The following is a 72,089-nucleotide window of genomic DNA, read 5'->3' on the forward strand; positions in this document are numbered from 1 at the left end:
CCAATGATCAACATTCCTCACCGGAAGCCCCGTCTTCCACATTTAATAAACCCAAGGCACGGATTCTAGCACAGGAACTCCCCATCTATGCATATTCTAGCATCTGGTCCTGAGAAAAAGGCAGTTTACTTTGGGAACGTTATTTTTCCAAAAATAAAAGTAGTGTCCCTTAGCTTCAAGAGGATAACTTATTGCACCCCTTGACAACATTCCGCTGAAAAGGCAGCTAAAGTTAAATATGTAACTTTCATACATTAACAAGTGCAATACACCAAATGAAAGATAAACTTATTGTTAATCTACTCATCATGTCCGATTTCAAAAAGGCTTTGCAGGGAAAGCACAACATATGATTATGTTAGGTCAGAGCCAAATCACAAAAACACACTCAGTCATTTTTTCAAGAAAAATCAGAAATATAGATCAAATGAATCACTAACCTTTGATGATCTTCATCAGATGACACTCATAGGACATCATGTTACACAATATGTTTCGTTTGATAAAGTGCATATTTAAATCCAAAAATCTCAGTTTACATTGGCGCGTTACGTTCAGTGTTTTGCTTCCAAAACATCCAGTGATTTTGCAGAGAGCCACAAACATTGATAAAAGATACAACTGTTTTTCACAGAATTAAATATATACTTCTCCTTAATGCAACAACTGTGTCAGATTTAAAAAAAAACATGTAAAATTCTGAGTACAGCGCTCAGACAACAAAACAAGCCAAACAGATATCCGCCATGTTGGAGTCAACAGAAGTCGGAAATCACATTATAAATATTCACTTACCTTTGATGATCTTCATCAGAACGCACTCCCAGGAATCCCAGTTCCACAATAAATGTTTGATTTGTTCGATAAAGTTCATCTTTATGTCCAAATACATCCTTGTTGTTAGCGTGTTCAGCCCAGTAATCCAAATTCATGACACACAAGCAGACGAAAAGTCAAAAGGTTCCGTTACAGTCCGTAGAAACATGTCAAAGGAAGTATAGAATCAATCTTTAGCATGTTTTTATCATAAATCTGCAATAATGTTCCAACCAGAGAATTCCTTTGTCTTCAGAAATGCAATGGAACTCAAGCTTTCTCTCACGTGAACACGTGTCATTGAGTTCATGGCACTCTGCCAGACCACTGACTCATTCAGCCCTCATTCCCCCCTCCTTCACAGTAGAAGCCTGAAACAAGGTTCTAAAGACTGTTGACATCTAGTGGAAGCATTAGGAAGTGCAATTTGACCCCATAGACACTGTGTTTTCGATAGGCCAAGAGTTGAAAGAGTTGAAAACTACAAACCTGAGATTTTCCACTTCCTGGTTGGATTTTTCTCAGATTTTCGCCTGGCATATAAGTTCTGTTATACTCACAGACATCATTCAACCAGTTTTAGAAACGTCAGAGTGTTTTCTATCCAAATATACTAATACTATGCATATTTTAGCAACTGGGACTGAGTAGCGTGCAGTTTACTCTGGACAAACGTGAAAATGCTGCCCCCTATCCGAGACGGTCGCGGCAACATTATGTTCAAATACAGTAAAAAAATAAGTCACAAACAGCGCCGATAAATGAAAAAAAAATTGGTTGGGAGCATGTAAAACGTCTGCCTTCTGCTCCGGCGCCATCTTACTTAAAACCTGTTGAGGATATGGCAGACTTATGCCCCCTTTGGAGGAATTGGGTACCCCTAGTAAACTGAATTTTTTTTTTTTTTTTAATTCCTAATATATGCATATAATAATAATTATTGGATAGAAAACACTCTAAAGCTTCTAAAACCGTTGGAATTATGTCTGTAAGTATAGCAGAACTCACAGGGCAGGCATTCTTCCAAACTAGTTTTGTGGTCATGAAAGTTGGAGCAACTTTGACGTCATCGCCCCCACCCTTCCCAACCACTTATGGATCTGGGGACACTTTCTATCTCTTCCACTAGATGTCCTCATTCTGTAGAGCGTTTAATAGTTCAAATTGCGCGAGAATTGGCCCTATGGGAGTGATTTGAGTAAGTGCCGCGAGAAAAAACCTGTGCGTTAGGGCGGGAATTGGTCACAGCCATTCCTTTGTTCCAGTACTCAGAAAAAGGACCAGACGATGGCCGGTTGAATTGAAATTTGTTTTGTGTGTTAAAAACATCATAAAGCTTGCTTCTGCACTTAGTTTGACCTGTTTAGTCGACATATATATTATGTAATTTTGAAGTTTTGATGCGCAACTTTTCCGGACCAGAGGACATTTTGGGTGCATTTCAGCTGATGTTATTAGCAGTAGCTAATACAAAGACGCAAGACTTGAAACCAAACGATGTATTGGGTAAGTATGAAGCCTTCCAGAACATTCTGAACGAAGACCATCGAAGGTAAGGGAATATTTATGCTGAAATCTGTGTTTCTGTTGACTCCAACATTACGGAGAACTGTAGCTTGTATCTGTTCCTCTAGAGGAACTCCTGGCTTAACAAACACGAACACATCTCTCTATTATGTGTGGTAATACTTGCGAACACATTTACACATTTAAAATCACTTGGAACTGATTCCTGGTGTTTTTAGTCTTTTTGATGGAATTATATTTTTTTGTAAAGTGTTATTTTCTATAATTTTGATACAATCAAAATGTGTGTGTGTATTTTGATACAATCAAAATGTGTGTGTGTATTTTGATACAATCAAAATTATACAAAATAAAAGACTAAAAACACCAGGAATCAGTTCCAAAACATAATTCCATCAAGAAAACTTACATCTCCTCAGTTTCAATCTATATCTCATACATGTATCTATCTGCCCATCGTTCATGTCTATCTAACATCTCTGCTGTCCATCGGTCAATTCTAACTCTATAACAACTCTATCCATCATTCAATTCTAGCTATTTAACATCTCTGTCCATCATTCAATTCTAACTCCATCATTCAGAGATAGTGTCTACTGTATGTATCGTCCATCTGAGTGGGATTTTCCCTGCTTCTCATCTGGTCTGTCAGCAGTATTGATGAACGAGAGAGATGCTAGACTCTACCGATCGATCACAGAAAACATCAATATGAAACACATCTCAGCCTAATGCCAGGGAGGAGTTGCTAAGCCTTCGAAGTGTGTGTGTGTTTGTGTGTGTGTGTGTGTTTGTTTGTGTGTGTGTGTGTGTGTGTATTTGTGTGACCATGTGTGTGTGTGTGTGTATTTGTGTGACCATGTGTAACGTGTTTGTTTGTGTGTGTGTGTGTGTGTGTGTGTGTGTGTGTGTGTGACTGTGTGACTGTGTGTGTGTGTGCGTGTGTATATTTGTGTCACTGTGTGTGTGTGTATTTGTGTGACCATGTGTAATGTGTGTGTGTGTGTTTTTAGACACTATATAAAAAAAACTGAAATTTCATATTTACATAACTTTTCAGATCATTTACTTTGTTGAAGCACCTTTTGGCAGTGATTACAGCCTCGTGTCTTCTTGGGTATGACACTACAAGCTTGGCACACCTGTATTTGAGGAGTTTTTCAGATTCTTCTCTGCAGATCCTCTCAAGCTCTGTCAGGTTGGATGGGGAGCGTCGCTGCACAGCTATTTTCTGGTCTCCCCAGAGATGTTAGATCGGGCTCTTAGTGGTTCCAAGAACACTCAGAGACTAGTCCCGAAGCCTGTGTTGTCTTGGCTGTGTGCTTAGGGTCGTTGTCCTGTTGGAAGATGAACCTCAGCGATCACTGCCTCATTGCCTGCATCCGCTATGGGACTGCGGATAAACGACCACCCCTCATCACTGTCAAACGCTCCCTAAAGCACTTCTGCGAGCAGGCCTTTCTAATCGACCTGACCCAGCTATCCTGGAAGGATATTGACCTCATCCCGTCAGTCGAATATGCCTGGTTGATTTTAAAATTACATTTCCTCACCATCTTAAATAAGCATGCCCCTTTCAAAAAATGAAGAACTAAGAACAGATATAGCCCTTGGTTCACTCCAGATCTGACTGCCCTCGACCTGCACAAAAACATCCTGTAGCACACTGCACCATCATCGAAATGCAACTTTTCAGGCAAGTCAGGAACCAATACATACAGTCAGTCAGAAAAGCAAAGGCTAGCTTTTTCAAACAGAAATTTGCATCCTATAGCTCTAACTCCAGAAAGTTTTGGGACACTGTAAAGTCCATGTAGAACAAGAGCATCTCCTCCCAGCTGCCCACTGCACTGAGGCTAGGTAAAACGGTCACCACTGATAAATCCACAATAATCGAGAATTTCAATAAGCGTTTCTCTAAGGCTGGCCATGCTTTCCTCCTGGCTACCCCATCGCTGGCAAACAGCTCTGCACCCCCCGCAACTTCTTGCCTAAGTCTCCCCAGCTTCTCCGTCACCCAAATCCAGATAGCAGATATTCTGAAAGAGCTGTAAAACCTGGACCTGTACAAATCAGCTGGGCTAGACAATCTGGACAATCTCTTTCTAAAATTGTCCGCTGCCATTGTTGCAACCCCTATTACAAGTGTGTTCAACCTCTCTTTCGTATCGTCCGAGATCCCTAAAGATTGGAAAGCTGCCGCGGTCATCCCCCTCTTCAAAGGGGGTGACACTCTAGACCAAAACTATTATAGACCTATATCCATCCTGCCCTGCCTTTCAAAAGTCTTCAAAAGCCAAGTTAATAAATATATCACCGACCATTTAGAATCCCACCGAACCTTCTCCACTGTGCAATCCGGTTTCCGAGCTGGTCACGGGTGCACCTCAGCCACGCTCAAGGTACTAATTGGTATCATAACCGCCATCGATAAAAGACAGTACTGTGCAGCCGTCTTCATCGGCCTGGCCAAGGCTTTCAACTCTGTCAATCATCTTATTCTCATCGGCAGACTCAACAGCCTTGGTTCTCAAATGACTGCCTCGCCTGGTTCATCAAATACTTCTCAGACAGAGTTCAGTGTGTCAAATCGGAGGGCCTGTTGTCCGCACCTCTGGCAGTCTCTATGGGGTTACCACAGGATTCAATTCTCGGGCCAACTATTTTCTCTGTATATATCAACGATGTCGCTCTTGCTGCGGGTGATTCCCTGAGCCACCTCTACACAGACGACAACATTCTGTATACATCTGGCCCTTCCTTGGACACTGTGTTAACTAACCTCCAAACGAGCTTCAATGCCATACAACACTCCTTCCGTGGCCTCTAACTGCTCTTAAATGCTAGTAAAACCAAATGCATGCTTTTCAACCATTCGCTGCATACACCTGCCCGCCCGACTAGCATCACTACTCTGGACGGTTCAAACTTTGAATATTTGGACAACTACAAATACCTAGGTGTCTGGCTAGACTGTACACGCTCCTTCCAGACTCTTATTAAACATCTCCAATCAAAAATAAAATCTAGAATCGGCTTCCTATTTCGCAACAAAGCCTCCTTCACTCACGGCGCCAAACATACCCTTGTAAAACTGACTATCCTACCGATAGTCCTCGACTTCGGCGATATCATTTACAAAGTAGCTTCCAACACTACTCAGCAAACTGGATGCAGTCTATCACAGTGCCATCCGTTTTGTCACCAAAGCCCCTTATACCACCCACCACTGCGACTTGTATGCTCTAGTCGGCTGGCCCTCGCTACATATTCATCGTCAGACCCACTGGCTCCAGGTCATCTATAAGTCTATGCTAGGTAAAACTCCGCATTATCTCAGCTCACTGGTCACGATAACAACACCCACCCATAGCACGCGCTCCAGCAGGTATATCTTACTGGTCATCCCAAAAGTAGATAGATAGATCTGTAGGATTACTATAGATTTGTAGGATTACTGTGGATCTGTAAGATTACTATTACATGGCGATGTGTACGCACATATACATCAAGCTGCCTCCCGCTTTCCCAGACAAGGTTTACTTTATATTATCAACGACATGGACATACTGTAGTGTAACATAACGACCCTAAAAAACCACTCACATGATTTTTACTGGGTTATTTCACCCCATCTATCGATCGAAACATTGCATGATGTCGTTTAGGTTATTGTCATTGAGAACTCTTCAGTCTTCCACCTCAGTCTTGTCTGATTGAATCTCTAATGTGAATCTTTAAGGACAACCCTTGCCTCAGAGCAAAGCCACCCGAAAGCAGTTTTAGGGGTTAAGTGCCCATGCTAAATGGCACACCGGCAGTAGATAGCACCAGAAAAACATCAGACTCTATCAGTCCTTGAACCTGCAACCCTTTCGTTACTTGCCCTCTTCTCTAGCCTCCAGGTTGCACCACCTACCTGATTCGCCACACGGCTCTGAAAATTCATACTTTACATGCACACTTTTACACATACAGCAGCCTGGCTTCTACATAACATCTGATTTTGCCTGCTACATAAGTTCTGTTATACTCACAGACATGATTCAAACTGTTTTAGAAACTTCAGAGTGTGTTCTATCCAAATCTACTAATAATATGCATATCTTATATTCTTGGCACGGGTCGCAGGAAGTTGAAATTGGTCACGCTATTCATCCAAAAGTGAAAATGCTGCCCCTTATACCTTAAGAAGTTAATGGGTCACACTGTCTTAATGGGTAATACTCTCTTAATGGCTTACTCTGTCTTAATGGGTCACGCTGTCTTGATGGGTAATACTGTCTTAATGGGTAATGTTGTCTTAATGGGTAATGTTGTCTTAATGGGTAATGTTGTCTTGATGGGTAATACTGCCTTGATGGGTAATACTGTCTTAATGGTGACACTGTCTTAATTGGTAATACTGTCTTAATGGCTAACGCTGTCTTAAGGGTAACGCTGTCTTAATGGGTAATACTGTCAGCATTACGCATCCAGACAGCATTACCCATTAAGACAGCTTTACAGTAGGGCTCTGACCAGGGTCAGTAGAACTCTGACCAGGGTCCGTAGTTCTCTGAACAGGGTCAGTAGAACTCTGACCAGGGTCCGTAGTGCTCTGACCAGGGTCTGTAGAGCTCTGACCAGGGTCCGTAGTGCTCTGACCAGGGTCAGTAGAACTCTGACCAGGGTCCGTAGTGCTCTGACCAGGGTCTGTAGAGCTCTGACCAGGGTCCGTAGTGCTCTGACCAGGGTCAGTAGAACTCTGACCAGGGTCCGTAGTTCTCTGACCAGGGTCCGTAGTGCTCTGAACAAGGTCTGGAGAGCTCTGACCAGGGTCGGTAGTGCTCGGACCAGGGTCGGTAGTGCTCGGACCAGGGTCCGTAGTGCTCGGACCAGGGTCCGTAGTGCACTATGTAGAGAATCGGGTGCCATTTTGGATGTATACAACGTGTATAACTCCTCCAGCTATGGGGATGTCTGTCTACTGAGGAACAAGTGAACATAAAACAAGAAAACATCTGAATATACTGTGTAGTGCCGGGGCAAAACCAAAATGTGCACCCCTGGGGTCACGAGGACTGAGTTTGTGAAACGCTGAAATGGACTCACCAGGTGAATCCAGGTGAAAGCTATTGATCCCTTATTGACGTCACTTGTTAATTAAATCCACTTCAATCAGTGTAGATGAAGGGGAGGAGACAGCTCAGAGAAGGAGGGGAGGAGTCAGGTTAAAGATGAAGGGGAGGAGACAGCTCAGAGAAGGAGGGGAGGAGTCAGGTTAAAGATGAAGGGGAGGAGACAGCTCAGAGAAGGATTTTTTAGCCTTGAGACAATTGAGACATGGTTTGTGTATGTGTACCATTCAGAGGGTGAACGGGCAAGACAAAATGTTTACTGTAAGTGCCATTGGACAGAGTATGGTAACAGGTGCCAGGCGCACCGGTTTGTGTCAAGAACTGCAATGATGCTGTTTTTTTCATGCTCCACAGTTTCCCATGTCTATCAGTGGATGCTGCTGAGGAGAGGACGACTCATAATAACGTCTGGAAACCGAGCTAACTGAACGACATATTAGTTACCATTCCACTAATTCCACTCCAACCATTACCACGAGCCCATCCTCCCCAATTAAGGTTCCACCAACCTCCTGTGATGTGTACCAATAATGGTCCACCACCCAAAGGACATCCAGCCAACTGGACACAAACGTGGGAAGCATTGGACTCAACATGGGCCAGCATTCTGTGGAACGCTTCCGACACCTTATAGAGTCCATCCCCCGACTAATTGAGGCTGTTCTGAGGGCTAAATGGGGTTCAACTCAATATTAGGAAGGTGTTCCTAATGGTTTTTTTCGCTCAGCATATATGCAGCTTTAGCTAGTTAAATATAAATCAGAGAGGGCTCTAACGTCATTAGCTAGTTGAATTTTATTTATTTTACCTTTATTTAACCAGGCAAGTCAGTTAAGAACAAATTCTTATTTTCAATGACGGCCTAGGAACAGTGGGTTAACTGCCTGTTCAGGGGCAGAACGACAGATTTGTACCTTGTCAGCTCAGGGGTTTGTACTTGCAACCTTCCGGTTACTAGTCCAACGCTCTAACCACTAGGCTACCCTATGAATCAGAGAGGGCTCTAACGTCATTAGCTGGTTGAATATGAATCAGAGAGGGCTCTAACGTCATTTGCTAGTTGAAAATGAATCAGAGAGGGCTCTAACATCTTTAGCTAGTTGAATATGAATTAGAGCGTTGGTATAAAACACACACACAGTACACACACACAAAGTACACAGTGCTATACGGAGGCCTACAATATACCATATTGTTGTTGTGAATGAATAAATCAAGAGATATAGCAGGCCTCTGTATAACAGGCCTCCATATAGCAGGCCTCCGTGTAGCATACCGCTGTATAGTAGGCCTCTGTATAGCAGGCCTCCATAATATCAGGCCTCCGTGTAGCATAACGCTGTATAGCAGGCCTCCATATAGCAGGCCTCGGTATAGCAGGCCTCCATATAACAGGCCTCTGTGTAGCATACCGCTGTATAGCAGGCCTCCGTATAGCAGGCCTCCATAATATCAGGCCTCCGTGTAGCATAACGCTGTATAGCAGGCCTCCATATAGCAGGCCTCTGTATAGCAGGCCTCCATAATATCAGGCCTCCGTGTAGCATACCGCTGTATAGCAGGCCTCCGTATAGCAGGCACACACATGCTAGTCAATAGCGTGTGTCATTTATGATCTGTGTTTACTAGCTGAGCTGGAGCCCTCATGAAGCACACACGTAATGTGTGTACCAGCAGGCCCTGAACCTGATCACAATACAGGAAGCATCCACGTAATGTATGTACCAGCAGGTCCTGAACCTGTTCACAATACAGAAAAAAATCAACAATTGTGTAATTACAGATCTAGTTTCCTGTCTTTTTTCTGAGGACAGAATGTTTATCCAAGATCTGACACAAGCTCGATATTTATTTATTTTTTTTGGAGGGGGGGGGGGGGGGGGGGGGGATTTCTATGGAATTTAATTCATGCAAGACTGTCTTCTCAGAAATCCCAAAATATTTTTTTGTGGAACAGAGCCTTATGGTAGACATTTGGGTGAATGCCTTTCAATACTGTAAAATATACCCGAAAAAAGTTTATCAACAGGGGTTTCTTCATTGATGTTGCCACATTCTCTCCGCATTAGTGGAGAGAGGTTCAGACACTCCACAGCAGACACGAGCATTAGTGTTTAATCTCCCATTCACATTAATAATATTGTATGAATGTCTCATTTTATGAAGTTCAGTAATAACCCACAGAGCTACGCATACTGCCTCTAACTATAGACTGGTCCCAAATGACAGCCTATACTCTATGTAGACCACTACTTTGACTAGGGTTCTCTCTGTCTCTCTGTCTGTCTCTGTCTCTCTGTCTGTCTCTGTCTCTCTCTGTCTCTCTGTCTGTCTCTGTCTCTCTCTCTCTCTCTCTCTCTCTCTCTCTCTCTCTCTCTCATTTAATACCTAGTTTTCTACAGAAATAGGTGGAAACAATAACAAAGATGTCTTTAGAAAAAAGAGCACACTACAAAACGGCCAGTTCATTCAAAAAATGTGGAATAACTAATGCTACTATATTAAATTGAATCCATTTATACTTAAGCTGTTGTTATATAAAAAAATGAATAATAATAATAATATTGCAAGAAAAGAAAATGTGATCGACATGTTTCGGATGTACAGTTGATGGAAAGTACATTTTGAAAAGAAAAGCTAATTTCATGTGACATTTGCTAAAGGGAAAAGGCCATGAATGACGCGGCATTTTAACTCCAACGAAATGCCATCTGCATGGAACACTTATCGACGGCTGTTTAAACAGCAGTGTATACAAATTATCTCAGACTCACTTTCCATTGACAGGCTGATCAATGGAGATATTTTCCATGACAAAGATGCTGGATGAATCTCTAAAGACTTTCTCTCGATATATTGTGTCCTCTCCCTAGTGGCACAGCGGTTTAAGCTACTACAGTCCCTGACTTGAATCCAGTCTGCATCCCATAGGGGCGGCGCAAAATTGGCCCGGCGTCGTCCAGGTTTTGTTCGGTGTAGGCCGTCATTGTAAATAAGAATTAGTTCTTAACTGACTTGCCTAGTTAAATACATTTTACATTTAAATCAAATAAAAAAAGAAGTCTCCTTATATATCAGAGGGAAGCGAGTGGATTCTCTCTTCCAGCGATACCATCGCTGCCCTTCCTAGGAAGTTATGATGTGAGGACTCTAGGAAAATAGTTTTTAGAATCACCTGTTGCTGTCTTTGTTCTTGTTTCCCCCAGTAGCTAATTAACAGATTACAGACGTCAATAGACACACGGCTTTACTGTCTAGCACAGTCAGGGGCAGACAGGCGAGGCCCAAAACAGAATTGTATTTTGTTTTGTTATCTAAAACAACACGCAATTAACTTCCCCCTTCCCTTCTTCGCTGGAGGAAAATGATTTATCCTTTCCAAATTAAATAGAGAGAGAGAGAGAGAGAGAGAGAGAGAGAGAGAGAGAGAGAGAGAGAGATAGAGAGACAGAGAGACAGAGAGAGAGACAGAGAGAGACAGAGAGAGAGAGAGAGAGAGAGAGAGAGAGAGAGGAGGCCAACCAGCAAAGAACAAACACCATTGTAAATACAACCCATATTTATGTTCATTGTACTTTAACTCTTTGTACATAATAAGATATTTGAAGTGTCTTTATTCTTTTGGAACTTTTGTGAGTGTAATGTTTACTGTAAAAAAAGGTATTGTTTATTTAACTTTTGTTTATTATCTATTTCACTTGCTTTGGCAATGTTAACATATGTTTTCCATGCCAATAAAGCCCTTAAAATGAAAATTAATTGAGCGAGAGAGAGAGAGAGAGAGAGAGAGAGAGAGAGAGAGAGAGAGAGAGAGAGAAACAAATGCTGCTGATTAGAGGCAGTAAAAATAGGGAGGTGCTGGGTGTGTCTGTCTAACGCTCAAAGTGACTTAATTAAATGAGGCCAATGTTCACATGTTTAAACACAACCATGATTGTACTGATGATGACTAGGACTAGTGGAGGGGGTTACTGAACGGGGTTACTGAATGGGGTTTCTGAATGGGGGTTATTGAAGGGGGTTACTAAATGGGGGTTACTGAAGAGTGTTACTGAAGGGTGTTACTGAAGGGTGTTACTGAATGGGGGTTACTGAAGAGTGTTACTGAAGGGTGTTACTGAAGGGTGTTACTGAAGGTTGTTACTGAATGGGGGTTACTGAAGAGTGTTACTGAATGGGGGTTACTGAAGAGTGTTACTGAAGGGTGTTACTGAAGGGTGTTACTGAAGGGTGTTACTGAAGGGGGTTACCGAAGGGGGTTATTGAAGGGGGTTACTGAATGGGGGTTACTGAAGAGTGTTACTGAAGGGTGTTACTGAAGGGTGTTACTGAATGGGGGTTACTGAAGAGTGTTACTGAAGGGTGTTACTGAAGGGTGTTACTGAAGGGTGTTACTGAAGGGGGTTACCGAAGGGGGTTACCGTAGGGGGTTACTGAAGGGGGTTACTGAAGGGTGTTACTGAAGGGTGTTACTGAAGGGGGTTACTGAATGGGGGTTACTGAAGAGTGTTACTGAAGGGTGTTACTGAAGGGTGTTACTGAAGGGTGTTACTGAAGGGGGTTACCGAAGGGGGTTACCGTAGGGGGTTCTTGAAGGGGGTTACTGAAGGGGGTTACTGAAGGGTGTTACTGAAGGGTGTTACTGAAGGGGGTTACTGAATGGGGGTTACTGAATGGGGATTACTGAAGGGGGTTACTGAAAGGTGTTACTGAAGGGTGTTACTGAAGGGGGTTACTGAATGGGGGTTACTGAAGGGGGTTAAATGATAGGTTAGATGATGATTATGATGACTACATGATAACTGATGGTTAGAGTAATGCATGCACTCACACTCACACACACAAACACACAGTCACACACACACACAAACACAACCACACAGTCACACACACACACACACACACACAAACACAACCACACAGTCACACACACACACACACACACACACACAACACACACACACACACACACACACACACACACAGTCACACACACACAGTCACACACACACACACACAAACACAACCACACAGTCACACACACACACACACACACACACAGTCACACACACACACACACACACACAAACACAACCACACAGTCACACAGACACACACACAGTCACACACACAGTCACACACACACAAACACAACCACACAGTCACACACACACACACACACAGTCACACACACAGTCACACACACAGTCACACAGTCACACAGTCACACACACAAACACAACCACACAGTCACACACACACACACACAGTCATACACACACACAAACACAACCACACAGTCACACACACACACACACAGTCATACACACACACAAACACAACCACACAGTCACACAGACACACACACAGTCACACACACACACAGTCACACACACACACACACACACAAACACAACCACACAGTCAGACACACACACACACACACACACAGTCGCACACACACACACACAGTCACACACACACAGTCACACACACACACACAGTCACACACACACACACACACAGTCACACACACACACAAACACAACCACACAGTCACACACACAGTCACACACACACACACACACACACACACACACACACACACAGTCACACACACACACACACACACACACACACACACACACACACACACACACACACAGAGAAACACACACAAACACAACCACACAGTCACACACACAAACACAAGCACACAGTCACACAGTCACACACACACACACACACACACACACACACACACACACACACACACACACACACACACACACAGAAACACACATAAACACAACCACACAGTCACACACACAAACACAACCACACAGTCACACACACAGAGAAACACACACAAACAGTCTTACTGTCACACGTCAACGTAATAACTGTGATAGGCCGTTTCTTTCCTACATATTTTCACCCATCAGACTCTCAAATGTTATCTTGTCTTTACTAATATGTCAAATTGCTTTAGATTACGAGCGCTCCATAATCAAATGTTAAAATGATGTCATCCGTATGCAGTTGAACAGCGAAAGGAGGCCACGTGCTTTCCCTGATTTCCCACTGTTTTTTTCATTGATGTCTCGTAGGCTACTTGGGTTTTATAGCAGAGCATGTCCTTAATATGACCAGCTGAGAAATAAATATAACAACTCTTATATCACTTATACCAATCATCCACTGTTTAGAGGAGCACGCTCTCTCGCTCTCTCGTTGTGGGACAGGTGATATTCCCGCCCCAAACTCAGTATGCCATAGGGCTCTCCAAACCCTGTTCCTGTTCCTGCTTCCTGTTCCTGTTCCTGCTTCATTTAAGAAAACCAAGTTAAGTTTGTTCGGGGAAACATAGATAGTGACATGTTTTCTCAAATTAAACATATTTCACTAAACTGTCGACAGCCGCTCTGCACGTTGCATAAATAAATACAGGAGAGGAGAGAGGAGATGGAAAAAGCTTGGTGGTGAGAGATTCTGTATAGCTAAATGTAATGCAATTAATTATGGAAATATAATTCGCTATAATTGTAGGCTATCTGTAATCCTCCCCGGCACAATCAATGAACACACAGCATGGCCTAAGGCTATACATACTCTCCCAGACTCATTAATCGAAAGTTTGCAGTGTACATATTAATACAATCCACACTCATAGGTGATTCCAAGAATTGGTTAAAATTTGGAGTTTTGGCTAGACCGATTATGTACCAAAGACATCTTAAATCAGTTTTGTTTGATGATTTGAATGAATTTTTTTAATTGATTTTGGGCTTGGGCTCAAACGCCTAAATGTAGGTATAAACTCTAATATTCATATTTGTGTTTTGAATGAATCATCACCTTACATAACATTACAAACATAATGTTAACTTTCCCTGCTATGTGGATGACACAAAGCTGTGCATTTCAATGAAACATGGTGAAGCCCCAGAATTGCCCTCGCTAGAAGCATGTGTTTCAGACATAAGGAAGTGGATGGCTGCAAACGTTCTACTTTTAAACTCGGACAAAACAGAGATACTTGTTCTAGGTCCCAAGAAACAAAGAGATCTTCTGTTGAATCTGACAATTAATCTTGATGGTTGTACAGTCGTCTCAAATAAAACTGTGAAGGACCTCGGCGTTACTCTGGACCCTGATCTCTCTTTTGAAGAACATATCAAGACCATTTCAAGGACAGCTTTTTTTCCATCTACGTAACATTGCAAAAATCAGAAACTTTCTGTCCAAAAATTATGCAGAAAAATTAATCCATGCTTTTGTCACTTCTAGGTTAGACTACTGCAATGCTCTACTTTCCGGCTACCCGGATAAAGCACTAAATAAACTTCAGTTAGTGCTAAATATGGCTGCTAGAATCCTGACTAGAACCAAAAAATTTGATCATATTACTCCAGTGCTAGCCTCCCTACACTGGCTTCCTGTTAAGGCAAGGGCTGATTTCAAGGTTTTACTGCTAACCTACAAAGCATTACATGGGCTTTCTCCTACCTATCTCTCTGATTTGGTCCTGCCGTACATACCTACACATACGCTACGGTCACAAGACGCAGGCCTCCGAATTGTCCCTAGAATTTCTAAGCAAACAGCTGGAGGTAGGGCTTTCTCCTATAGAGCTCAATTTTTATGGAACGGTCTGCCTACCCATGTCAGAGACGCAAACTCGGTCTCAACCTTTAAGTCTTTACTGAAGACTCATCTCTTCAAAGGGTCAAATAATTGAGTGTAGTCTGGCCCAGGAGTGCTGAAGGTGAACGGAAAGGCTCTGGAGCAACGAACCGCCCTTGCTGTCTCTGCCTGGCCGGTTCCCCTCTTTACACTTGGATTCTCTGCCTCTAACCCTATTACAGGGGCTGAGTCACTGTGCGTCACCTGAGTGGGTTGAGTCACTGATGGGGTCATCCTGTCTGGGTTGGCGCCCCCCCCCCCCCCCCCTTGGGTTGTGCCGTGGCGGAGATCTTTGTGGGCTATACTCAGCCTTGTCTCAGGATGGTAAGTTGGTGGTTGAAGATATCCCTCTAGTGGTGTGGGGGCTGTGCTTTGGCAAAGTGGGTGGGGTTATATCCTTCCTGCTCAGCCTCCAGTATTTATGCTGCAGTAGTTTATGTTTCGGGGGGCTAGGGTCAGTTTGTTATATCTGGAGTGCTTCTCCAGTCTTATTCGGTGTCCTGTGTGAATGTAAGTGTGCTCTCTCTAATTCTCTCTTTCTTCCTCTCCTGGAGGACCTGAGCCCTAGGACCATGCCTCAGGACTACCTGACATTATGACTCCGTGCTGTCCCCAGTCCACCTGGCCGTGCTGCTGCTCCAGTTTCAACTGTTCTGCCTTATTATTATTGGACCATGCTGGTCATTTATGAACATTTGAACATCTTGGCCATGTTCTGTTATAATCTCCACCTGGCACAGCCAGAAGAGGACTGGCCACCCCACATAGCCTGGTTCCTCTCTAGGTTTCTTCCTAGGTTCTGGCCTTTCTAGGGAGTTTTTCCTAGCCACCGTGCTTCTACACCTGCATTGCTTGCTGTTTGGGGGTTTTAGGCTGGGTTTCTGTACAGCACTTTGAGATATCAGCTGATGTATGAAGGGCTATATAAATAAATTTGATTTGATCTGTGCCTGTAAACACTTTGAGGCCAGGTGCTGGTGAGACGGAGGAGCTGAAGAGACAGAAATGCAGGTAATAAAAGAGTTCAAGTTTAAGCCGGGTAACATTTTAGTGAACTGACTAACTTTTGGTATTTGGAAGAAGGTATAAATACATTTGATTTGATGTGATTTATGAAGCTCCATCCATTTCGTTGTGTTTGGCTTTGAAACGACATCCACAAATACCTTGTTTTACACTCAGTTTCAACCTGAACTTCTGATCATCACGGCGAGGTGAGTATTATTAAAAGCATGGTACTATTTTCATGATAAGTGTTTGACATAGATAGAACCCTGAGGACCTAGGACCTGATGTCAGGGACAGTAGAGACCTGAGTACCAGGCCATTAGGACCTGATGGAGGGACAATAGAGCTCTGAGTACCAGGCCATTAGGACCTGATGTCAGGGACAGTAGAGACCTGAGTACCAGGCCATTAGGACCTGATGTCAGGGACAGTAGAGACCTGAGTGCCAGGCCATTAGGACCTGATGGAGGGACAATAGAGCTCTGAGTACCAGGCCATAGGGCCCTATGGAGGGACAATAGAGCCCTGAGTACCAGACCATTAGGACCTGATGTCAAGGACAGTAGAGACCTGAGTACCAGGCCATTAGGACCTGATGGAGGGACATAAGAACCCTGAGTACCAAGCCATTAGAACCTGATGTCAGGGACAGTAGAGACCTGAGTACCAGACCATTAGGAACTGATGGAGGGACAATAGAGTCCTGAGTACTAGGCCATTAGGACCTGATGGAGGGACAATAGAGCAGTGAGCACCAGGCCAGTTAGATCTGATACCACCTCTGTCTGTAACAGGGGATCAGATAGATCTGATACCAACTCTGTCTGTAACAGGGGAACAGATAGATCTGATACCACCTCTGTCTGTAACAGGGGAACAGGTAGATCTGATACCACCTCTGTCTATAACAGGGGAACAGGTAGATCTGATACCACCTCTGTCCGTAACAGGGGAACAGGTAGATCTGATACCACCTCTGTCTGTAACAGGGGAACAGGTAGATCTGATACCACCTCTGTCTGTAACAGGGGAACAGATAGATCTGATACCACCTCTGTCTGTAACAGTGATTACATGTGATCTTCATCCAGTTGATTTAGATTTAGCCACAAGATAACCTGTCTCTAGAAAACATGTTATTTTATGGAGTCCAATAAAACCATTGATCTTCAAATGGTATGTTTTTGTCTGTCTCCTGCATTGTTTTCACGTACATGTAGATACACACACACACACACACACACACACACACACACACACACACACAGACACAGACACACACACACACACACACACACACACACACACACACACACACACACACACACACACACACACACACACACACACACACACACACACACACACACACACACACACACACAAACCACTAACCTTTAGAATGGGTATGTATATCTGCATTAAGATTTTATCCTTTCATATTCTGCCCCTCTAGGCAAAGTCTTGTATTTGACCCTGCATCAGGAGAGCATGTGAGACATGGCAGCCAACATCAGAGAAGACATCTGTCTCGTAATGTCTCATGAATTTATGTTTTCCAGTAATCATAGGGTCAATTTGCAGTCTGCGTGTCTCAGTGTGGGGAAACATCCATTCTGCTTCTCTCTATAGTACATTCTGTTGTCTCCAGTCGCCTGGGTTCATATATGTTAACTACAGATGGCCTTTCTAAGAGACACTGCATGGTGCACTCAAAGCACCGCAGAGAGAGAGAGAGAGAGAGAGAGAGAGAATGTCAGTAGTCGGCAGTAGGTTCTCCAAGCTCTAAGACTTAGAGAGAGAGAGAGAGAGATAATGAATGTCAGTAGTCGGCAGTAGGTTCTCCAAGCTCTAAGACTTAGAGAGAGAGAGAGAGATAATGAATGTCAGTAGTCGGCAGTAGGTTCTCCAAGCTATAAGACTTAGAGAGATAATGGATGTCAGTAGTCGGCAGTAGGTTCTCCAAGCTCTAAGACTTAGAGAGAGAGATAGTGAATGTCAGTAGTCGGCAGTAGGTTCTCCAAGCTCTAAGACTTAGAGAGAGAGAGAGATAATGAATGTCAGTAGTCGGCAGTAGGTTCTCCAAGCTCTAAGACTTAGAGAGAGAGAGAGAGATAGTGAATGTCAGTAGTCGGCAGTAGGTTCTCCAAGCTCTGAGACTCCTTTGGTACCAGAGCTGACAGGCAGGGCATAAAGAACAGAGCTGCTGCTGTCTCCAGGAGGCAGGACAGAGCTGCTGCTATCTCCTGGAGACAGAACAGAGCTGCTGCTATCTCCAGGAGACAGGACAGAGCTGTTTAACTGGGCTGACAGATGTTGTTTAACTGGGCTGAGAGATATTGTTGAACTGGGCTGATAGATGTTGTTTAACTGGGCTTAGAGATGTTGTTTAACTGGGCTGAGAGATATTGTTTAACTGGGCTTAGAGGTGTTGTTTAACTGGGCTTAGAGATGATCTTCTCTTTCTTAGAGAGAGATCTTCTCTTTCTAATCTTCATCCAAAATGAACTGAAAATTCACAGCAAAATGTATTTGTGGTGAGAGGCTAACAGCCCCAGTGTGTAATGTCTTTACAATACATATGTCTACAAATCCTCTGTTGACTACTACCCACTTTGGGCAGTGAGTGTGCATGTGTGTCTGCTGGTGTGCCTTTGTGTGTGTGTGTGTGTGTGTGTGTGTGTGTGTGTGTGTGTGTGTGCTGGTGTGTGTGTGTGTGTGTGTGAGTGTGTGTCTGCTGGTGTGTGTGTGAGAGTGTGTGTGTGTGTGTGAGAGTGTGTGAGAGTGTGTGTGTGTGTGTGTTCCTTTTCGCTGCGACACAGCGGAAGCAAGCCATCTGGGAAACTGCGGAGTGTATCACCCCACAGCGGAACCAAACCATTTGGTAAACTGCTTAGTGTATCTAACATCTCTCCACAAACTCCGAACAAGGAAAAACACCTAATCTGCAATGCTTTCTGGGACTGCAACTCTGCCTCCCAAATTGCACCCCTGTTCCCTATGTAGTGGACTACTTTTGACAAGGGGCCCATAAGGATCTGGCCAATATAAGTGCACTATAGTAATAAGGAGCCCCTTAGGACACAGACAGGGTCTTTTTCTAGTCAGAAAGTGAAGACGATTGGTCAACTAACATCTCAGGAATGTACATAGAGACTCACTTTAACAAGTCTATTGTCTCTGAAGGCCTCATCTATAGATTCTCTTCTATGAGATTCTCATTAAATGACCCCATTAACCCCATTAAAAACAATGGAATAGGAGAGAGGGGCAAGATTCTGCTCTCTCTGCAGTCTACAGTCTGAAGACAAGGATGAAATGCTTAATTTGCACCAAAGAATTGGAACTGTCTCAGTGTAAGAAAAAAACGGAATTAATGCAATCACAGCTAACTAGCTAGCGATTCCACATCGGCTACACCTGCATAATGTGTGGGTCCCAAGGACCAGAGTGAAGTGAAGAAAGAATACTGGCTTAAAGCAAAGACTACCCTTCTCTATTAGAATACTGGATTAAAGCAAAGACTACCCTTCTCCATTAGAACACTGGAATAAAGCAAAGACTAAATCAAATCAAATCAAATCAAATCAAATTTATTTTATATAGCCCTTCGTACATCAGCTGATATCTCAAAGTGCTGTACAGAAACCCAGCCTAAAACCCCAAACAGCAAGCAATGCAGGTGAAGAAGCACGGTGGCTAGGAAAAACTCTACCCTTCTCTATTAGAATACTGGATTAAAGCAAAGACTACCCTTCTCCATTAGAACACTGGAATAAAGCAAAGACTACCCTTCTCCATTAGAATACTGGATTAAAGCAAAGACTACCCTTCTCTATTAGAATAATGGAATAAAGCAAAGACTACCCTTCTCTATTAGAATACTGGATTAAAGCAAAGACTACCCTTCTCCATTAGAATACTGGAATAAAGCAAAGACTACCCTTCTCTATTAGAATACTGGATTAAAGCAAAGACTACCCTTCTCCATTAGAATACTGGAATAAAGCAAAGACTACCCTTCTCCATTAGAATACTGGCTTAAAACAAAGACTACCCTTCTCCATTAGAATACTGGCTTAAAGCAAAGACTACCCTTCTCCATTAGAATTCTGGATTAAAGCAAAGACTACCCTCCTCCATTAGAATACTGGATTAAAGCAAGACTACCCTTCTCCATTAGAACACTGGTGTCATGACGTTGCCCTCTTTGGGTGTGGCGAGCCCCATCCCCCTCTCCCTGCCTCCCCCTTTCCTCCTTCGACTAGGCTGCTGTGGTCAGAGACGTCGTAATTTCCTGAGGATCTCCTCATGGACACACAGTATAGAGAGAGTCAATTTTCATAGAGAACAAAGGAATTCCTTCCACCTCACAGAACTCGAGGTCCGAACAAATTTCATGTTCCAGAGAAGGTATAGAAGATCAGTGAAGAATCCAGTTACGAATTGGTCCATTTGTTACAACTTGGGGAAGCTCATGGGAGACGGTGTGGCCACATTACCATAACGCTGATTATATAATAGCCTCAGATATGAGGTTTACATCTAATTGTTGTATAAGATGAATGAGTGAGTATGATACTGTTTACACAATTTTACAATGTGATGTTGGACTGTTTAATGAAGGAAAACTCAAAAAGGGAATTGAAGTTAACTAAATCAGAGGACCGCCCCTGAGCCCAGTTAGGGTCAGGCATCCTGGGACAGCCCCTTTTCTGCAATTCTGAATAAAACCCAACTTTGAGAAATGATCACCAGACCATGTTTTTCTCCATTAGGAGAGGACAAAGGTTGTAGACCATTGCTGAATCTGTTAACCATCCCACGTGGTTAAACTCTTAGACTATCGATACCGACAGAATAAGAACAAGTCTTTGATATTAATTACTAGTCTGCAGCTAGGAATTCGGTATCATTGAACTCGAAGAACGACAACCGCTGAAACATCCATTCTATAACAAATGAATGAATGTCACTCTGAACTATTCCCTCTAACCAAGACAGAGAGAGAGAGAGAGAGAGAGAGAGAGAAAGAAAGAGAGAGAGAGGACGAAACTCTCCAACAGAAACAAACTTTTCACCAGCGATCAAGACGACAAACTGAGTGTAAATATATATATTGATTGCAATTGTTCCCGAATGAGTGAGCGTTCATGTGCAAAAGATTAGCATTTCAATTCATATAATTATCACTCTGTAGTGACTTCTTAGTCGACCCTCACTTCCCCTTTTGTCTAACAAGCCGCGATGCCGGTTTAGCCCACTACATTCTCCTATCATTTCTTGTAACCACATTTTTGTTTATGCATTTCTGTGAATTACTTAGTTAGTAAGAAAAAATGATTTAAGACAATTGATGTATGGATGACTCATAGTGAAGACTGGGTTTGTGCAGATAACCAACAATTTACGAAGCTTGGAATGAGACTAACGTGAGGTAAAGTAAATAATTCATTAATTCGAAGACTAATTGATCAGATAAAATATCTGAAAAGTTATTTTAGGAAATTATAACTTTGTAATCTGAATATTTTTCCTTGGTGCCCCGACATCCTAGTTAATTACAGAGAATCTTTGATAAAAACTATGTCTTCAATTTAATGATAGTAAAGACACGACACTGGCTTAAAGCAAAGACTACCCATCTCCAATTGAACACTGTCTTACAGCAACGACTACCCTTCTCCATTAGAACACTGGCTTACAGCAACGACTACTGCAAAGCAGTTCGACACATACAACAACACAAGAGCTACACATGGAGTAAAACAAACATACAGTCAATAATACAGTAGAAAAATAAGTCTATATACAATGTGAGCAAATGAGGTGAGATAAGGGAGGTAAAGGCAAAAAAAGGACATGGTGGTGAAGTAAATACAATATAGCAAGTAAAACACTGGCATGGTTGATTTGCAGTGGAAGAATGTGCAAAGTAGAAATAAAAATGATAGGGTGCAAAGAAGCAAAATAAATAAATAAATAACTACAGTAAGGGAAGAAGAAGTTGTTTGGGTAAAATTAGAGATGGGCTATGTACAGTAATCTGTGAGCTGCTCTGACAGCTGGTGCTTAAAGCTAGTGAGGGAGATAAGTGTTTCCAGTTTCAGAGATTTTTGTAGTTCGTTCCAGTCATTGGCAGCATAGAACTGGAAGGAGAGGCGGCCAAAGGAAAAATTGGCTTTGGGGGTGACCAGTGAGATATACCAGCTGGAGCGCGTGCTACAGGTGGGTGCTGCCATGTTGACCAGCGGGCTGAGATAAGGGGGGACTTTACCTAGCAGGGTCTTGTAGATGACCTGGAGCCAGTGGGTTTGGTGACGAGTATGAAGCGAGGGCCAGCCAACGAGAGCGTACAGGTCTCAGTGGTGGGTAGTATATGGGGCTTAGGTGGCAAAACGGATGGCACTGTGATAGACTGCATCCAATTTATTGAGTAGGGTATTGGAGGCTATTTTGTAAATGACATCGCTGAAGTCGAGGATCGGTAGGATGGTCAGTTTTACGAGGGTATGTTTGGCAGCATGAGTGAAGGATGCTTTGTTGCGAAATAGGAAGCAAATTCTAGATTTAACTTTGGATTGGAGATGTTTGATGAACGTCTGGAAGGAGAGTTTACAGTCTAACCAGACACCTAGGTATTTGTAGTTGACCACATATTATAAGTCAGAACCGTCCGGAGTAGTGATGCTGGACGTGCAGGCAGGTGCAGGCAGCGATCGGTTGAAGAGCATGCATTTAGTTTTACTTGTATTTAAGAGCATTTGGAGGTCACGGAAGAAGAGTTGTATGGCATTGAGGCTCGTCTGGAGGGTTGTTAAAACACAGTGTCCAAAGAAAGGCCAGAAGTATACAGAATGGTGTCATCTGCGTAGAGGTGGATCAGAGACTCACCAGCAGCAAGCGCGACATCATTGATGTATACAGAGAAGAGTCGGCCCAAGAATTGAACCCTGTGGTACCCCCATAGAGACTACCAGAGGCAGTTGAACAGGCTAGTAATAGGGGTTGCAACCATTTCGGGCAGATCATTTTAGAAAGAAAGGGTCCAGATTGTCTAGCCCAGCTGATTTGTAGGGGTCCAGACTTTGCAGCTCTTTCAGAACATCAGCTGACTGGATTTGGGTGAAAGAGAAATGGGGAATTCTCAATTATAGTGGATTTATCAGTGGTGACAGAGTTTCCTATCCTCAGTGCAGTGGGCAGCTGGGAGGAGGTGTTCTTATTCTCCATGGAATTTACAGTGTACCAGAACTTTTTTGAGTTTGTGTTGCAGGAAGCACATTTCTGCTTGAAAAAGCTAGCCTTGGCTTTTCTAACTGCCTGTCTATGTTGGTTTCTGACTTCCCTGAAAAGTTGCATATCACAGGGGCTGTTCGATGCTAATGCAGAATGCCATAGGATGTTTTTGTGTTGGTTAAGGGCAGTCAGGCCTGGAGAGAACCATGGGCTATATCTGTTCCTGGTTCTAAATTTCTTGAATTGGGCATGCTTATTTAGGATGGTTAGGATAGCTGGGGTTGCATGTTCCAGTTTAGGTCACCTTCTTCATTGTAACTTTGTGATATGACTTTGAGTTAAATACCAAGTTAATACAAAAATAATACCATTCAGATCAAAAAAGTAGTATCCAGTGCTTCAGACCCCACTGGAGAAAGACCGACAGAAAGACATGCCGGTCAGTTAGCAGGCTTGATAAAGGCTTTGTTTATCTAAGAGACTCAATAAATACTGCAGCAGAGTTTTGTTTGCACCGTAAAGGCTGGTGTCAGTGTTTCATTTCCTTCAGTAAGGATACTGCAAATTGGTACCAATTTTTTTTTTCTCTCTCTCTCTCTCTCTCTCTTTGTTCTATTTTTCCCCATTTCCACTCGTCTCCCTGCAGTGAATTGGGGCTATGTTTGTGTGCCTCCGAAAAGGGGGTGATGAGAGAGGGGAAGAGACAGGGGTGAGAAGTGTGTCGTTGACAGACACCCCTCAGGAGGAAAGTCTAACCAGCATGTCTGGCTGGGCAAGAGGGGGTGCTTATTTAACAGCTAGAGCGGGTCCTTATTTAACAGAAAAGGGGTCCTTATTTAACAGCTTTAGTGGTCTTTTTTTAAAAGATAGAGGGGTTCCTTATCTATCAAATATAGGATTCCTTATTTAACAGCTAGAGGGGTCCTTATTTAACAGCTAGAGGGGTCTTTATTTAACAGATAAGGAGGGTCCTAACTTAACAGCTAGGGTGTTCCTTATTTAACAGCTAGAGGGGTTCTTATTTATCAGATAAAGGGGTGTCCTTATTTAGGAGAGGTACAGTTAGACACAGTTGAAACGACCACTAGATACCTCTATGTATCCTTTACACCAGTCGAGCACTATGTATCATTTACACCAGTAGAGCACAATGTAGCCTTTACACCAGTAGAGCACCATGTATCCTTTACACCAGTAGAGCACCATGTATCCTTTACACCAGTAGAACACCATGTATCCTTTACACCAGTAGAGCACCATGTATCCTTTACACCAGTAGAGCACTGCGTACCCTTTACACCAGTAGAGCACCATGTATCCTTTACACCAGTAGAGCACCATGTATCATTTACACCATTTACGACATGTTTTTTGAGATAGGAGCCAAAATCCCCACGCTGTAACCTACTTGGGGTACGCGGCCATCACCGATGCTAATTTTACGTGAGTGGGTCACAGACCCAATCTGAGGGCAACCAATCCCGTCTTTGAGAAGTCCCAGATGTCTGATATTTTTAAACACGTTTGATTTTAGCAGTACCAAATCTGCAATGCTCTTGTAGTGTGAGATGTGCAACGACAAGTTTTGAGAACGGAGATCAGCAATAGAGCTAGAGATAGAATGAGAGCTCACTACAGAAGAAGCAGCTAAAATGAGAGCTCACCACAGAAGAAGTCGCTAGAATGAGAGCTCACAACTGAAGAAGTCGCTAGAATGAGAGCTCACCACAGAAGAAGTCGCTAGAATGAGAGCTGACAACTGAAGAAGTCGCTAGAATGAGAGCTCACCACAGAAGAAGTCGCTGAATGAGAGCTCACCACAGAAGAAGCCGCTAGAATGAGAGCTCATCACAGAAGAAGTCGCTAGTGTTGATGATTTACTTACAGGAGAGTGAGACCAAATCATGGACTCTGGACAGAGTGGATTTCAGTTGTAACAAAAAGGCAGTTTATTGAGTCAAAAGATATCTTGTCCTGCAGTTTTAACGTGCGCGGACCTGATTCATATAGCTCAAAATGGAGTTAGCTGAAAAAGGCTTAGACAAAGGTTACAACAGTTTTTATACATAGAATGATGTAGGTGGAGTCTTGTTGTGTCGCCTTCTGAATGGTCCTGAAGGGTTGGAGGCGGATCTGCTCCAGCCAGAGCAGGAGCCCCAATGGTGCACAGCAGAATCTTCTGTTCTGGGCACCCGACCAGTAGAGGGGGGATGGAGTGTGTGTGTTTATGCAAGAAGGTATTTGTGTGTCAGGGGATCGTGAGGTAGGGAGAACTGAGAGGGGCAGTTTAAGGTTGGGGGTAGGGTGCTTCCTGTTTGGACAGGGGTGCGTGCAATGACTTGAGTCAAGCGGATAAGTTTGGCGCTGTATAATATATGAGCTATGTGTATGAATATATATGACACTAGGATGAGAGCTCACCACAGAAGTCACTAGAATGAGAGCTCACAACTGAAGAAGTCACTAAAATGAGAGCTCACCACAGAAGAAGTCGCTAGAATGAGAGCTGCCCCCCATCCACAGGACACGAGTGGTCACTGAATAGTTTGATGAGCATGATCATGGCCATCACCACATCTCATTTATGGGATGATTCTGCTACGTTTGCCACCACAATCAACAAAACACCAAGTGATGACGTTTCTGGTGGAATAATGGTGTTTCATCCCTCCAATAGAGTTCCAGACACTTGTAGAAAATATACAAAGGAGCATTGAAGCTGTTATGACTCGTGGTGCCCCAACGTCCCATTAAGACTCTTTCTGTTGGTGTTTCCTTTATTCTGGCAGTTACATGTCTCTACCCGCTTTAAACCTTATATCACAGCCTAACATTAAATAATGGACGTTTTTTTGCATATAACCTAACTAATAGAAACCCAACGAACAATGCTATGATGTGGTTAATGTGTTGTGTTGTGTTTACATACAGGCATTATAACCCCCACCTTCACCGTTGGTAAACAGTGAAGGGGTCCTGTCAGTCCACTGGCTACAGTGAGTTCACACGTTCACAACTTCAAGTCACACCTTAAGTCCCACTTTAAGTCTCACCATCAAGTCACACCATCAAGTCACACCTTAAGTCCCACCTCAAGACTCACCTTAAGTCTCAAGTCTCACCTTCATGTCCCACCTTAAGTCTCATTTTAAGTCTCACCTTCAAGTCCCACCTTCAAGTCCCACCTTCAAGTCCCACCTTAAGTCCCACCTCAAGACTCACCTTAAGTTTCATCATCATGTCCCACCTTAAGTCCCACCTTAAGTCCCACCTTAAGTCCCACCTTAAATCCCACCTCAAGACTCACCTTAAGTCTCATCTTAAGTCTCACCTTCATGTCCCACCTTAAGTCTCATCTTAAGTCTCACCTTCATGTCCCACCTTAAGTCCCACCTTAAGTCCCACCTTAACTTCATTGGGATAGGGGGCAGCATTTTCACTTTTGGATGAAAAGCGTGGCCAGAGTAAACTGCCTGTTAATCAGTCCCAGATGATAATATATGCATATTATTGGATAGAAAACACTCTGAAGTTTCTAAAACTGTTTGAATGATGTCTGTGAGTATGACAGAACTCATAAACCCCCGAGCTGACAAGGTACAAATCTGTCGTTCTGCCCCTGAACAGGCAGTTAACTCACTGTTCCTAGGCCGTCATTGAAAATAAGAGTTTGTTCTTAACTGACTTGCCTAGTTAAATAAAGGTAAAAATAAAAAAAATAAGGCAGGCAACAACCTGAGAAAAAATCCAACGAGGAAGTGGGAAATCTCAGGTTGGTCATTTTTCAACTCAGCCCCTATTGAAGATACAGTGGGATATTGGTCATGTTGCACTTCCTAAGGCTTCCACTAGATGTCAACAGTCTTTAGAAACTTATTTCAGGCTTCTACTGTGATGGGGGGCTGAATGAGAGGGGAATGAGTCAGAGAGCCACGGCAGAGAGCCACGGGCTCGTGACGCACGGTCATGAGAGAGTTAGCTCGCGTTCCATTGCTTTTCTACAGACAAAGGAATTCTCCGGTTGGGACATTAATGAAGATTTATGATAAAAACATCCTAAAGATTGATTCTATACTTCGTTTGATATGTTTCTACGACCAGTAATATAACATTGGAATTTTCGTCCGACCTTTTCGCTGGACTTGCACGCGCGTTTGGATTTGTTTACCAAACACACCTAACAAAAAGAGGTATATGGACATTAATTATGAACTTCATTGAACAAATCATACATTTATTGTGGAACTGGGATTCCTGGGAGAACATTCTGATGAAGATCCTCAAAGGTAAGTGAAGATTTATAATGCTATTTCTGACTAATGTTGACTACACAACATGGTGGATATCTTTATGGCTTGTTTGGTCTCTGAGCGCAGTACTCAGATTATTGCATGGTGTGCTTTTTCCGTAAAGTTTTTTTTAAATCTGACACAGCGGTTGCATTAAGGACAAGTTTATCTAAAGTTCCATGTATAATAGTTGTATCTATTATCAATGTTTATTATGTGTATTTCTGAAAATGCATGTGGCTCTCTGCAAAATCACCGCATGTTTTGGAACTACGCCAATGTAAAATGCGATTTTTGGATATAAATATGCACTTTATTGAACAAAACATACATGTATTATGTAACATGAAGTCCTATGAGTGTCATCTGATGAAGATCATCAAAGGTTAGTGATGAATTTTATCTCTATTTGTGCTTTTTGTGACTCCTCTCTTTCAGTGACTTGGTGGTGACCAAACATAATCGTTTGTGGAGCTTTTGCTGTAAAGCCTTTTTGAAATCAGACACTGTGGCTGGATTAATGAGAATTTGATCTTTAAAATGGTGCCTAATACTTGTATGTTTGAGAAATTTGATTTATGAGATTTCTGTTGTTTGAATTTGGCACCGTGCAATTTCATTGGCTGTTGGCGAGGAGTTCCGCCGTTCCCAGACAGGCTAAGTCCCACCTTCAAGTCCCACCTCAAGTCCCACCTTCAAGTCCCACCTTCAAGTCCCACCTTCAAGTCCCACCTTAAGTCCCACCTTCAAGTCCCACCTTAAGTCCCACCTTCAAGTCCCACCTTCAAGTCCCACCTTCAAGTCCCACCTCAAGTCCCACCTCAAGTCCCACCTTCAAGTAAATTAAAACATAAATAATAATAAAATAAATCACCCTGTCACATCTTCACACTTTCAATGGTGGCATTCATCACCCCTCATACACTTCTATCTTATCTATGTTTTGCTATAGTCTTACAGACACAACACACACACACACACACACACACACACACACACACACACACACACACACACACACACACACACACTCCCTCCTATGTTCTCAGTGCTGACAAACACAGCCTGCGATAAAAGCATTTTAAAACAAATCCCCTTTTCCCTCAGAACAATGACCTAACTGTAGACCCTGCTGCCAACTCTCTAACTGATCAACCAGAGACAGCTCCACCAGAGGCTGCGGTGTGTGTTTGTGTGAGTGTGCGTGCGTGCTTGCGCGTGTGTGTGTGTGTGTGTGTATTGGACAGTGTTTGTCTGTATTAGACAGTGTGTGTGTATATTAGAAAGTAAGTGTTTGTGTATGAGTGTACGTGTCTGTGTGTGTATGTTCCCAAGCAGTTATGTGTGTGTGTGTGTGCGTGTGCGTGTGCGTGTGTGTGTGTGTGTGTGGTGTCCTGTTGGGTGCATTGGCTCTCTATGTGTCTGCCAGAAGTCCTGTTGCCCTTTTCCTCTGCAATCCCACTTCTATTTGAGGCCACTGATTGTTCTGCCTCTGCTCTGTGCTCCCACGGTGAACCGATTCAAAGCCTTGGCCTTTGGCTCATTTTAAGTGCTGTGAACCACGTCAGAACAGCAAGGCCCAGGACTCAGACTCACATGCAAACTGGAATTGATGATGGACATCATCATAACATAAGAGCTCCAAGCATGAAACCAGCCAGATCGCTCAAGATTGGCTCTCGAAATTGAACGTCCACAGGGTGTTAGGATATGCCTTCTAAAATCGACCACTAGCGACAACAGTGAGAGCTTATATCATAAAGTAGGCTTGGGTTTTGCTAGGTCATTGAGGACAAGGGTGACGGATGGCTGTAATCCCATGACTCCGGAGTCAATGGTCACGTTTTTTAATCCCAGTTGTAGACAGTCCTTTATTTAATGTTTTTTTTATTTATTATTATAATTATACTTTTATTGTAATCGCATAACTCCGGAGTCAAAGGTCATGTTTTCAATCCCAGTTTTAGATGTTTTTTTTCTTCTTTTTTTCCCCCAAACCTTAACCCTTAACTTAACCATTCAGAATGAATGCCTAAATTTAAAGCAGAAATCAGCATTTGCTACATCCATTTTGGACATTGATGTTTGAAGAATGTAACTTATAAATGCCTCATGAGTTTAGTTCAACTGTCGTACCCCCGTCAGAACCCAAAGTACACGTTTGTTTCAGTCCAATATTGGTAAACAAAGTAAATGTAAACAAATGTGGTTAGAACTCTAATTTTGATATCACGGATGGTCAGTCCTTGCATCCTTAGCTCTGTCTATGAATTAGAGAGTGGTTACATTTCTCCAGCCCCGTCTCTCAGCTTTTTACCGAAACAGGGGCGAGGAAACGCTTTGTTATTGTTTCAACTACTGATTGCTGCTTTAATGTTTTAACATCCCTTCTAAATAAGGTTTACAGTAAAAGGGATGAGGACAAATGCTAGGGGTACCTCTCTGGGGTTAAACTAAAGCGTGAAACCGCTACACACACATTTATCAAGGTGGGAAGAGATGGAGGTACCGGGTGATTCAGAGAAAGGAGAGGCTGGGGATAAGTACTGTACTGTATAAAGTGTTTGATTTGAACAATCATTTTCTGTTTTTTGCAATTTCATTACTCAGATACTCTACAGATTGTGTACCATCTTCCTCCAAAGCAAGTGGAAGAGAGCAAGGGAGAGGAAGGAAGAGAGAGAGAGGGGGGGGTGCAGAGAGAGAGAGAGAGAGCTAAAAAAGAGAGAGAGACAGAGAGAGGGGGGGCAGAAAGAGAAAGAGAGAGAGAGAGTTAGAAAGGGGAAGGCAGAGAGAGAGAGAGAGAGAGAGAGAGAGAGAGAGTGGGGGGGAGGCAGAGAGAGAGACAGAGAGAGAGAGAGAGAGAGAGAGAGGATAGATAGTTGAAAGCCAAGAAAAACAAAGCATGAGATTATAAAAAACAATAGTGTTTTCCCTTGAGGGTTATCTTTTATCTGGAATGATGAAAAGATTTTCCACAAGGAGATAGTTTCAATTGATTGGGTGATTGCATTGCTGATTGAATTGTTTGGATGGCGTGTGTTTGTTGTTTCCCTACATACCTGGTATCTCTGTGACACTGCAGGAAAACCCTCAGGAGTTTGGGGCACGGTGACTGCACTTCAAATGTGAGAAGAGAGGAGAAGGACACTGTGTCCTAGAAAAGAGAAGGACACTGTGTCCTAGGAAAGAGAAGGACACTGTGTCCTAGGAAATAGAAGCACACTATGTCCTAGGAAGAGAAGCACACTGTGTCTTAGGAAAGAGAAGGACACTGTGTCCTAGGAAGAGAAGGACACTGTGTCTTAGGAAAGAGAAGGACACTGTGTCCTAGGAAATAGAGGGACACTGTGTCCTAGGAAAGAGAAGGACACTGTGTCCTAGGAAGAGAAGGACACTGTGTCTTAGGAAAGAGAAGGACACTGTGTCCTAGGAAATAGAAGGATACTGTGTCCTAGGAAATAGAAAAACACTGTGTCCTAGGAAAGAGAAGGACACTGTGTCCTAGGAAAGAGAAGGATACTGTGTCCTAGGAAATAGAAAAACACTGTGTCCTAGGAAATAGAGGGACACTGTGTCCTAGGAAAGAGAAGGACACTGTGTCCTAGGAAAGAGAAGGACACTGTGTCCTAGGAAGAGAAGGACACTGTGTCTTAGGAAAGAGAAGGACACTGTGTCCTAGGAAATAGAAGGATACTGTGTCCTAGGAAATAGAAAAACACTGTGTCCTAGGAAAGAGAAGGACACTGTGTCCTAGGAAAGAGAAGGATACTGTGTCCTAGGAAATAGAAAAACACTGTGTCCTAGGAAGAGAAGGACGCTGTGTCCTAGGAAATAGAAGGATACTGTGTCCTAGGAAATAGAAGGATACTGTGTCCTAGGAAATAGAAGGATACTGTGTCCTAGGAAAGAGAAGATGAAACATCGAGAGAGAAAAGAGGAAAGATGGGCCTCCCAAGTGGTGCAGGGGTCTAAGACACTGCACTGCAGTGCTAGAGTCAGAACGGGAGTTCCCCGATGGCACAACACTGTAATTACCAATTGGATATCACGAAAAAGGGGTAGAAAGTTTTTTTTAAATTACAAAACTTTTTTTTATTTTTATGAAAGAGGAAATATGTAAGAGACAAACAGAGTAGAAGAAAGGAACGAGGGACGAGAAGAGAGAGGAAGAAAGAAAATACAAAGTTGAATATTCATGTGCTTGGGGATCGTCTGAGAGAACCATGACGCCAAAGCTCCTTCTCTTCAATAAACCAGCTCCCACCCACCTATCTATAGACCTCCAGCCCCTCTCCAACCCTCCCCCCCTGTTAAACTAATCCTCATCCCCAGTTCAGCGCCTGGGCTGTGGGGACTGATCATGCCTCTCTCCCCTGTAGCCTGTGGGGCTTCAGAGCACTGATGCTAACTCTGTGTGTAATAGGATCAGGGCCCAGTGGAGCCAGGAGGCCTCAGGAAGGCACTGCTGTGGTGATGATTTGGGGCTCCTTTCTGATATGTCAGTCTGTGAGAGTTTGGGAGGGAATGAAACACACTCTCTCTCTCGCTCTCTCATTGCATGCTGGGAGTGTTTGGGAGTTTGAGTCCTAACTAACTTTCCTGATTCTTTTCTTGGTCTTTTCTTTCCATTTTTTTTCTATGGTGGAGGGTTAATGCAATATTTGTTTTAGCGGTATCCACAGTTTTTTCTAAGTAAGGGTGGAAGAGGACAGAGTCACTTTCCTGGTGTTTGGAAGGTGTGGTGTGTGCAATGGTTTCTCAGCCTAGCACGGAGGAGACGCTGTCGATACAGCATGGATTCAGGTGTGTTCCTGAGAACGGAGTTAAGGTGGAGGAGGTTCTGCTCGCAGTCGGTGAACAGGTAGGAGCTGAATTTATACATTCTGCTTCTAGAATGAACAAAGCTGTGGTTGTGTTCATGAAAATAGCAAATTTGGTTGTTAGGCTAATTGCTAGTGGAATATTTGTAAGGGGTGTGTTGGTGCCAATTTCACCTCTCTCTACCCCTTCATCAAGAGTGGTAGTTGAAGATTTGCCTCTGTTTATTACGGATTACCAAATCAGGAAAGAGCTGAGTCGTTTTGGTAAGTTTGCTAGCGGTTTTCGTGTACTGTCAGCAGGTTTTCAGGCAGATGCCGTTAAGCACGTTGTTTCGTTCCGGAGGCAAGTGTTTATGTTTCTGAATAACAATGAGCAACAGCTAAATGTTCATTTTAAAGTGAGGCATGGGGAGGAGCTCTATGCAGGGTTTGCCAGCACAGACAGTCTACGATGTTTCGAGTGTGGGGATTTGGGGCATAAGAGCTTTGCGTGCCCACATAAGAACTGTGGACAAGGTGAGGGTACAAGCGCCAGTGGGGGAAATTTAAGTCAACGTGCATGGGGTAATGGGACAGCAGAGGCTAGGCCTAGTCATGCCAGGGATGGTGGTGTAGATGAGGCTGGGCCTAGTCATGCCAGGGATGGTGGTGTAGATGAGGCTGGGCCTAGTCATGCCAGGGATGGTGGTGTAGATGAGGCTGGGCCTAGTCATGCCAGGGATGGTGGTGTAGATGAGGCTGGGCCTAGTCATGCCAGGGATGGTGGTGTAGATGAGGCTGGGCCTAGTCATGCCAGGGATGGTGGTGTAGATGAGGCTGGGCCTAGTCATGCCAGGGATGGTGGTGTAGATGAGGCTGGGCCTAGTCATGCCAGGGATGGTGGTGTAGATGAGGCTGGGCCTAGTCATGCCAGGGATGGTGGTGTAGATGAGTCTGGGCCTAGTCATGCCAGGGATGGTGGTGTAGATGAGGCTGGGCCTAGTCATGCCAGGGATGGTGGTGTAGATGAGGCTGGGCCTAGTCATGCCAGGGATGGTGGTGTAGATGAGGCTGGGCCTAGTCATGCCAGGTATGGTGGTGTAGATGAGGCTTTGTCTAGTCATGCCAGGGATGGTGATGTAGATGAGGCTGGGCCTAGTCATGCCAGGGATGGTGGTGTAGATGAGGCTGGGTCTAGTCAGGCTAGAGATGGTGGGGTAGCTGAGGCTGGGCCTAGTTATGTCATGGATGGTGGGGTAGCTGAGGCTGGGCTTAGTTAAGCTATGGATGGTGGGTTAGCTGAGGCTGAGTCTAGTCATGATATAGATGGTGGTGTAGATGGAGCTGGGCCTAGTCATGCTATGGAGGGTGGTGTAGGTGATGCTGGGTCTAGTCAGGTTATTCTAGTGGATGAGGAGAGTATAGTGGGGAAGTGTAAGGGACTAGGAGGGAGGAGGAGGGTGTCAAGCGGAAAAGGAAAAAGGGTGTAGTCAAAGGCACCATGGAAACATTGCCTGTTGCTGTGGGTGATGCCCTGACCAGGGAGAAGGGGCAAGTGGTCAGGGTGGGAGATACAGATGAGGAGGAAAGTGAGTGTGAGGAAGAGGATGAGGAGTTATTATTTTCAGACTCCTCTTCAATGGGCCCGGAGCTGACAGCCAGTCAAGCAGAGGGGTCAAAGTACACGGTGAGAGAATTGACTATGTTGCTGAGTGAGACTAAGGGGAAAAAAGTTAATCTTGAGGCTTTTTTTTCTGATCCGAGAAAGTTTGTAAGATCAGTACAACATGCTATGAAAAATGAGTGTCCTCTCACCCAGGAAACGGTTTAGGTTAAGGAAGTGGGTCACAACAGTGCGTAAAAGTTTACGTTCAGACACTGTTTAGATGTATATTTTCTTCTGACACTGGGGCTTTTTGAGCTTTGCTATTGGTCTCTTTCTTTGCTGGCTTTTCTCCCACTTCTTATGGAGACTCTTCAGGTAGGATCGCTCAATATAAATGGCGCCAGAGATGTGAGAAGGAGGAGTGTGTTGAGTGAATATGTAAAACAAAAAAAAGTAGGCTGCTTGTTGTAAAAGCAGAAATTAACAACATGGGTTTTGTCTTTATAAATGTGTCTGCGCCTAATACAGGGAGAGAGAGGGGGGTTCTATTTGTGAGTCTTAGACATGAACTCTCACAGGTAGCGCCCGAGGAGACACTAGTGGTCGGATGGGACTGGAACTGTACAATGGATTTGACGAAAGACAGAAATGGGGAAGAGCCTCATTCAGTGTCAGTGGGAGTGTTAAGGGACATCATTAATCAGTTCAACCTAGTGGATGTTTGGAGAACTAAATATCCCAAAACAAGACAGTATGCATGGGTGAAGGTTTTTGGGGCTAGGGTGAGTGCAGCCCGACTTGATCGGTTTTACATGTCTAGGAATCGGAGCAAAAGGCTGTTGGGCGCTACCATTCTCCTGGTGGGGTTTTCAGATCACCACATAACCATGGCTCGGCTGTCTATTTCACCAGGGCCCCTGCAGGCATCTTTTTGGAAGTTCAATGTAAAGCTCTTACAAGATGCCACTTTTTGCTCAGGTTTCCAGACCTTTTGGGAAAGGTGGGGGCAGCGAAGAGAGGACTATGAGCCTCTGAGTCAATGGTGGGATGTGGGGAAATTCCAAATTATGCTTTTCTGTCATCAGTACACAGCTCTCTCATCCTCAGAGTAGTGGGGGAACTAGAGCGTTGTATTAGTTAGATGGAGGTAGAGACGGTGGGGAGATGTTGATGGTGGGGAAAGGCAATGTAGGCCTCCAGGCTAATTTAAATGAATTACGTATGGACCTGGGTAGTTTTTTCCAGGTTAAAGCAAAGGGAGCACTTGAAGAGCCAGGTTCTCCATGCTCAAGGAGATGGATGCTCCCAGCTCCTTCTTCTTTAGTTTGGAAAGACAGAGTGGTGAAGCCAAGGGTATGCATTGTCTACAGCTGTCTGAAGTGCGGGTGACCTCTGTGGTGGGTGAGATGGGAGTTTTATACTGAGTTGTATAGGGCAGAAGTGTGTGATCCTATGTGTGCTCAAGTCTTGTTCGCAGGACTCCTTAAGCACTCTCTCCAGCACAGAGGGATGAAATGGAAATTCCTCTGTTGTCCCATGAACTGGCAGAGGCTGTAACCCAGATGTCCCTTGGCCGTGCACCGGGGGTCGATAGACTCCCAGTGGAGTTTTATAAAGAATTCTGGGGAATAATTGGACAGGACTTCTTTTGAGTGTTGCGTGAATGTGTCGGAGTAGGAGAGTTGCCGATGAGCTGCCATCGGGAGGCTCTGACTCTCCTGCCCAAAAAAGAGGTTTTGTGTGAACTTAAGATCTGGAGGCCTGTGGCATTACTCTGTGCGGACTACAAGATATTTGCCAAGGTCCTCTCTAACAGACTGAAGTCCCATTTGGACTCGATAGTACATACGGACCAAACATACCGGTATGCTCAATCACGGACAACTTGTTCTTAATCAGGGACATGTTGAACTTGTCAAGAGGTTCTAATGTGAACTTTGGAATGGTCTCTTTAGATCAAGAGAAGGCTTTTGATAGAGTGGACCATGACTATCTGTTTAATGTAATGTTTGGGTTTGGGAAGAGTTTTTGACCTGTGTGAAGCTGTTCTATGCTGGGGCGTCATGTATGATCAACGTGGGAGGGGGGCTCAGTAGGTCAGTCTGGGTGAGACGGGGCATTAGACAAGGATGCCCTCTATCTGGGCAGTTATACACACTAGCCATTGAGCCTTTTTGGTACTGCTATGCAGGAGACTACAGGGAGTGTGCTGGACATGCATGGATGTGGTGACAGGCATAGCAGTGTCAGCATATGCAGTTGATGTTTCTGTGATGGTCAGGGATGGTCAGGATATGCAGGCACTAGAGACCAGTCTGAAGGTGTACGATGGAGCTTCTTCAGCCAAGGTGAACTGGGGCAAGAGCAAAGCTCTGTTATGTGGGGCATGGGGGGATAGGGCCCCTCTGCTTCCAGGGGGTTAGGAAGAACTGGGAGGGGCTGTCACAGAAAGTGGTGTCAAGACTGGCCAGGTGGAGGTGGCTCCTGTCCCAATTGTCATATAGAGGGAGGGTGCTGATAATCAACAACCTGGTGGCATCTTCCCTGTGGCATAAACTGGCTGTCCTCAACCCCCCCACCGATCTGCTCGCAGACCTGCAACGCCAGCTGGTGGACTTTTTCTGGTTGGGCCATCACTGGCTGAGGGCGGCAGTTTTGTACATGACCGTCCACGAAGGAGGACAGGGCCTGGTGGAACTGGAGAGCAGGATGGCTGCTTTCAGGCTAAAGGCGGTGCAGAGACTGCTGTAACATACTGATGTTGGCTGGAGGGAACCAGCATGCGCGCTGCTAAGGAGAGCTGGCGGATTAGGGTTGGACCGGCAGCTGTTCCTCATGAAGCTAGAGAGGCTGAGTACAGCAGGTCTCTCAGACTTTTACTCTGCAGTGCTGAGGGCCTGACAGCTGTTCCTCGTGAAGCTGGAGAGGCTGAGTACAGCAGGTCTCTCAGATTTTTACTCTGCAGTGCTGAGGACCTGGAAGCTGCTAAGGCCCACACGAGAAGGGTGTGTGGAGCCTGGGCTGTGGGTGTGGGAGGAGCCTATCTTCCACAACCCAGATATCCCTTTGAGATCGGTTCAGTCGGCCACCCTGCAGAGGCAACTGATGGCAGCGGGTTTACAAAGGCTGGGTGACCTGAGATTGCTGGGAGAGGAGGTGTGTAAAATCCCGGAAGTCTTGGTACAACAAACAGCAATAACGTCTCTTGGGCTGCTGGAGACATTCCTGGAGGAGGTCCAGGAGGCACTGTCTGAGCTGGTAAGGGGGGTGTTTGAGCGGCCAAAGGGGGAGGGGCCACGAATGTTTCTGCCACTGCAGGTGACGGCAGAGACTGGAGACTGGCAAGGCGTCTGGAGGACTTGTTAGATCACACGTATGATGATCACACAACCTCACACATATGATAAATAAATGCACAAAAGTTTGTATTTGACAGGACCACAAACCTATTAAAACCTCTTTAGGCTGAGATCCTGTTAACGGGATCGATATGACAACAGCCAGTGAAAGTGCAGGGCGAAAAAATTCAAAACAACAGAAATCCCATAATAAAAATTCCTCAAACATACAAGTATTTTACATCATTTTAAAGATACACTTCTTGTTGATCCCAACACAGTGTCCGATTTCAGGAAGGCTTTACAGCGAAGGCAAACCAAATGATTATGTTAGGTCAGAGCCAAGTCACAGAAAAACAGCCATTTTTCCTGCCAAAGAGAGGAGTCACAAAAAGCAGAAATAGAGATAAAATGAGTCACTAACCGTTGATGATCTTCATCAGATGACACTCATAGGACTTCATGTTACACAATGCACGTATGTTTCGTTTGATAAAGTTTATATTTATATCCAAAAATCTCAGTTTACATTGGCGCGTTCAGTATTTCCAAAACATCCGGTGATTTTGCAGAGAGCCACAACAATTTAAAGAAATACTCACAATAAACATTGATGAAAGATACAACTATTATGCACAGAATTATAGATACACTTCTCCTTAATGCAAGCGCTGTGTCAGATTTCAAAAAAGCTTTACCGAAAATGCACACCATGCAATAATCTGAGCACAGCGCTCAGACAACAAATCAAGCCAAACAGATATCCGCCATGTTGTGTAGTCAACATTAGTCTGAAATAGTATTATAAATATTAACTTACCTTTAATGATCTTCATCAGAATGCACTCCCAGGAATCCCGGTTCCACAATAAATGTTTGTTTTGTTCAATAATGTCCATAATTTATATCCAAATACCTCCTTGTTGTTCGCGCATTTAGTACAGTAATCCAAATTCATGATGCGCGATCACTAGGAACAGACAAAGTTAAATAGTTCCGTTACAGTCCGTAGAAACATGTCAAACAAAGTATAGAATCAATCTTTAGGATGTTTTTAACATAAATCTTCAATAATGTTCCAACCGGAGAATTCCTTCGTCTGTAGAAATGCAATGGAACAGAGCTAGCTCTCACTTGAACGCACGAGACTGAGCTCGTGGCTCTCTGGCAGACAGACAGTAGTAGCATCAAACAAGTTTCTTAAGACTGGTGACATCTAGTGGAAGCCGTAGGAAGTGCAATATGACCAATATCCTACTGTATCTGTATCTTCGATAGGCAATGAGTTGAAATCCTACAAACCTCAGATTTCCCACTTTCTGATGGATTTGTTTTCTCAGGTTTTTCCTACCATATGAGTCCTGTTATACTCACAGACATCATTCAAACAGTCTTAGAAACTTCAGAGTGTTTTCTTTCCAAATATACTAATAATATGCATATCGTAGCTTCTGGGACTGAGTAGTAGGCAGTTTACTCTGGGCACCTCTGGGCACCTTATTCATCCAAGCTACTCAATCCTGCCCCCAGCCATAAGAAGTTTACATGTTGACACTCAGTTGAGGTGTTGACATGAGAATGTCACACACTCCCCAGTGCAGTTAGTACGAGATGACCATATTCATCCCTTCTGGCTTGTCCTGTCTAACTGTCTGACCATGGTGAGAGAGGACCCATTATTGCATTGCCACCATATTCAGGAGGGGAAACGTCAATTTCCGAAGTGTTCCTGTCACAATAGATATACACAGAGTGTACAAAACATTAGGAACACCTGTCCTTTCCATGACATAGACTGACCAGGTGAGTCCAGGTGAGAGTTATGATCCCTTATTGATGCCACTTATTTAAATCCACTTCAAATCAGTGTAGATGAAGGGGAGGAGACAGGTTACAGATGAAGACGAGGAGACAGGGTTACAGAAGGATTTTTAAGCCTTGAGACAATTGAGACATGGATTGTGTATGTGTGCCATTCATAACGTGAATGCGCCAGACAAAAGAACGGGGTATGGTAGGTGCCAAGCGTACTCTTTTGAGTGTTTCAAGAACTGCAACGCTGCTGGGTTTTTCATGCTCAACAGTTTTCCGTGTGTATCAAGAATGGCAAGAATGGTCAACAACACAAAAGGCATCCAGCCAACTTGACACAACTGTGGGAAGCATTGAAGTCAACATGGGCCAGCATCCCGGTGGTACGCTTTTCAACACCTTTTAAGAGTCCAAATTGAGGCTTTTCTGAGGGCAAAAAGGGGGTGCAACTCAATATTAGGAAGGTGTTCCTAATGTTTTGTACACTCAGTGTAGGTGGGTTGATGTGTGTCACAAAATAAGTAGCGCTCATTAATCACTCATTAACCATCATTTATTCACATTACCTTAATATAAAATGTCAGCCGTTGTGTTTATGACATTAGTTTTATTTGATGACTTTATTATTTAGTTCCCAAGTCATCATCTCATCTCTATAGAGCCGCTGTCTGTCAAAATCACTATTTTTTTAGTAGTTCTTCAAAGTAAATAAGGCATACTTTTATGACTGCTGAATACCAACTATCAGTCACTAAGATGATGTATTTTCACGCAGAGATACCTCGCCAAGCAACAGCTGCTCTCTATATCCCCTCACCATTGCACATTATTCTGTCTCTTCCATAGCAAGCCTAAAAGAAACATTGACCGGACAAAGTAGATGCGCAATGGATTATGGTCATTGTAGTTCATTCCCATGTTTTAGGCGCTAGCAGGTTTAGGGTTGTCTACAGTACGACTGGGCAGGTTTAGGGTTGTCTACAGCATGACTGGGCAGGTTTAGGATTGTCTACAGTATGACTAGGCAGGTTTAGGGTTGTCTACAGTATGACTGGGCAGGTTTAGGATTGTCTACAGTATGACTGGGCAGGTTTAGGGTTGTCTACAGTATGACTGGGCAGGTTTAGGGTTGTCTTCAGTATGACTGGGCAGGTTTAAGGTTGTCTACAGTATGTAGAAGGCAGGTTTAGGGTTGTCTACAGTATGACTGGGCAGGTTTAGGGTTGTCTACAGTATGTAGAAGGCAGGTTTAGGGTTGTCTACAGTATGACTGGGCAGGTTTAGGGTTGTCTTCAGTATGACTGGGCAGGTTTAAGGTTGTCTACAGTATGTAGAAGGCAGGTTTAGGGTTGTCTACAGTATGACTGGGCAGGTTTAGGGTTGTCTACAGTATGTAGAGGGCAGGTTTAGGGTTGTCTACAGTATGTAGATGGCAGGTTCAGGGTTGTCTACAGTATGTATGTTTGTAGTCTTCTCTTATATGCATCAGTTCCAGGTACCATCCATTTCACCCATAATAATGATCTGGTCTCACACCTGCCTGCTACCTGAGTAGAGAGTGGATGAGGCAGGTCTGTCTGTCTGTCTGTCTGTCTGTCTGTCTGTCTGTCTGTCTGTCTGTCTGTCTGTCTGTCTGTCTGTCTGTCTGTCTGTCTGTCTGTCTGTCTGTCTGTCTGTCTGTCTGTCTGCCTGCCTGCCAGCGTGCCAGCCTGCCTGCCTGCCTGCCTGCCTGCCTGCCTGCGTGCCTGCCTGCCTGCCTGCCTGCCTGCCTGTCTGTCTGTGTACTCTGTCTGTCTGTGTACTCTGTCTGTCTGTCTGTCTGTGTACTCTGTCTGTCTGTCTCTTTTTACCTGATGAGAGACCCTGCCTGGAATGATTTGATTTAGGACTACCTCTGTAAAAAATGTACTTTCAATTTCATTGCTTTTCTATGTTTTGAGCTGATGTATAAAATATAGCCTATATCCTGGATATCCGGAATCACAAAAGTTATCAAAAACCAAAATCCCACAGACATTTGTGTTCAGAAATCCCTGTTACTTTGGAGTTTGTGTATAGATAGGATTTCCAGCCCTGGATTAGAAAGCAATGGCTTTGTGCTAGGAGTTTGGTAGCTGTGCTTTCATACTCCAGCTGGGTGTCTGAGTTGGGGAGAGACTAGGTCCTGTGTGGACGAGGCAGCCGGCATACTGCCGATAGCTAAAGGCTCAATTCAGATTACTTCCTGTATTCCTACAGGACCCAGAGTCAGATTACTTCCTGTATTCTTACGGGACCCAGAGAGGTAAGATGCAATTGAATCGCTGTTTGCCTGCAAGCTGAAATCCAACCACAAAGTCACTAAGTTCTAACATCAACTCTCAGCCTGCGTCCCAAATAGCAACCTATCTCCAGTACAGAGCCTTACGGGATGGGGTGAAAAGGAAGTGCAAGTGTAGGGACTAGGAGGCTATTTGGGATGTAGCCTCAAACTCTGAAAGGACTCAATTGCACTGTGTAGGGTGCTGTCTTCCGGATGGGACGCGAAACGAGTGTCCTGACTCTCTGTGGTCACTAAAGATCCCATGGCACTTGTCATAAGAGTAGAGGTGTTATCCCTGGTGTTCTGGATGGATAAATTCCCAATCTGGCCCACATACCATCATGGCCAACTAATCATCCCCAGCTTCCAGTTGGCTCATTCATCCCCCCCTCCTCTCCCCTGTAACTATTCTCCAGGACGTTGCTGTAAGTGAGAATGTGTTCTTAGTGAACTTACCTGGTTAATTAAAATGAAGGTCAATTTAAAAAATGATCTACACTACCGGTCAAAAGTTGTAGAACACCTCAAAACTACGAAATAAACACATATGGAATCATGTAGTAACCAAAAAAGTGTTTAACAAATGTAAATATATTTTATATTTGAGATTCTTCAAATAGCCTAGATGACAGATTTGCACACCCTTGGCATTCTCTCAACCAGCTTAATGAGGTACTCACCTGGAATGCATTTCAATTAACAGGTGTGCCTTCTTAAAAGTTAATTTGTGGAATTTATTTCCTCCGTAAAGCATTTAAGCCAATCAGTTGTGTTATGACAAGGTAGGGGTGGTATACAGAAGATTGCCCTCTATCGCAAAAACCATCAAGCGCTATGATGAAACCGCTACAGGAAAGAAAGACCCAGAGTTACCTCTACTGCAGAGGAAAAGTTCAGTCGAGTTACCAGCCTCAGAAATTGCAGGCCAAATAAAATCTCAACATCAACTGTTCCGAGGAAACTGTGTGAATCAGGCCTTCATGGTCGAATTGCTGCAAAGAAACCACTACTAAAGGACACCAATAAGAAGAAGAGACTTGGTTGGGCCAAGAAATACGAGCAATGGACATTAGACCGGTGGAAATTCGTCCTTTGGTCTGGAGTCCAAATTTGAGATTTTTGTTTCCAACCGCCGTGTCTTTGAGAGACGCGGTGTGGGTGAACGGATGATCTCCGCATGTGTATTTCTAACCGTGAAGCATGGAGGAGGTGATGTTTATTTGTGAGGGTGCTTTGCTGGTGACACTCTCAGTGATTTATTTAGAATTCAAGGCACACTTAACCAGCATGGCTACCACAGCATTCTGCAGCGATACGCAATCCACATGGTTTGGGCTTAGTGGGACTATCATTTGTTTTTTAACTGGAAAATTACTTAACAGACCTCCAGGACGTGTAAGGTCTATTTTACCAGGAAGGTTAGTGAGTGCTGCATCAGATGACCTGGCCTCCACAATCACCCGACCTCAACCCACTTGAGATGGTTTGGGATGAGTCAGACTGCAGAGTGAATTAAAAGCAGCTAACAAGTGCTCAGCATATGTGGGAACTCCTTCAAGACTGTTGGAAATGCATTCCAGGTGAAGCTGGTTGAGAAAATGCCAAGAGTGTCCAAAGCTATTATCCAGGTCAAGGGTGGGTATTTGATAAATCACAAATATAAAATGTATTTTGATTTGTTTAATCGTTTTTTTGGTTACTACATGATTCCATATGTGTTATTTCATAGTTTTGATGTCTTCACTATTATTCTACAATGTAGAAAATAGTAAAAATAAAGAAAAACCCTTGAATGAGTAGGTGTTCTAAAACTTTTGACCGGTAGTGTTTATCTCTCTCAACCATCCATATGATTGGACTGTGAGACGTCAGCTAAAGCAGCTGATTAGCAGGCATTGAAAGCCTAGAAAGCCAACTTCATAACTTCTGTCTGATGATGTCATAACTTCTGATGACATCATAATTTCTATCTGATGACTTCATAACTTCCATTTGATGACTTCATAACTTTTATCTGATGACTTCATAACTTCTGATGACTTCATAACTTCTAGCTGATGACTTCATAACTTCTGAGGACTTCATAACTTCTATCTAATGACTTCATAACTTCTATCTGATGATGTCATAACTTCTGATGACATAACTTATATCTGATGACTTCATAACTTCTATCTAATGACTTCATAACTTTTGTCTGATAACTTCATAACTTCTATCTAATGACTTAATAACTTCTGATGACTTCATAACTTTTATTTGTCATCTTCAACTCCTCCCACAGATCTTTCAACTAAACTCTAACGTTTCCTTATATGACACACAAACACCAATCCAAATTTTCCCTCTACTATAGGAATCGTTTCAGCCGCTTGTTGGTCCAATTAATTTCTTACTTTAAACTTCTTAGACAACCGTCTATAGATAATGACACGGTTTCGATGAACAAAAATCTTTATTCATTAGCTGGCTGGCTGAGTGGTTTAATAACACTCTGGCTGTGTCCCAAATGCATGCGTCCCAAATGTCTGTCTCCCAAAAGCGTGATTCCCAAATAACTCCGTCCGAAATGGAAGTAGTGCACTTGTATAACAGCGAAGAGGTTGCCATATGGGATGCAGATCCTTTTATTGATCGCTCCTGCACTTACAGGAGCGATCAAGAGAGAATGAGGAAAGGAGGAAGAGAGGGATAGACAGAGGAGGAAGAGAGGGATAGAGAGACGAGGAAGACAGGGATAGTGACAGGAGGAAGAGAGGGATAGAGAGAGGAGGAAGAGAGGGATAGAGAGAAGAGGAAGACAGGGATAGAGACAGGAGGAAGACAGGGATAGAGACAGGAGGAAGACAGGGATAGAGACAGGAGGAAGAGAGGGATAGAGACAGGAGGAAGAAAGAAATAGAGAGAGGAGGAAGACGGGGATAGAGAGAGGAGGAAGACGGGGAGAGAGAGAGGAGGAAGACAGGGATAGAGAGAGGAGGAAGAGAGGGATAGAGAGAGGAGGAAGAGAGGGATAGAGAGAAGAGGAAGACAGGGATAGAGACAGGAGGAAGACAGGGATAGAGACAGGAGGAAGACAGGGATAGAGACAGGAGGAAGAGAGGGATAGAGAGAGGAGGAAGAGAGGGATAGAGACAGGAGGAAGAAAGAAATAGAGAGAGGAGGAAGACGGGGATAGAGAGAGGAGGAAGAAGGGGAGAGAGAGAGGAGGAAGACAGGGATAGAGAGCGGAGGAAGACAGGGATAGAGAGAGGAGGAAGACGGGAATAGAGAGAGGAGGAAGACGGGGATAGAGAGAGGAGGAAGACGGGATGAGGTACAGCAGGCAATGGATGGAAAATGGGGAAATTGTCAATGTTTGATTGATTTATTAATTTTCTGATTGGTTATATTTCTTAATCTACTGTAAGTTTACACATGAATACATATTTCAGCAGATAGATAGCATACTTTTTTGTAATCAGTGTGAAATGACTAGATAGTTAGCGGGGTGCGCGCTAATAGCGTTTCAGTTGTTGACATCACTCGCACTGAGACCTTGAAGTAGTTGTTCCCCTTGCTTAGCAAGGGCTGTGGCTTTTGTGGAGCGATGGGTAACGATGCTTCATGGGAGGCAGTTGTTGATGTGTGCAGAGGGTCCCTGGTTCGAGCCCAGGTAGAGGTGAGGGACCCTGGTTTAGAGGGTCCCTGGTTCGAGCCCAGGTAGGGGAGAGGGTCCCTGGTTCGAGCCCAGGTAGGGGTGAGGGTCCCTGGTCCAGTGGGACCCTGGTTTGAGCCCAGGTAGGGGCGAGGGTCCCTGGCTCAGAGGGTCCCTGGTTCGAACCCAGGGACCGGGGCGAGGAGAGGGACGGAAGCTATACAGTTTGCTTGGGAGAGAAACCATTTCCAATGTAAAGTAATCTACTTCAGAGTTTTTTGGAACTCCTGTTTGAACTATGTTTGTCCAGAGCGGTTCAAAATCTACTAACCACCTCTCAGACCAAGAACCATTGTTGGAGAAACATTTCACCCTTCACATAGCTGGGATAAGGACCTGCTGCATGCAGCCGCTGGAACCCAGAACTTCTCTTGATAGATTCACTTTCTTTTCTAGCCCATGATTTAGCCTACTTTCCTACCCCATGATTTAGCCTACTTTCCTACCCCATGATATTCGCTTTTCTACTGCTGTGTCTGGTAAATATAACTGTCCAGCCCCATCCTATCTATGACCAGAACAGTGATGTCCACTTAGACATACTAGTACCTTCATACCCAGATTAAAATCCATTACAAGATTGCATCTCAAATGGTTCCCTACTCCCTATAGAGTGTAATACTTTTTATCAGAGCCCTGATCAAAAAAGTAACGTGTTACGTAATCAGATTACTTTTCTGGGTAAAGGAGTAAAGTAACTTGTTATGTAATCAGATTACTTTTATAAGTGACAGAGTAAAGTAAACGCATTGCTTTATCAAATTGGGTATTATTATTACAATTACTTTTTTCAAACAAAGCGTTACTTTCAGAATCATATCTCTTCTGATCTCAATCTATTTCGTTTATTTCCTTATTTCGTTTTTGAGCGAGCGAAGAAAAGCTGCTTGGAGGAATGTCATGACAGCTGCAGTCCACTGAAATGTATACTGGGTGCACCTCTGATCTCTGCCATCGATCGCTTCTGTGATAGATAAAGCCCATTAAGGGCTTTCCCGTCTAGTGGAAAGTATGGCCTATATACATATCTATGGGTGCATGTACAGTGTCTTCAGAAAATATTCCTACCTCTTAACTTACTCCACATTTTGTTGTTTTACAGCCTGAATTCAAAATGGATTAAATATAAAACATGTCTCACCCATCTACACACAATACCCCATAACATATTTTTAGAAATTGTTGCTAATTTATTGAAAATAAAATACAGAAACATGTACATAATAATTCACATCACTGAGTCAATACATGTTAGAATCACCGTTGACAGTGATTACCGCTCAGTCTTTCCTGGTAAGTCTCTATTTTTTAAATTGAACTATGCAAGTCAGTAACGAACAAATCCTTATTCACAATGACAGCCTACACCAGCCAACGCTGGGTCCAATTGTGTGCTGCCCAAATGGGACTCCAAACCACAGCTGGTTGTGATACAGCTTGGATTAGAAACAGGGTGTCATTAGTGATGCTTCAAGTACTGAGATGCAGTGCCTTAGACCACTGTGCCACTCAGGAGCCCTAAGCTCTAGGAGCTTTCCACACCTGTATTGTCCAATATTTGCAAATTATTCATATTTTTTTATTCTTCAAGCTCTTTCAAATTGGTTGTTGATCATTGCAAGACAGCCATTTCAAGTCTTGCCATAGACTTCCAAGACAAATTAAGTCAAAACTGTAACTAGGCCACTCAGGAACATTCCATTTCTTCTTGGTAAGGGACTCCAGTGTTGATTTAGCCTTGTGTTTTACGTTATTGTCCTGATGAAAGGTGAATTCATCTCCAAGTGTCTGTTGGAAAGCAGACTAAAACAGGTTTTCCTCTAGGATTTTGTCTTTGCTTAACTCTATTCCGTTTCTTTTTAACCTAAAAAACTCATTATTCCAATGACAAGCAATGACAAGCATACCCATAACATGATGAGGCCAACACCTGCGATGTGTTGTGTTGGATTTGCCCCAAACATTACACTTGTTTTCAGGACATGAAGTTAATTTCTTTGCCAGATGTTTTGCAGTTGTGGAATATATTGTTTTCTGTACAGTCTTCCTTCTTTTCACTTTGTCATTTAGGTTAGTATTGTGGAGTAACTACAATGTTGTTGATCCATCCTCAGATTCTCCTATCACAGCCATTAAACTTTCTAACTGTTTTAAAGTCACCATTGGCCTCATATTGGAATCCCTGAGTGGTTTCCTTATTACAGGCAACTGAGTAAGGAAGGACGCCTGTATCTTTGTAATGACTGAGTGTATTGACACATCACTCAAAGTGTAATGAGAAACTTCACCATTCTCAAAGGGATATTTTTTTTTTTAGCTTTTAGTTTTTTTTACCCATCTACCAAATAGGTGCCCTTCTTTGTGAGGCAGTGGAAAATCTCCCTTGTCTTTGTGATTTAATTTGTGTTTGAAATTCACTGCTCGACTGGTGGACCTTACAGATAATTGTATGTCTGGGGTAGAGAGACGAGGTGGTCATTCAAAATGAATGTTATACTATTATTTCACACAGAGCGAGTCAATGCAACTTATTATGTGACTTGTTTAGCACATTTGTACTCCTGGACTTATTTAGGCTTGCTATAACAAAGGGGTGTAATTCTTATTGACACAAGACATTTCAGGTTTTTATTTTTTATTAATTTGTAAAAATGTCTAAAAACAAAATTCCATTTTGACGTTATGAGGTATTTTTGTAGGCCAGTGACACACACTATCAAGTTAATCAAATTTAAATTTAGTCTGAAACACAATTAAATGTGGAATATTTTCTTAAGGTACGCGGTCTATAACCAGAACTGGCAGCACGACAGAAAGATTTTGATTTAAAACATAGGAAATCTATACAGATATTTGGCTTAAAGTATACAGTGCATTTGGAAAGTATTCAGACCCTTTGACTTTTTCAAAAACAAAAATATTGCAATCTACATCACAATACCCGATAATGACATCATAATACCCGATAATGACATCATAATACCCGATAATGACATCATAATACCCGATAATGACATCACAATACCCGATAAGGACATCATAATCCCCGATAATGAAAAAGTGAAAACAGGTTTTTAGACATTTTTTCACATTTATTAAAAATAAAAAACAGAAATACTTTACTTTACTTACATAAGTATTCAGACCCTTTGCTATGAAACTTTAAATGGAGCTCAGGTGTATTTCCATTTATAATTCTGATTGGATCCACAGATCTGTACCAAAACAATTCTGCAGCATTGAATGTCCCCAAGAACATTTAACAATGCATGTCATTCCGCCTACCAATAGAGAGCAATAGTGCTAAGGGAAAGGATGGAGGAAATGGCGACTGTGCTTGAACCTGAAAGAGCGGCAGGTGAAGTGTGTGATAATGAATGGAAAATAGTGTAGTAATGATGTAGTAGAAGACAAGGACCTGTCCCATAATGCATTTCTTATTGGTCTGCGTTTTTTATACAAGGAGATTCATTTGGGAAATCCACTTGTAATATCGAAGACTGTGAAGAAAGCAGTGGGAAAGGAGGATTGTGTGACTAAAAGTGGCCTTGTTTTGGTTAATTGTGTCGACGAAGAACATAAGAAGAAGCGAACACTGGATCTGGCTAAATTGTCCACGTCAGAAGTAACGTGTATTGATCTTCGGAGCAGGGCTCCAGCCAAAAGAGTTATAGCTGGAGTCTCATTGGATATAGATAATGAGTACCTTCGTCATAAAGTCCCAGGTCAGTGGACGTTGCCTGAACCGTATGCTACGTGGAAGGAAGAAGAAAAGCCTGTAGATTATTATTGTTGTTCGAGGAGACTGAATATGTGAAGCTTAGATATGTGAAGAGTGTGGTGAGAGCATTTGTGACCAAACCATTATGGTGTGGAAATTGTCACACGTTAAATGTTTGCAGACAAGATAAATATAATTTGGAAGAATACGTAGATGGAAAATGTTGCAAATGTGGTGGAGAACGTACTCCAGACTTCCTTGATTGCCCTGTTAAGGGGAAGGAGGTCGAGGTGTGAAGGGTTACGCAGCGGATCTCTAAATGTGGAGGCGGTGAAGAGAGTCGAAAGGGCAACGGTTGTCACGACTTCCACCGAAGGTGGCTCCTCTCCCTGTTCGGGCGGCGCTCGGCGGTCGTCGTCGCCGGTCTACTAGCTGCCACCGATCCTTTTTCCTTTTCTTTTGGTTATGTCTGTTTTGTGTTTTCACCTGGTTTAATTTTGGTTAATTAGGGGGGGTATTTACCTCAACATTACATGTGGGGTTTTGTGCGGGATTGTTTTCATTTATTGTCAGTTCGGGTTGCGTTTTTCGCTACTTCGTGTTTTACAGGTGTTTCTTTTTTTTCCCTGGACTGTGTCTGAGTGTGTTTCATGGCTTCTGCTGTAGTCAGGTGTCCTGTGATTTTTGAGCTGATTTATTAAACGCCCTTTTCATTCTGAACTTGTTTCTCCTGCGCCTGATTCCACACCCACATCTCCTTGGGGAGCTTTGACAACAGTGTTGAAGAAATGGTAGTGAATGTATTGCAAACAGTTGGTAGTGTTTTAATTCATTTGGGTGATCTGGATACACTCATTGTGAAGAAGGTGGATTTTGTGGCATTTATAACCACAGTGATTAATTGTACAGCACAAGTGTCTAAGAATTCCAAGAAGCAGGATACCATTATATCAGCAGCTGAGAAGTTTCTGGGGCTCCAAGACTTCAACGCAGAAGCATGACAAAGACTTTTGTCGCTAGGAAATGTCTTGTCCTGACAGGAGGATTCAGAGTGTTGAGACCTGATTAGAATGTGTTTTTTTTTACATAAAAGCAGGTTGATTTTGTTTAGTTCCTTTTAATTTTTCGTCATTGTAAACTATATTTTATTTATTTTTCCCCAAATGTTTTGATCCATGTTATCCACCCAAAAACTAGGTGGCATAATACCATTATACCATAGAAGAAGAAGTTGTTTCTCCCTGCTACCGCACTGCAAGCTGTACCGGAGCACCAAGTCTAGGTCCAAAAATCTTCTTAAAACTTCTTTGGGATAGGGGGTGGTATTTGGATGTCCGGATGAAAAGCCCAAAGTAAACTGCCTGCTACTCAGGCCCAGAAGCTAGGATTTGCATATAATAGATAGAAAACACTTCAAAGTTTCTAAAAATGTTAAATTAATGTCTGTGAGTATCACAGAACTGAAATGGCAGGCGAAACCCCGAGGTCAAATCATGAAAAATAAAAACAATAATTCAGCATACCACTGATTTCATTGGCTGGCACTTTTATAATAGGGCGAAATCGTCCCGATTGCAGTTCCTAGGACCTCCACTAGATGTCGACAGTCTGTAGAAAGAGTTTCAGGCTGTTTTTTTTTTAAATGAGGGAGAAGTTGTAGTTAGTTGCTCCCATTTGGCTGTGTTGTTTCCAAGCGCATTGGCCGAGACGGCACGTTCTTTTTGTTTATCTCCGGTAAAGACAGTAACGATTCTCCGTCTTAAATTTTATTGTGTATTTGCGTACTAGGGTAGCTCATGTTTGATTATAAACGTTGATTGACCTGTTTGGATAAGTTTATTGGTAACGTTTGGGATTCATTTCGTATGCATTTTGAAGGAGGGAAAATTAGTGGATTATTGACTGAAGCGCGCCAGATAAACTGAGTTTTTATGGATATAAAGAAGAACATTATCGAACAAAAGGACCATTTGTGATGTAACTGGGACCTTTTGGAGTGCCAACAGAAGAAGATCTTCTAAGGCATATATTATATCGCTATTTCTGACTTTCGTGTCGCAACTCGCTGTTTGAAAATTATTTGTTATGCATTTGTGGCTGGGGCGCTGTCCTCAGATAATCACATGGTTTGCTTTCGCCGTAAAGCCTTATTGAAATCTGACACTTTGGCTGGATTAACAACAAGTTAAGCTTGGTTTTGATATATTGCACTTGTGATTTCATGAAAGTTTAATATTTATAGAAATTTAATTTGAATTTGGCTCTCTGCCATTTCACCAGATGTTGGCCAGGTGGGACGCTACCGTCCCACCTATCCCAAAGAAGTTATAACCTCTTAAGGCTAGGGGGCACTATTTTCATTTTTGGAAAAATAACGTTCCCAAAGTAAACGGGCTATTTCTCAGGACCAGGTGCTAGAATATGCATATAATTGACAGCTTAGGATAGAAAACACTCTAAAGTTTCCAAAACTGTAAAAAATATTGTCTGTGAGTATAACAGATATTGCCGGCGAAAGCCTGAGAAAAATCCAATCAGGAAGTGACTCTTATTTTGAAACCTCTGCGTTCCTATTCATCCCTATTGACCATTGAAAGGGATATCAACCAGATTTCTTTTTCTATGGCTTCCCTAATGTGTCTACAGTCACTAGACATAGTTTTGGGCTTTTATTTAGAAAAATTAGCGTGAACGACAACATTGCGTCAGGGGTCAGGTGGTGGCTCTCAGAGTGATTTGTGTGTAATAGACAAAGGTGGCCATTTTTCCTCTCGCTCCTAGTGAAAAGACAATTGTCCCGGTTGATATATTATCGAATAGATATTTGAAAAACACCTTGAGGATTGTTTATAAAAAATGTTTGCCATGTTTCTGTCGATATTATGAATCTAATTTGTAATTTTTTTCGGCGTTGCCGTGACCGCAATTTCCGGGGGATTTCTCAACAAAACGGTTTAATTTGATTGCTTATCTGATTTTTGTGACCAAGCTTCCTGCTGCTAGCTGGACATAATGCTATGCTAAGCTATCGATAAACTTACACAAATGCTTGTCTTGCTTTGGCCTGTAAAGCATAATTTCAAAATCTGAGATGACAGGGTGATTAAAGAGCTGTTCGTATTTGTATTTGTACATATTATGGGTCCGCTGCAAAGGCAGCAGCTACTCTTCCTGGGGTCCAGCAAAATTAAGCCAGTTTATACAATTTTAAAAACATTACAATACATTCACAGACTTCACAACACACTGTGTGCCCTCAGGCCCCTACTCCACCACTACCACATATCTACAGTACTAAATCCATGTGTATGGATAGTGCATATGTGTGTGCGCAACGTTTGTGTTGCTTCACAGTCCCCGCTGTTCAATAAGGTGTATTTGTATCTGTTTTTTTTTAATCTAATTTTACTGCTTGAATGAGTTTCTTGATGTGGAATAGTTCCATGTAGTCATGGCTCTATGTAGTGCTGTGCACCTCCTATAGTCTGTTCTGGACTTGGGGACTGTGACGAGACCTCTGGTGGCATGTCTTGTGGGGTATGCATGGGTGACTGAGCTGTGTGCCAGTAGCTCGGTGCATCCAACATGTCAAAACCATGAATACAGGAGAGATTGACATGTATATTATTATTGTTAACTAGTTGTGTAAATCGAAGGGCTTGCCGTGCTGTCCTGTTCTGAGCCAACTGCAATTTCCTGAGTCCCTTTTTGTGGCACCTGACCACACTACTGAACAGTGGTCCAGGTGTGACAAAACCAGGGCCTGTAGGACCTGCCTTGTTGATAGTGTTGTTAAGAAGGTAGAGCATGGCTTCATTATGGACTTACTTCTCCACATCTTAGCTACTGTTGTATCCATATGTTTTGACCATGACAGTTTAGAATCCAGGGTTACTCCAAGCAGTTTAGTCACCTCAACTTCCTAATTTTAAACAATATTTATTACAAGATATCGTTGAGGTTTAGGGTTTAGTGAATGATTTGTCCCAAATACAATACTTATAGTTTTAGAAATATTTCGGACTAACTTATTCCTTGCCGCCCACTCTGAAACTAACTGCAGCTCTTTAAGTGTTGCAGTCATTTCAGTCACTGTAGTAGCTGACATGTATAGTGTTGAGTCAGCCAATGACATGTCATTAGTAAATATTTAAAAAGTAATGGGCCTAGACAGCTGCCTTGGAGAATTCCTGATTCTACCTGGATTATCTTGGAGAGGTTTCCATTATAGAACACACTCTAATTTCCATTCCTTTTGCCTCATCCCTCTCAACCATACCATTTTTCAATTCCTCATCAATCCACAGGGATTTAACACATTTTACAGTCATTTTCTAAATTGGTGCTTGCTTATTAGTAACTGGAATAAGCAATTTCATATATGTGTCAAGTGCAGTGTTTGTTTGCTCCAAATTACACACAACGGACCAACAAATATTCTTTACATCAACAGCATAGGAATCACAACAAAACGTATTGTATGACCTCTTATACACTATATTAGGCCCCGCCTTTGGAACTGTGGTTTTCCTACATATGGCTACTATATTGTGATCACTACATCTGATGGATCTGGATACTGCTTTCAAGCAAATTTCTGCATCATTACTAAAGATGGGATCAAGACATGTTGATGAATTCATTCCTGTGCTGTTTGTAACTACCCTGGTAGGTTGACTGATAACCTGAACCAGGTTGCAGGCACTCGTTACAGTTTGAAGCGTTTTCTTGAGTGGGCAACTTGATGAAAGCCAGTCAATATTTAAATCACACAGAAAATATAGCTCTCCGTTGACATCACACACATTATCAAGCATTTCACACATGCTATCCAGATACTGACTGTTAGCGCTTGGTGGTCTATAGCAGCTTCCCACCAGAATGAGCTTTGGGTGAGGCAGATGAACCTGTAGCCATATTACTTCAACAGTATTTAACGGGAGATCCTCTCTAATCTTTACAGGAATGTGGTTCTGAACATAAACAGCAACACCTCCACCACTGGCATTCCTATATTTTCTGTAAATTGTATAACCTTCTATTGCTAGCACTGTATCATCAAAGGTATTAGTTCATTGAGTTTCAGAGATGAATGTCAGAATATGAATGTCATATGTTACTAGCAAAATACGAACCTTGTGTCTTAAACTACATATGTTAATCTGAGCTATTTTGAGCACTTTTCTGGGATGCTTGGTTTTTTCATTGCTTTACTGGGAAGCTTAAAAGAAGTAGATATGCTATTTATCTTATTTCTGTTAGTGCAGAATGAGCTGCACACAGTGGACTTCCTCCCAGGACACACCGGCTCAGTGCTAACAGTATAAATCTGGTTGATAGGCACATGATTCCTGCCTATAATAGCTGTAGGATCAGCAGAGGCATTCAGGGCAGTTAGAGGGACATAAATTAGGTTACTTATATTGTGTCTACCAACACCCCTGGGATGATGTACTGTACATTTGCTGAAGCATTATGATAACTCTGTGTCACGAAGGTAGGGATTAGTTGAGCTGGGCTTGGCTCATTGATAAGTCATTGTCTCAACACAGCCTTATAATTCTGTGAAAGGATCCAGGATCCCACATGATTTGGGTGGATCCCATCCTCCTTATAAAACACGTTTTGTTTGCAAAAGGTATCAAAATTGTCAACAAAAGTTACACCCATTGAGCTGCGATAATCATGTAGCCAGTTGTGAAGAGAAAGAATCCTGCTAAAGCGTTCAATGCCACGATTCAGAAAGGGCACATGGCCAGATATGATTGGTCTTTTATTAGTGTCGTGCAGAGAGTCAATCAGCTCTTTAAAATCCAGTTTCATCTGTTCAGATCTGCCCTTCATAATGTCATTAAAACCCAACTGGACTACGATAGAATCGTTTTTCATGTAATAACGTATTACATTAGGTTAGTAACGTAATTTACTCGCGCTTTGGAGGAGGACATTATTTTTGCACCAGGAACGGTCACATTTCATACCATGGAGCTGCCCAAAACGGCTGGCGAGAATGATGAGGAAATCTGCCCACAATTCAATCTATGGAATGTATATCTGTTTATATTGTATTTTTAAAAGTGTCATAACTTATTGAGTTTGGAGAACACTTTATGGACGGGCGACCCCTCTTTTATGCTGCTGCTTACTCTCTGTTTATCATATATGCATAGCCATTTTAAATATACATTCATGTACACACTACCACAATCGGCCCGACCAACCAGTGTTCCCGCACATTGGCTAACCGGGCTATCTGCATTGTGTTCCGCCACCCACCACCCCCTCTTTTACGCTACTGCTACTCTCTGTCCATCATATATGCATAGTCACTTTAACCATATCTACATGTACATACTTCCTCAATCAGCCTGACTAACCGATGTCTGTATGTAGCCTCGCTACTTATATAGCCTCACTACTGTCTTTTTACTGTTGTTTTTATTTCTTTACTTACCTATTGTTCACCTAAGAAATTTTTTTTGCACTATTGGTTAGAGCCTGTAAGTAAGCATTTCACTGTAAGGTACCTGTTGTATTGATTTGATTTGATAACTTGAGCACGTTACAGGCCTACGACAGATGGAGACGCCCTTCTCGATGCAGAGCAGGGGCGGAAGGTTGCCGATGTCGATTTAAAAATCGTAGTAGTAGGCACTGTGGCCAAAGACACAGGGACCCCCAGTGACGAAGGTGCAGGAAGAACAGGCTCAGGGATGGCAAAACTATTTGTTGTTTATATCTGCTCCGGGCCTCTCGTTGGGAGTCTAGACTGCTTTGCGAGAGGCTGGTGTCTCTGGCTTACACGGCTTGTGACATGCGACCATCGTTGATTGTCTTACTCCTCTTGCTGTGTTCCTTTGACTCCACTAGCAGATGAGGGAGCTCCAGGCAACACAGGCCAGTCGGATAACAACAAATGACACGGCGGAGATGCATCCAACAAGCGTGAGTCACCGTCCAGTCACTGGCGTAGAAAATGAAAACATTTAAGTCTGCCTGTGTCTTATGTCGGCTGGTGACCTGTGTGACCAAGGAAGCCACCTCAAGCCTATAATCCTCGGCAAGTAAGCGATTGCCACATTGGAACTCCGAGTGATTCGGTTTGTCCTGAAAACAAAGCGTAGTAGATACAGTTCCTAAGGCGCTGGAACCATTAATTTACCTCTCCAGACAGAGAAGGCTCCATTGCAAAACTCATCTGGTACCAACTTCGTTAGCTTGAAGAGCAATGTGCAGGTTTCTTGCAACCACTTGCAAAAAAAGATAGCTTAGATGTTCGAGTACCTTTTGAATGTGAAGTTTCCATGAAGCCTAGTCCACTCTACCAGTGACGTACCTTGATTGGCCACTTGGGGATAATGTTGTCACAGTGAACATCCGGGGAGGGAACCATGCTACCTCCCCCCTCATCGTACTAGGTGCGCGGAGGCTGTTGTCTCCCCTGCTCCGGGGAGGGACCAGCTTTCACTTCACCCTTGGGAGTAAAATGGTACCTGTTCCAAACTGACTGGCCATACTCTTGTGGAACAGGACAAGAAGGAGAAGACATGGGGGTGGGCCCAGAAGCTGGGGCAGACCCTCTAGAAGAGAATGCCGCCGCAGTAGCAAAGGTGCTCTGAAAAAGGAAGATGGGCAGAGCTACCTCCTGGTTCGTTTTCTCCTCGAAATGAGACGTCATATAATCCAGTGACAAGCTGAACAACCCCCTAAGAAGAATTGTTGCGTCCAAGTACATCTACCTATCTCTCTCCAGCACCTGTGACCAAGTAACCCCCATGAATCCCTATAGAGGCGAGACGGTGCAACAGGACATGCACAAGGTGAAATTGTCTGTAGCGCCAGTCTCGTCTAGGAGCTCTGCGTGGGGATCCCCAGAAGCCAGAACTATGGCCAGGTCGGTCAACAGCTCAGTCTGGTAAACCTTTAGCATTGTGACCATGTTCTGGGATCATCCTGGGCCTGGTAGACCTTGTCAAGCTGCGCCCCCGAAAAACAACAGTGCTTATTTTGGGAGTGACAGGTTAAGGTTAGCCAACCCTTTGTTAGCCAACAGATCTAGGTAGCCAGCTAGCTTCCCATCCAACGGAGGCATGTGGACAAGCCCTGCCCCCTCCATCACCTCCACACCCATGCAACATTAGACTGGTAAAAAAAGGTAATTGACTGTGGCTAGCATCGTTGACAGGTATTTCCCACCAAGCCTGGAAGCCTTCCGCCACTGGGGTAAAGGACGGTCACTCCACACGGCGACATGGATCAATGAGCGGCACACTAGAAGCCAGTGATTCCCTTGCTTCTAACGTAGCAGAGACGTGTGGGTGTCGCAAAGACAAACCCAGTACCTGGTGCTGTGGGGGTTACTATTTCCAGTACCTGGTGCTGTGGGGGCTACTATTTCCAGTACCTGGTGCTGGGGGGCTACTACTTCCAGTACCTGGTGCTGTGGAGGTTACTACTTCCAGTACCTGGTGCTGTGGAGGTTACTACTTCCAGTACCTGGTGCTGCGGAGGTTACTACTTCCAGTACCTGGTGCTGTGGGGGTTACTACTTCCAGTACCTGGTGCTGTGGGGGTTACTACTTCCAGTACCTGGTGCTGTGGGGGTTACTACTTCCAGTACCTGGTGCTGTGGGGGTTACTACCTCTTGTACCTGGTGCTGTTTGGGTGGCTACTTCTAGTACCTGGTGCTGTGGGGGTTACTACTTCCAGTACCTGATGCTGTGGGGGTTACTACTTCCAGTACCTGGTGCTGTGGGGGTTACTACTTCCAGTACCTGGTGCTGTGGGGGTTACTACTTCCAGTACCTGGTGCTGTGGGGGTTACTACCTCCAGTACCTGGTACTGTGGGGGTTACTACTTCCAGTACCTGGTGCTGTGGGGGTAACACACACACACATTCCATTTGCAATGCAATCATCCAGGCAAAAATTTTTTTTTTATCAAACCAAATTACTGATGACATACAGTATGATCTCCCAGTGGAACCTGTAGAAATAGCTTAAAATATGTTTAGGTTACCTTTTGTCTGCTATGCTATCACAGGGTGTCTCTGACCATTGCAAAGAACATCAAAAGGGTTGCGTTCCAATGGGCACCCTACTTACTGGTCAAAAGTAGTGCACTATTTATTTTACCTTTATTTAACTAGGCAAGTCAGTTAAGAACAAATTCTTATTTTCAATGACGGCCTAGGACAGAGCCATAGGTCTCTGGTCAAAAGTAGTGCACTGTATAAAGAATAGGGTTCAATTTAGGGTGAAAAGTAGTGCACTATATAGAGAAAATGGTGCCATAGGGCTCTGGTTTAAAGCAGTGCACTGTATAGAGAATAGAGTTCAATTCAGGGTCTAAATTAGTGCACTATAGAGGGAATAGGGGGCCATTTGGAACGCCATCAACACAGTGACTTGTGAGGCAACCTCGCTATCTGTGATTGAGCTGCTTGCCTTTTCAGGTTGTGTAATGTTCAATTTTTGGGGGGGTTTATTTCATTCAACCTTCTTTGTTGTAGTGTTGTTTATGTGGTTCTGTGTAAGGGTAATTTCAGGTCAGACCATAGAACAGAAAGAGCACATTTTGTTAGCATAAAGTCAGCCCATTTGTCCCCAGGTTTAATCTACCTGTCTGGGACAGTATAATTGATGAAACATTGTGTTGTATTAAAATTTTAAAAATGAAATTGTCAAATTAAAGCCTTTTTTTAACCTGGTACACTTTATATATTTGATATTTCATTAACATTTAAATGGAAATGTTTTGACTTGAATTACAATATTGCAAGATTACGATGTTTTCTCTCTCACTCTCTCTGCCTTCCCTCTCGCACTCTCTGGCTTCCCTCTCTCTCTGTATGCCTTCCCTCTCTCTCTCTCTGCCTTCCCTATCTCTCTCTGCCTTCCCTCTCTCTCTCTCTCTCTCTCTCTCTCTCTCTCTGCCTTCCATCTCTCTCTCTCTCTCTGCTTCCCCCTCTCTCTCTCTCTCTCGCTGCCTTCCCCCTCTCTCTATCTCTCTGTCTCTGCCTTCCCCCTCTCTCTCTCTGCCTTCCCCCTCTCTCTCTCTCTGCCTTCCCCCTCTCTCTCACTCTCTCTCTCTCTCTCTCTCTCTGCCCTCTCTCTCTCTGCCTTCCCTCTCTCTCTCTCTCTCTCTCTCTCTCTCTGCCTTCCTCCCCTCTCTCTCTCTCTGCCTTCCCCCTCTCTCTCTCTCTCTCTCTCTGCCTTCCCCCTCTCTCTGCCTTCCCTCTCTCTCTCTCTCTCTGCATTCCCCCTCTCTCTCTGCCTTCCCCCTCTCTCTCTCTCTCTCTCTCTCTCTCTCTCTCTCTCTCTCTCTGCCCTCTCTCTCTCTCTCTGCCTTCCCCCCTCGCTCTCTCTCTGCCTTCCCCCCATCGCTCTCTCTCTGCCTTCCCCCTCTCTCTATCTCTCTCTCTGCCTTCCCCTCTCTCTCTGCCTTCCCTCTCTTTCTCTCTGCATTCCCCCTCTCTCTCTCTCTCTCTGCCTTCCCTCTCTTTCTCACTGCATTCCCCCCTCTCTCTCTCTCTCTCTCTCTCTCTCTCTCTCTCTCTCTCTCTCTCTCTCCCACTCTCTCTCTCTCTGCCTTCCCTCTCTCACTCTGCCTTCTCTCTCTCTCTCTTTCTTCCCCCTCTCTCTCTCTCTGCCTTCCCCCTCTCTCTCTCTAGCCCCCCTATCTCTCTCTCTGCCTTCGCCCTCTCTCTCTGCCCCCCCTATCTCTCTCTCTGCCTTCCCTCTCTCTCTCTCTTTCTTCCCCCTCTCTCTCTCTCTGCCTTCCCCCTCTCTCTCTGCCTTCCCCTCTCTCTCTCTCTCTCTCTCTGCCCTCTCTCTCTCTGCCTTCCCTCTCTCTCTCTCTCTCTCTCTCTGCATGCCCCCTCTCTCTCTCTCTCTCTCTGCCTTCCCCCTCTCTCTCTCTCTGCCTTCCCTCACTCTCTCTCTCTCTCTCTGCCTTCCCTCTCTCACTCTGCCTTCTCTCTCCCTTTCTTCCCCCTCTCTCTCTCTGCCTTCCCCCTCTTTCTCTCTGCCTTCCCCTCTCTCTCTGCCTCCCCCCCCTCTCTCTCTCTCTCTCTCTCTCTCTCTCTCTCTCTCTGCCCTATCTCTCTCTCTGCCTTCCCCCTCTCTCTATCTCTCTCTCTCTGCCTTCCCCTCTCTCTCTGCCTTCCCTCTCTCTCTCTCTCCATTCCCCCTCTCTCTCTCTCTCTCTCTCTGCCTTCCCCCTCTCTCTCTCTCTCTGCCTTCCCCCTCTCTCTCTCTATCTCTCTCTCTGCCTCCCCTCTCTCTCTGTAGACCCCCTCTCTCTCTCTCTACCTTCCCTCTCTCTCTATCCATCTATCTCTTTCTCTCTCTCTCACTGCCCCCTCTCTCTGCCTTCACTCTCTCTCTATCTCTCTCTCTGCCTTCCCCCCTCTCTCTATCTCTCTCTGCCTTCCCCCTCTCTCTCTGCCTTCCCTATCTTTCTCTCTGCATTCCCCCTCTCTCTCTCTGCCTTCCCCCTCTATCTCTCTGCCTTGCCACCTCTCTCTCTCTGCCTTCCCTCTCTCACTCTGCCTTCTCTCTCTCTCTCTTTCTTCCCCCTCTCTCTCTCTCTGCCTTCCCCCTCTCTCTCTCTGCCCCCCTATCTCTCTCTGCCTTCCCTCTCTCTCTCTCTTTCTTACCCCTCTCTCTCACTCTCTGCCTTCCCCCTCTCTCTCTCTGCCTCCCCCCCTCTCTCTCTCTCTCTCTCTCACTGCCCTCTCTCTCTCTGCCTTCCCTCTCTCTCTCTCTCTCTCTCTCTCTCTCTGCCTTCCCCCTCTATCTCTCTCTCTCTGCCTTCCCCCTCTCTCTGCCTTCCCTCTCTCTCTCTGCATGCCCCCTCTCTCTCTCTCTCTGCCTTCCCCCTCTCTCTCTCTCTCTGCCTTCCCTCTCCCTCTCTCTCTCTCTCTCTGCCTTCCCTCTCTCACTCTGCCTTCTCTCTCTCTCTTTCTTCCCCCTCTCTCACTCTCTCTCTCTCTGTCCTATCTCTCTCTGCTTTCCCCCTCTCTCTATCTCTCTCTCTCAGCCTTCCCCTCTCTCTGCCTTCCCTCTCTCTCTCTCTGCATTCCCCCTCTCTCTCTCTCTCTGCCTTCCCCCTCTCTCTCTGCCTTCCCTATCTCTCTCTCTCTCTGCCTTCCCTCTCTCACTCTGCCTTCCCTCTCTCTCTCTCTCTCTTTCTTCCCCATCTCTCTCTCTCTGCCTTCCCTCTCTCTCTCTGTCTTCCCCCTCTCTCTCTCTGCCTTCCCCCTCTCTCTCTCTGCCCCCCCTATCTCTCTCTCTCTCTCTCTCTCTCAGTAATCGTTGCCATTTTTCTTTTTACATCTCTGCAGTGTTTTTTTATCAACGTATTTAATTTCATAGAAACTAACCCCAGAACACTTTTAGTCGAGTGTCTTTGTTATTTTTTCTATTAGCACTTTACAGCTGAACGTCAAATAATGTATAGTCACAAGTTTTAAGACTTGGATACATCTCCATTAAGCCAAAGTGCCACACAGAGTAGTGCTTTTAACATCTCTGTAAAGATGTTATTTCCAAGGCAGCAAAAAAACCACACAATAAATTCATTGAAGTGTCTCAAAGAGCTTCAAAACGTGTTCTTTTCAAAGAAACCAGATCCCATTCACTGAACATGGCCAGCCAAACTCTGAAGAACTTCTGAGTACTTCCTCTTTTCTTCTCCGTCTCCTCCCACTTCCTCTTTCTTCTCTCAATATTTCCCTCCCTTGAAGAGAAGAACCTATTCTGACATCACTCTATATTGTAGATCAGTGGGTTCACCATGTGGCCGTGAACTCATAGAATCAGTGCCTGCATCCCAAATTGAACCCAATTCCCTATATAGTGCACTACATTTCACTACAAAGGGAATTAGGGACCCAAACGGTGTGCAAACGGTTTCATTTTCAGGTTGGTTATCACTGGCGACAGTCTTAGGGTGGAGAACTACCTGACACTCAAGGAGACCACTACTCTCCATTTTATTTTTCCATAGACACCTAGGGTGTCTATATATATTTTTTTTCAGCGAGATCACACCAGATAAACTTAAATTTCCGACGTCGGGAGATGCCTTTATTACCTTCCAGTAGTCGAGGGGCAACATGATCATACATTACCTGTGACTTTTGATGAGGTCGGTGGCTGGGTAAGCACTGGCAATTATCAAAGACAGATTAACTCACAAATAAACCTTGATGAATCCCAAGTTCACCATACAAGACAACTCCAACAATCAGAGTGACGTGGCTATTAAGCGAAATCACTAAATGTAAATACCAATGTAGCCAAGATACACAAGTGAAAGCTTCAGATGGTGGCATATTTAAATTTCATCCGATAAAATGACACACTGCTTTAACTCAGCTAAGCCACTATGACTTAGTTGAGTTACAACTGATATGTGGCACTAAAATGCCAATACATAGACACATTTCATCTGATAATTTGTTAGGAAAACTCCACAGCCAATCACAATGGATTTACAATTCTTCCAATGATCTTGGCTGTTATGTGTCAGTTGTGCAACTGAAATGTTTTTCAACTGAAATGTGTCATCTGCATTTATCCCAACCCCTCGGGGATTCAATCCCGTAACCTTTCAATTACTGGCCCAACCACTGGGCTACCTGTGTGGCTTTCAGATCACAGACCTAAGAAAGATAACGCAATGTCAAGAATTCATATTTATTGCTAGTTACAACTAAATAGTGACAAATCAATGCATGGTGCAGTCAGCTAGCTTACACTAGCTAGCTGCTAACGTGGCTTGAAAACAGCAATCAAAACAATGGTGCAGTCAGCTAGCTTACACTAGCTAGCTGCTAATGTGGCTTGAAAACAGCAATCAAAACAATGGTGCAGTCAGCTAGCTTACACTAGCTAGCTGCTAACGTGGCTTGAAAACAGCAATCAAAACAAGTAATCCATAGTAGCTTTAACTTTAGCTTTGACACTCGTATACATACAGTTGAAGTCGGAAGTTTGCATAGAGCTTTGCCAAATACATTTAAACTCATTTTTTTCACAATTCCTGACATTTAATCCTACTAAAAAAAAATCCCTGTTTTAAGTCAGTTAGGATCAGTTAGGATCACCACTTTATTTTAAGAATGTGAAATGTCAGAATAATTGGAGAGAGAATGATTTATTTCATCTTTTATTTCTTCTTTCACATTCCCAGTGGGTCAGAAGTTTAGATACACTCAATTAGTATTTGGTAGCATTGCTTTTAAATTGTTTAACTTGGGTGAAATGTTTTGGGAAGCCTTCCACAAGCTTCCCACAATAAGTTGGGTGAATTTTGGCCCATTCCTCCTGACAGAGCTGGTGTAACTGAGTCAGGTTTGTAGGCCTCCTTGCTCGCACACGCTTTTTCATTTCTGTCCACACATTTTCTTTAGGATTGAGGTCAGGGCTTTGTGAGGGCCACTCCAATACCCTGACTTTGTTGTCCTTAACTTTTTACGGGTAGAGGGGCCTGTAGCGTCCCACCTGGCCAACATCCGGTGAAATTGCAGAGCGCGAAATTCAAACATATCAAACTGAAATATTTAACATTCTTGAAAATATATCAAAATAAAGCTTAACTTCTTGTTAATCCAGCCGCTGTGTCAGAGTTCAAAAAGGCTTTACGGCGAAAGCACACCATGCGATTATCTGAGGACAGCGCCCCGCATACAAAAGCATGCAAAACATATTTCAACCAGGCAGGTGCGCCACAAAAGTCAGAAATAGCGATATAATTAATGCCTTACCTTTGAAGATCTTTTTCTGTTGGCACTCCAAAATGTCCCAGAAATATCACAAATGGTCCTTTTGTTCGATAATGTCCTTCTCTATGTCCCAAAAATGTCAATTTATTTGGCGCGTTTGATTCAGAAATACACCGCCTTCAACTCGCCCAACAAAGTATCTTATAAATTACCTTTTAACTTGGTCCAAACATTTCAAACAACATTTCGAATCCAACCTCAGGTACCCTAAAACGTAAATAATCAATCAAATTTAAGACGGAATTAACTGTTACTAATACAGGATAAAAACAACGTGGAGCGCGCTCCTGTTCACATGCACCAAAACAGTAGAGTCCACCTGGAGTGACACTTACAATGAATCGGACTACTTCTTAATTAAAAAAAAAAAAAAACATCGAACAATTTCTAAAGACTGTTGACATCTAGTGGAAGCCATAGGAACTGCAGCCAGGTTCCTAATAACAAGGGTATCCCATAGAAAACTATTGGAAAATCCTATGACCTCCATTCTTTTTTTCCCTGGATGGTTTGTCCTCTGGCTTTCGCCTGCCAAACCAGTTCTGTTATACTTATTATTTTCACAACTAAATAGCATATCACTTTCTATCTAATATATTAGCTATGTCTTACCTTTTCAGCAGGTCGGTTTTTGCTCTCTCCACTTTGTGAATGCAAATATGATGTTCACTCTCGACACTGATACAAAAAAGTAATTCCCGCTCCTTACGTCCAGAAAGCAAAAGTAAATGTCCAAAGTCCAGGTAAAAAGTATGAATTGGTCATTTAGTTTCACACAGTACTGGACAGTCTAGTACTCACATGTTTGCCTGTCAGAGAGATAGCAGTGAGGGAGATGGTGGCATAGTGGTTGTTAGCACAACTTACCCTAGCACAACATAATTAGGCAATACCATTGCCCAAAACATAACATTTGTCTCGAATTAAGCTACTTCAAGCTAGGCAAAGCAGCTACGGCTAAACTGACCCATTAACGGTGACTGGAGTCAGCTAATGCAGGGCGTTTCAAGGATTTGAATGTGTTTTAATGGACCGAAAGAAAGACATAAATATCCACCTTTGTTTTGATGGTTATTATTTTTCATACAGTTTCAGCTGTTATTAAAAAATGTTGCATATCAACCACTTTAAAAATATATATATTAGATTGCAGAAAAGTATGTTTAATAATATATATAATTTGGCTTTTCATAGCAGCTTATTTTATTAGATTATCACAGGGTAAATAGTTATGATATGATTTGGCTTGGAAAGGTTTTTTCACCTGGTCACATACAGCTGATGTGTTGTGCTGCATTGAAGTCCACAAATGAAGGGAAAAGGTGAGAGGAGGAGAGAAGCATAGATGCAAGCAGGAATACAACGTGGCTGCTATGAAAGTAACGTGTGATCATTCCATTGATTCTGTTGAAAAACGTTTCTTAAAGGGAAGCAAACGGAAGAAAACGGGGATAAACACACACCTGAATTTGTCCAATAGAAACTGTCGTTTTGCAACTGTTGGACTAACAATTACACCCTTGATCAGATGCTAGATGCAGGCAAGAGTGTGCAAGGTGTTATTGAATGTGTCACTGTCTGTCCATGTGTCATTGTCTGTCACCTCAAATGTGTCTCTCGGTCTGTGTGCACTGTGCCCCTACGTTGTAAACTTTCAGTTACAGGCTAGGTTGTAGCAATCTCAAGATAGGTATAGAGAACATTTGAGTATCACGTAATAGCCTAAACCTATCAATTTTACATTGAACTGGGTGACTGGAATAGAAATGACAGTCATCCAATATGCTGTAATAGAAAAAAATGACCCTCCCTCATCTTAAATGGTACTGACCGCCACCGGTATGGATCCCCCCTTCCATTCCATTCTCTCTGTGATGGATCTGACATCCACATGCTTGGGGAGTCGATTCAGGTTGAAAACAGGGTATGCTGCACACAAACACACACAGTATGCTTTGAAAGCCAAACGCTCAGCTAACAAGTTCTTCTTGTTCTCTATTCTTCTTTCACAGCATTGCGCCAAGGCCATAAACCATAATGGAGGGAAAGAGAAATTAAAGGAGGAGTGAGAGGAGAGAGAGAGGGAGAAACAGAGAGAGAAGAAGAGGAAGGAGAGAGGATGGGGAAGAGGTAGAGAGGGAGACCAGATTGTGGAGGGAGAGGAGAGGGAAGAGGTAGAGAGGGAGACCAGATTGAGGAGGGAGAGGAGAGGGAAAAGGTAGAGAGAGAGACCAGAGGGAGGAGAGAGCGAAGAGGAAGAGGTAGAGAGAGGAAAGAGAGGATGAGGGAGAGGGAGAGAGAGGAAAGAGAAAGAGAGAATGAGAGAGAGAGAGAGAGGGGAGAGAGAGATAACTATGGAAACTTACACTGGAGCAAATTATTATCATGATGGAAGGGTGTTTTAAATTACAGGTCATTTGAGTCATGGGCTGGAGGACTTAAATCGTTGGAATCAATGTCAGAGATGCAGGAGGGAGGGAGGGAGGGGTGACGTTATGCCCAGAGAAGTCTGAAGAGTGTGGTGGAGTGGAAGGTTGGGGGGGAGAGAGGGGAGAGAGACACAGACACAGAGGGAGGAAAGGAGGGTGAGAGAGAAAAGAGAGAGAGAAGAGAGAGGGAGAGAGACAAATAAAAAGAGGGGAGAGAGAGAGAGAGGGAGAGCCAGATGGAGAGAAGAAGGAGGGAGAGAAACCGGGGACAGTGAGAGACAGAGAAAGGGTGAAGAACGAGAAAGGGAGGAGAATCCTTTCCCTTTGATCTTGGCAGATAAATTCATGGCTCATTAGCTAGTTGATAAATGTATAACAGAGACAGCAAAGCAGCAAGTCAACAATGACCAGAGAGTTACAGAATCCATATCTCGTTGTACGGCAACCACGAGGAAAATACAGCTTTCACAGAAGAAAATAGGACCTCATCTAGAAAAAGGCCTATTAAAATGTTCCTTTATTTTACTTGCTGAATTGGTGAGGTCATGTCTACACTCTCTGTTCGATGCAGACAAATAGTTTATAGAACAACGTTCAGGAAAATTGCTTCCTATACTGTACATTCCAAGGACATCCAAGGACACATTGTTAAAGAAAATACAATCCAGAACATTACATTTTTTCCCCTCAAGTGGACATGAAATGATCTCTGTTTTAGCTTTGTTCAATTCAGCCTCCAATGTTACCTCAGTAAGTGTTTACAGATTATTAAACCACAATAGATTCAAGGGCATTGGTGAAGAAAATACAGAAACAGAAACGTACATTTCTCCCTCAGGTTAAGTCTCTTCAGGCTTTTTCCAACTTCGACCTTCTAAAGCTCTGACTTCTCATTGCCCATCTACAGATTCAGAGTAGTGGAAACTATACACATAAAAACAAACACACACTCACTCACAGATACACACTCACTCACACATACACACTCACACACACACACACACACACACACACACACACACACACACACACGCTCACTCACTCACTCACTCACTCACACATACACTCCTACCCCAGAGGACTTACCTGTTTTCTCTCGTTGTCCACTCTGCCTTTCAGTCTAATGGAAATAACATGTCAAAGCTGTTATTTTCTTTCTCTCATATTCCCTCCATCTCTCTTTCTCTCTCTTTCACCGTCTCTCTTTCGTTCTCTCCATCTTTCTGTCTCTCTTTCACTCACACACTCATTCTGTCTCTCTCTCTCTCTCTCTCTCTTTCACTCTATTTCTCTCTCTTACTCTCTCTCTCTCTCCCCCTTTCTCTCTCATGCTCTCAATCGTTCTTTATTTCTTTATTCTCTCTCTCTTGCTGTTTTTCTCTGTCTACATCCTCCTTCTCTCTGGTTAGATTGCCAGAGTGATGGACAGAGAGACATATACACCCCTCAGAAGGAAGAGAAGAGATCCAGAAGGATGGAAAGGAAATGGTAAAAGTATTGACAGTCGGTTCTGACTGCAGAGTTGACTGGGGTAAGGTAGTGCTGAGAAGTAAAACTATCTACTAACCTTACTGTCAAATATCATGCATTTGCTTTATTGAATTCATGTCCGAAACCATCATCAAGTTGTCCTGAAATCACTTAATTTAAAATGTTTTTTTTGTTGTTTTTTTTTACTTGACCAAGTCTCTGTGTTTTATAGTGTTCATACAGCTTCCATCCAAGGTGTCTCTGTAACTAGACAGGTCATTTTTTTTTTAACCTTTATTTAAACTAGGCAAGTCAGTTCAATAACAAATTCTTATTTACAATGACGGCCTAGGAACAATGGGTTAACTGCCTGTTCAGGGGCAGAACGACAGAGTTGTACCTTGTCAGCTCGGGGATTTGAACTTGCAACCTTCTGGTTACTAGTCCAACGCTCTAACCACTAGGCCACCCTGCTGCCCCTGAACGGGCAGTCATGATGCACAGACATTGATACTGTTTGCATATGTCCTCTAATATGGTGGATACTTTCGGCATCAGTGAATCCTAATAATATAGATTTTCTCCAAAGTGTGCACATGTAAGCCTTTATGGATTTGAAAGGAAATGACTGGAACTCCCAATCCAATGCTTTTAGACTGATGAAACGAGGGATTTTTGGGACACAAAGTGTGACTTTAAACTGTACCACCACCTAGTATGGTTTTCAATTCTAGCTGTTATAACGATACAGGGCGAGACCCAAATGCAGACACGGGAGGCAGATGGTTTGAGTCTCTGATAGTTATGATAAACAAGGGGCGGGCAAGAGATCATAAACCAGGTCAGAGTTCAGGAGGTAAAGGGTGGCAGGCAGGATTGAGGTCAGGGCAGGCAGAATGGTCAGGCAGGCGGGCTCAGTGTCAGGGCAGGCAAAGGTCGGAACCGGGAGGACTAGAAAAACAGAGACTTGGAAAAAGCAGGAGAATGGAAAAACACGCTGGTTGACTTGACAAGACGAACTGGCAACAGACAAACAGAGAACACAGGTATAAATACACAGAGGATAATGAGGAAGATGGGTGACACCTGGGGGGAGGTGGAGACAAGCACAAAGACAGGTGAAACAGATCAGGGTGTGACAGCTGTAGAACTTTGGATTAATTATTTATTTTTATATTTTTAGGGGCGGCAGTTACCCTAGTGGTTAGAGTGTAGAGACGGCAGGTAGCCTAGTGGTTAGAGTGTAGAGACGGCAGTTACCCTAGTGGTTAGAGCATTGGGCCAGTAACTGAAAGGTTGCTGGATTGAATCCCCGAGCTGACAAGGTAAAAAATCTGTCGTTCTGCCCCTTAACAAGCAGTTAACCCACTCTTCCCTGGTAGGCTGTCATTGTAAATCAGAATTTGTTCTTAACTGACTTGCCTAGTTAAATAAAGGTTAAATTAAATATACACTGCTCAAAAAAATAAAGGGAACACTAAAATAACAAATCCTAGATCTGAATGAATGAAATATTCTTATTAAATACCTTTTTCTTTACATAGTTGAATGTGCTGACAACAAAATCACACAAAATTTATCAATGGAAATCAAATTTATCAACCCATGGAGGTCTGGATTTGGAGTCACACTCAAAATTAAAGTGGAAAACCACACTACAGGCTGATCCAACTTTGATGTAATGTCCTTAAAACAAGTTAAAATGAGGCTCAGTAGTGTGTGTTGCCTCCACGTGCCTGTATGACCTCTCTACAACGCCTGGGCATGCTCCTGATGAGGTGGCGGATGGTCTCCTGAGGGATCTCCTCCCTTTGATTTCACAGAAGTGTGATTGACTTGGAGTTACATTATGTTGTTTAAGTGTTCCCTTTATTTTTTTGAGCAGTGTATATATTTCAGAATCTGACAGTGGTATATATTATAGTATTATTAGTATGTTGCAACTGCCACTTGAAAAGTAACAATCTCCATATGTTGTTGAATGGATTCAGTATTTACAGAAAAATATTAACTTAAATCAATATATTGGTTTTGTATAGAAAATGTACTGTACAATATACGTTCATCTATATCTCTGACTCAAGGGTAACACCTTTTCTTATTACACCTGACATAGGATTAGCAAATTCAGCTTCAGAGGTTTAGACATTCCGTCTGTGTCCATTTAGGATCATTTGGGAAGCCATTCTACACCCATAAGCAAACAGCAGACCTAATAGAATAGTTAACTGTCTTTTCTAGCCCACCTGTCAAAGCCTGAGAGAAAGAAGAGGGAGAGAGAGAGATGGCGAGAGAGGAAGAGGAAGATAGATTGTAAAGCAGGGAGAGAGAGAGAGAGCGATGGCGAGAGAGGAAGAGGAAGATAGATTGTAGAGCAGGGAGAGAGAGATGGAGAGAAAAAGAGAGAATGGTCTGCTGGTAGTGACAGAATGATATGAGCTCAGAGATAGATAAGGAAAAGTAATTTATAGAATGTGGGCCGTCAGCACTTCTCCATTCCGTGGTCTCTGTGGTAACCCATTAAAAGTGTAGAGGTCATTCCAGAGGTCACTGGGGAGATAGAGGTCTTAATTGTGTTCTAAATGACAACCTATTTACTACCAGTGTTGCGATTATTTACTTGAAAAAGTATATATAAAAAAATATGTTGCACATTTCTCATTACATTTCAATTATTGTTAATCTAACTGCACTGTCCAATTTACAGTAGCTACTACAGTGAACTAATACCATGCTAATGTTTGAGAGTGCCCAGTTTTGAACTTGAAAAGTTATTCATAAACCAATTAGGCACATTTGGGCAGTCTTGATACAACATTTAAAACAGAAGTACAATGGTTCATAGGATCAGTCTAAAAAGTTGCACACACACACACTGCTGCCATCTAGTGGGCAGAATCTAAAATGCAACTGGGCTGGATTAATACATTATGGCCTTTCTCTTGCATTTAAAAAATATATGTTATTTTTCTAATAATGTGTTTCTACTAATGTGTTATATTCTCCTACATTCCTTTCACATTTCCACAAACTTCAAAGAGTTTCCTTTCAAATGGTATCAAGAATAGGCATATACTTGCTTCAGGGCCTGACCTACAAGCAGTAAGATTTGTGTATGTAATTGTAGGTGAAAATTGAAAAAAGGGGCGGATCCTTAAGAGGATAACAAAAGGCTAAGCTGTCTTTCACTAAATTTCACTTGTGATTTCATGAATATGAATATTTTCTAGGAAGATTTTTTGTCCGGTGCGTTATGCTAATTAGTGTAGTTGATGACAATTCTCCCGGATCCGGGAGGGGTAGTTCTATATCTATTATATCCATAATGTCCACAAACATGTCAAACGTTTTTTATAATCAATCCTCAAGTTGTTTTTAAAATATTTATTCGATAATATATCAACCGAGTGTGTAGCTTTTTCAATAACAGCGGGAGAAACAATGGCTGCTTTACTCAGTTGCGCAAAACAAAACTCACTCTGAGAGCCCCCACCTATCCACTTACCTAATGTGATCCTTCACGCTCATTTTTCAAAATAAAAGCCTGAAACTATGTCTAAAGACTGTTGACACCTTAGGGAAGCCATAGAAAAAGGTATATGGTTGATGTCCCTTTAAATGGAGGATAGGCATGCAAAGGAACAGAGAGGTTTCAAAATAAGAGTCACTTCCTGATTGGATTTTCCTCAGGGTTTCGCCTGCAATATCAGTTCTGTTATACTCACAGACAATATTTTTACAGTTTTGGAAACTTTAGAGTTTTTTCTATCCTAATCTGATTATATGCATATTCTAGTTTCTGGGGCTGAGAAATAGGCAGTTTCAAATGGGTACGTTTTTTGCCAAAAACACGCAAAAGGTTAAGATCCCATAAAACAGCAGCCATCCCCTCCGGCTTCACTGTTGGCAGTGAAGAACATTAGAATCATGCCTGACAAGGCCAATGATCAACAGCCCTCACCGGAAGCCCCGCCTTCCACATTTAATAAACCCAAGGCACGGATTCTAGCACAGGAACTCCCCATAGCTGTGTTGTACCTCATTTCCCTCCTTCAGGGAACATTTAGTATTTGTAGTCATAACTGTATGTTTTGCAGCCCTCAATAAAGATTGCTTCATTTCAGACTCTGCCTGTCTCTCAGTTTAGCTCATCTCTGCATATCTAAATTACAACAAAAGCTATTTCACAACCATTCCTTTGACAACTACTTCTTTTCTCCTCTCCCTGTCACCTGTCTTTTGTTGCTTCATTTCTTCTCAGCATGTTCCGGTAATGTCATCACAGAGTACCGGTAACGCACACACACACACACACACACATCGTCCTTTCCATTTACTGACTGAGCAATTTCCATCAGAGCTTCACCCCACCTTGAGTGCTTTTCAGTTCAACCCTCACCTTTAATAACACCTTTCACCTACCACAGACCACCC

The sequence above is a fragment of the Oncorhynchus mykiss genome, chromosome 4 (assembly GCF_057628025.1).
Source record: "Oncorhynchus mykiss isolate SJ-2025 chromosome 4, ASM5762802v1, whole genome shotgun sequence".
In the NCBI taxonomy this organism is placed as follows: domain Eukaryota; kingdom Metazoa; phylum Chordata; class Actinopteri; order Salmoniformes; family Salmonidae; genus Oncorhynchus; species Oncorhynchus mykiss.